Raw genomic sequence first — 62241 nt, 5'->3', positions numbered from 1 at the left:
GTTCAGTTTCATACTCCCCATCAGAGTATAGCTTACTGTTTTTTGCAATTTTGTGGGATATCGCAAAGCTGGTCTTGGCGGCTGCATCCCTGGATGTGTGAAGCTTGGTAAAAAGGCCTTGTTGCTTTTGCAGCTTAGCTAGCAAAGCCTCAGACGTCCGTGTCCGCTCTGCATCAGTAAATTTTTCGTATTTCTCCGCGTGTTTCCTCTCGTAATGACGATTCAAATTGTAATCCTTCAACACTACGACTTGTTCTCCACAAACTAAGCACACAGCTTTACCTTTGACTTCAGTAAAAAACACTTTAAAGTCCATATTTTGTTAAAAATTCTACACTCTCTGTCAGTCTTTCTTTAAAAAATAAAAAAAAGTTTTTTTTTTTTTTTTGGTGATGTCATTAAATTAAACTATTGTTTCTCACATGGACAAGTTATTTATAACTCTAACATGCTACATATGTGCGTGCGTTCTGGTTTGTATGTTCTCTCCCCCTTCAAATTACAATCCAACAGCCCATCATCATACTTAACGATATAAAGTTGACACTGTCAGGTCCATTCTCCATCCATTGTGTGCAGTCCCTTTAAGAATTAGGATTTGGGAGTGACGCGGATATGAAAGCTAGTTTATCCGTCTTTCCTTTACAAGCAGGAAAATTATTTCTCTCTCTTTATTTGAGAAAAGTTCATATTTGTGTTGTCAAATTTCACTATGACCCTGAAATTCTGTCTCTTGTGTTATCATATACTGAATGCAAGCAAAACTACAGAGCAAAATCACACTCTTTCTGATTGAACCAGTCTATGAAGTGTCTTAAACAATGGATATCAGCGCGCAAACATTAGACTCCCCTTGGGGCTAAGCCCCCCCTTTCTTTGAATCCTAGAAACGCCCCTGCGGTCATCCGAGCCCATAAACCATGTAAGGAAATATACCCAGCGCATGCCCTCATTCAGGGGCACTTCATGGACACGTGCTGATCACACATTCACTGCTAACAGTTGCACCGATAAAGCACTTTCCTCTTACCATAGACACAACATGACCAGGGCAAGACTTTGGCACCTGTAACAACTGAACACTGTGTTTAAAAGCGATATTTTCTCTCCACCCAGCGTTGCCAGAATTCCCCAAGAGACGCAGACGCATAGGCCTAAATTCCAAATTCTCAGGGAGAGATCATACGGATGAAGAGGAGCAGGAGCAGGACGACGAGAACAAGGACGATGAAGACGAAGATGAGGAGGATGAGTTTGAGCCGTCGGAGGGCAGCGAAAACGAGATGGAGACAGAAATTCTGGATTACATGTAACAAATCACGGCCAGTTGGATTACATTGATCTTAAATGTGTTAGTATTGAACTTGTTTCTGTAAAAGGTGATGTGTTTGAATTATCTTTTTGACTTAAATGTAAATAAATATTTGAAAGTAGTTTTAGTGGTTTGTGTAAGAACTGTATATTCTTTGTAATTATGTTTTTGGTGGATACACTACATTGGACTATGTCACGGATACCAGTCAACATGCAGTTGTATTTTAAAACCTCCAAATAGCATTTCAAATCATGACACAAGAGATGCACAACATTGTCAAAGTAAATACCTTGTAAATAACATGTGGCGGTCACATCCTGTACATACTGTGGATCCTTTATTTAACGGTCATACGAACTTATTATTCTAAGACAGACTGAGATAAAAGGGAAACACATTGACAAGTGAGAAAACCAATGAGCATTAGAGTAAAAACCCATACAGCATAGTTAATTAAAAGTGCTACAAACTACTACTAATCTATTCCCATGTTTCCATCTCGTGATGAAGGTTTTAGAGTCCAGCTCTGCTGCGTTAGGAAAAGCGTCCAACATGAAACAAAAAAAATTGGATTGGCTGCAACTGTGAGACTTTGAGTCCAGTTGGACAGCTGTGTCAACTCAGCAGAGGATACCTTCCTGATACACAATGGAAAACGTTTGAAAAGGCCATTTTTAGCCAGCAATTTTTTTGAAGTCCCCCACTACCCATCTCGGTAACACTTTATAATAACTACACACTATGAAGCATTAGTTAAGTATGAGTAAACACTTAATTCATCATTTATAAAGCATTGTTCCTACATTAATAATTCATTAGTATGCAGTTCATAACAACAGTTATAAATGTTTTATTCTTGATTAATAAGCTCGTCTATTATGCGTTTCATTATTGTGTTTTCATACTTGATAAATGATGGATTTCCCCATTTGTAAATGAAGTATTATATATATTACAAACCAATTATTAAGGAGTTGTAGATGATTAATAAGAAAATTTATAAAGTGTTAGTAAATGATTAATAACTTATTTAGATGTAATTATTCATGCATTTATATGATTTAGATATGCACTAATGGTTAGGGACTATGTTAATATATGCTTTATGAATTCATATTAATACTGCAATTCATGATTTATTAAGGTAGTTACTAGTCCTTAGTAAAGTATTTTGTGTGACCTCATCTAAAGTGAGGACTATTTATGCTTTACAAAGCATTTATAAATGACATTCAAAGGCCAGCAGTGCCTCAAAACACAGAACAGGCAAATAGACACAACACAAAGTGATCAAGACCATATTATTATTTATTGTAAGATGCAAACAATATACTGTTAAATACAAACCTCTCAGCCATTAATTCATGTAAGAAACAAACAAACAAAGACATTCTCCTTCAGGAGAACATGGCTGGATATAAAACGGCAAATGTACAGCGTGTGCGCGAGGACTGACCAAGTGAGTTCTTTAATGATGTCTCCTCTTTAAATGTTTACTCAAAACTTGTGGCCAAGATTCAAACCGACTTCTTTACCTTTGTCGAGGGGAAACTTTCAACCGAGTCAAAGGGCTTTATCAAATCACAAGAGAAGGATGCCCCCTTTCTTCCTCCCTTTTTATTTGCCATTACTATTGGAGAAGAGAGCATTAAAGGACAGGACAGGGTTGGTCCACTGCCATGGCCAGTCCTTACACAACTTCACAGTCTGGTTGCATGTTGCTAGTTGTGGCGGTCATGTGGGGTGAAGGTGGTGAAAATAGTTCTTCATGTGCGATAAGAAAAGAACGGTTCAATGAAATATGTCACTGTTTATTCACGTTTCCCTCCACTAACCACTGAAAACCACATGTTTACAAGTTGGCCTACATCTTTATTTGATCACTACATATGTTAGTTTGATTCAGCCAGAGAGGTTTTGAAGTGTTACAGGTAATCCATGTAAAGTGTTTCGGGAAAGTGCTGTGGACACAAGGTGGTTAAATAGTACGTGTTATGTAACAGTGGGAAAAACAGGCCCACTGACTGCACACTGGTCAGATGTTGTTCAGGGGAGGGGTCTCTCCTTTTGTATAAGTCTGGCCGACCATCAACCTGCTTGTCTCAGTTTAATGATGATGGTGAAGCTGGGGATTTTGGTAGCTTTTGCCGCGTTTCTGGAGACGATCTCTGCGACCTCCGTAAGTGTGTTTTTCTAGTGTATCTTGTGTAGTGGTTCTCAACTGGTCTGGCTGCGGGACCCACCATCACCCCTTAATGACAAGCCGCGACCCAAATTTTCAACTTCTCAAATGTAGTTAATGAAAAGATGGTGCAGTTTGAACCTGAGCCGAAAGTGTCCTCTGCATTCGTCGTAGTAGGGAGCTCTCTTGTGCAGAGGAATTGTTCCTGTCAGTCCCCGTCCCACACATGTTTCACGCTAACGAGTAAAACTGCTTTGTTTGTTATGTCTGTAGATTCGTCCATTTGTAATGCAAAATTACCACTTGCCTTAATTCGAGCTGTGGTCAGTTGTTTGATGTCATCCGACATGTCTTCAATTCGTCTACTTATAGTGTCATTTGACAGAGGTATAGTTTTCAGTTCATCCGCTGCTGATTGATGTAACACGTCCATGTCCACGGCTGCAGGTAAGTGAGACACTTTTGTGATGTCCTCCGGTCTTGAAGTCGTCTTCGAAAGTACTCAACAGGTTTATCTTTGAGAGAAGGGTGTTTTGTTTCCAAATATTCAGTTTTTACGGCTTTGTGCTTTCTTGTGCCAGAACCTCGCTGCACAAAACACACTGAGGGTTTTGTCCTCAATGTAAGAAAATCCATATCTCATGTAGTCGGTGTCGTACTTGCGCTTCGCTCAATTAGCACATGAAAAAAAACTTTGTGGGTGTTCTTCTATACTGTGAAATGGCGGGTGTCTATTAGCATTACAAGGCATTAGCGCCAAATACTGTTAAGGAGTGTGAATAACGCACTTTTTTTTTTTCTTCAGGCAAAGGCCTGCGACCCACTGAAAATAGGTCCGCAACCGAAAAGTGGGTTGCGACCCACCAGTTGAGAATCACTGATCTAGTGTATCCAAAGAACCGTGTGTTCAAGTGCCCTGTTCAGTATCTGCAAAATAGTGTTTAGTGTGAAAAGAGTTCCTGAAATTGATCTTCTATTCTGAAGAAAGTATAATTATTTGTTCATTTTTCAACCATCAAACACTGATAGATTATATTATATTGGGAAAAGAAAGTCTTCATACGTTTTTGTCACAAGATATTTCTAACCTAGTTATTTGTAATTAGCATTTTTTAAATATATATATATATATATATATATATATATATATATATATATATATATATATATATATATATATATATATATATATATATTTATTTAAACATATTTAATCTTTTTTACAAATCATGCCAAAATTCTGATAACTAAACTGATCATTTTAATCTAAATGGAGCACGCCACACGTGATTTGGTGTAGTTCCGTGTGAAAAACTAAAGTAAATGAAGATGTTTGTGTTTAACTTCTGTAGCTCGGTGTGGTGTACACAGAGGGAGGTATGGTGCAGGGCGAGAACATTCGTCTTGGGTTCCGCCGTCACATGGACGTCTTCAGGGGGATTCCCTTCGCTGACATCCCTGGAAGGTTTGAGAAACCAAAACGTCACCCAGGCTGGGACGGTGGGTTGACTGACAGGACTTCTCACCCACTGGACTTCACACCAATAACTCACCTGATAAATTCACTCCACAAAGATATGTGTGCTCCTTCAGCAATCATAGCCGGAACTCCCGGCAGCCAATTCTGCCACTGTTTCTCTTTTACCTCAAATTTATTGGAAACTGTTTTCTCTTCTAGCTGTCGGGGTAGATGAGCCTAAACTGTTGATGTATGCCTTACCCTGCTCTTACACCGTATGTGTCTCTCGTCAGGTGTTCTGAAGGCCACCGAGTACAGGAAAAGATGCATTCAGGTGAACGTCGTGACGATAATGACCAATACCAGAGGCAGTGAGGACTGTCTTTACCTGAACATCTGGGTTCCTCACGGCCGCTCAGGTAAAGACTGAGAGAAGTCCACAGAGTGTCATCCATATAAGATCCACACTACTACTGGCTCACATTTTCTCTCTCTTCTAGTGTCCACTGGTCTGCCCACTATGGTCTGGATCTACGGGGGAGGCTTCCTTACCGGAGGCTCGATGGGTGCCAACTTCCTGGACAACTATCTGTACAGCGGGCAGGAGATTGCAGACCGAGGAAATGTTATTGTGGTGACGCTGGGATACCGCGTGGGCACCATGGGCTTCCTGAGCACCGGAGAATCTGACCTACCTGGTAGGAGCCGGTTTCTTTTCTTACTAATATGACAGAATTAGAAGATGTTCCCCGCCAATTTTATGTATTGCAGTATTAAAATCAAAGTTCCTTGATTGAGAGAAAAATGTGATACTCGACAGGAAACTATGGTCTGTGGGACCAGCACGCCGCCATCGCCTGGGTGAACAGGAACATCCGCTCGTTCGGAGGAGACCCCGACAACATCACCGTCTTTGGAGAGTCTGCAGGCGGAGTTAGTGTCGGCTTCCAGGTGAGAAGATTTTTTCTTTTTATTATGGGTGTAGATAGATGATGGATTTGAAATTAAAATTAAATTCACAGTTTGTAAATTTGAATCTAGCTTTGTTCAAAAAATAACCAAAAACATTCTGAAATATGTCTTATGACTGCCCACAGACTCTCACTCCCCACAACAAAGGGCTGTTCAAGAGAGCCATCTCCCAGAGCGGCGTAGCCACTTGCTCGTGGGCTATCAACAGGAACCCCCGCAGGTTCGCTGAGGAGGTGCGCAGCGGCTACTCTTGATGTGTTTTAATTTTTGCTGTGCAACACTTTTGTGGAATGGTTAGCGCGGTATGAGTTCAGGGCCGGTAGACAACTCAAGCGAATTTAAACCCTCTCCCCAGGTTGCTCTGAAGGTCGGCTGCCCCACCGATCAGACTATGGCTTCCTGTTTGAAGATGACTGATCCTGTGAAGCTTACGCTGGCTGGCTCTATCAATATTACCAGCTCACCCGATAGTAAGGATTGCACTCCATACAGTCTACTTGACATTTTCATTTTAGACACCTTGTTGCTTTGTACCACAACAATGGAGACATTAAAAAGTCAGCCCCCTTCTTCTGCAATAGTGTAATGGCACTCCACCGGAGAAACTGCGCACTACATATTTATTGTAAATTTAGCTTGATGCATCCAACTCATATTGCAAACATAATAGTAGTAAATGGCAATAATTAACATTTTCTTGAAATCCATTTCAAATGTGCTCTAAATTTGAACGGGAACTTTGCCCCAACACACCGAGCAGACCTCCAACGGCTAGTGGCCTAACGTCTTCTAAAATGTGCACTTATACACACAGCAAAGACTACACCCAATGGCTAACTGACCACCAACATGTGGGTAAATTCTACAGTGCACGCCAGTGTCAAATTTCGAAAGCTGCCCATACTGTGTTGGCTGTTTGACGCCACTAATATCTTTTATTCAAACTAGCAATTTTGAGATGTCGATTGGTGCTTCCATTCCTTTCATATCAAGAGTTTTGGTTTATAAACGTATTTGAAGCATAACAACAGCAGATCTAGCAAATTGGAAATTAGAAATTCCAGTTATGTATGAAACATACAGTTAGAGCTGTATATGGTAGGTCTCTCACTGTATCTGCCTCTGTCAGACCCCATTTTCTTCAACCTGGTCCTGTCTCCTGTGATCGACGGCGACTTCGTGCCAGATGAGCCTTCCAACTTGTTCCACAATGCGGCTGAGATCGACTACATCGCTGGAATCAACGACATGGACGGACACCTCTTCACTGGCTTAGATGTTCCTTCAATCAACCGCCCCCTGGTGGACACCCCTATGTGAGTTTAAGACATGTGATCACTGTGTGAAACATTGACAATTCTACAACGGGTCTACCCGAAGCAGCGTGCTGTACTTTTGTTAGAGTTGTGGTGCTGTGGTGTTTCATCAGACCTCATTTTCAAACCTTCCTGATCTCAGCGAGGACGTGAAGAGGCTCCTGGCTTCATACACTAAGAAGGGCAAGGCTGCTGTGGACCATGCGTACTCCACATACACCTCAACCTGGGGCTCAAACCCCAGCAAGGAGATCATCAAGAAAACCACTGTGGCAATTGGAACAGACTTCATCTTCCTGGTTCCTACTCAGGTCGCCCTCTACCTTCATGCTGCCAACGCCACGTGAGGATAAGATCTTGCTATACAGACGTCGCTGTCAGTTTATTTACAAGCCCTTTTGTTCAACACCTTGCTTTTGAAGTTGGGGATTAAAAAACAGGGTTTAACCTTTTTTTATTTTAAGGGTGGCCATTGAAAATCAATTCAAACAGGCCTTAAAGTGGCCTATGAGTGATTCATCAAAGGGAAAATATTTATCACCTTTGCTAATTTGAGTGAAAAGTTCCTTTAATTTCCTTCAGGTGTTTTCCAAGGCGACTGTGGCTAAGTGGATAGCAGGGCCGTCTTTCAATTAGAGGGTCGGCAGTTCAATCCCCGGCTCCGGCTCTGCTAGTCGCATGTCGATGTGTCCTTGAGCAAGACACTTAACTCCAAAAATTGCTCCCGTAGTTGTGCCTACGGTGTAGGAAATGTGATTAGACTCTGAATTGTAAGTCGCTTTGGATAAAAGCGTCTGCTAAATGACTGTAATGTAATGTTAATCTCAAGTTTCAAAGACAGGTTTCTGTTTTAGGTGTGGATGAAATTCAACCACGCTGTAAAGCAGTAGGCAAAAGTAATGGAGATGTGACAGATTAATTAAAGGTCTAATGCTGGGGTATTCAATTAAATTTCCAAAAGGTCCAGATTGAGAAAATCTCCTCGTGCAAAGGTCCGGAACGTTACAATAATATCTAACTTGCACTATTTAGTGCCATATATATATTCAAGAAACCTAGTAGTAGTAACAACGTCTCTGTGTAGTCAACAACTGTCAAATCAAGTAAAGAAATTACACATCAATTATATTTAAACAATTATTATTCTCAGTTTTCAAATTTAACTGGATGGATTATAAATAATACATAAATAAGTGTTCTTCTCATTTCAAGTAAAATAAGGGCTGGAATAAAGAATAACTGACATAACAGAAAGCTTTTGAAGAATGCGCATCTTCTTCATTCAGGTGTGAAGTGATGTCAATCAAAAAAGCCACAATATTATATTTTTCTCATCTTCTAACGAGAGAAATTTGTGAGCATGGACTTTATCTGTGGTTATTAAACCACTTGTTTCAGCTCTATTCACTCTGATCATATTGGGCTCTTAGCTTTATTTTCTGTGTCTTCATTTCGGATGTGAGAGGGTCGTTCGCTCAATATGAGACATACTGTTTTTAAGCTGCCCGTAGACAGAATGTATCTATATGAGTCTTTCCAGTCTTGGTTAAAGACTCTGGTCTCTCTGAACACTTTTCTCTTTTTGGAGAATGTCAAGTGAATTAATTTCTATTGCACACGCAATTTTTCTCCTGCTCCTCGTACTATTTCCTCATCTCAGCCCCGTGTGTCACATCGCGTGTACATCTCACTCGAGTCGGGAAACTTGTTAGAATACCCATATTTGATTGGCTGAGCTGCATCACGTGATGTGATTTACAACGCATTGGTCGGTGTGTTTCCTGCACCGCTGAACAAGTGCCGTAAATGCTGGAAAAGCTGCGCAGGTTAATTAAAATAGAAGTGCCTCATCAAAATTTTATAATTCTCAATTATCTATCGGTTTTAGGTCCTTGGTTCGGATACAATGGCGTCTGGGTCCGGATCCGGACTGCGGTCCGCCAATTAGTGACCCCTGAGTGTGTAAGATTTAGCAGGATCTATTATCAGAAATGGAATACAGTATTCATAACTATGTTTTTAGTAGTGTATAATCACCTGAAACAGTATCCCAGAACGGACAAACCAAACACTGGCTCGAGAGAGGGCCTTTCACATTTATACGTTACCTGAAGGATGCGTTATAAACAAACAAACAGGACTTTTGTCCAGGACTCCGCTGTTTGTGTCCCGTTGAGTTAACGTTAACCACGCTCTTTTCCTAAACCTTAACGAAATTGTTTTGTTGCCTAAACCTAACTTCCTGTGAAGACAGAAGTTTATTTTGAAAAGACTATGCATGTAGCGAGTGGAAACTGTCGCTCGAGGGGTACCTAGAGCGCCATAGTTTGAAGCGTAGGGCCAATGACAAAGTGTTCGTATTTGATGAGTTGGGAGGGAGAATGTGTTGGAAAAGGAGGGCTGAGTAGAGGAGTATTCAGTTGGTTGCAATCTGCAACCTCAACCTAGACGCCACTGAATCCTACACACTGGACCTTTAGTAGAAAAAGGTTTTTTATTTTATACATTTATTCAGCAGTTTAACTTTTAAACATAATATGGTGACATTTAATCATGGTTTTATTATATTTATTTGATTGCATGATTTAAACACAAATTTAGTTCATTACTTTGAAATGTTTTTTTATGTATCAAGTAATTGATTCACTTTTAATGTACCATGGAAAAGGTTGATGATAATTCTCATAGCACAACTTCCATTAATACAAACCCTGCAGTGTTTTATATTGTAATGTCATGAGAGGTCAATATGGCAGGCTAGGGTGGGGTGGTGTAAGATAATTCATAAAAACAGGCTAAAAAAATCACAAGATCTCCTTCATACCATCTGCTGCTGCTCTTCTTCTTCTTCTTCTTCTTCGAGGTTTATTGGCGGTTGGCAAACAATGAATTAGTGCATTACCAACTGGTATGGAGTGTGGATCAGGATGTCTAATATACAAATTTAAATTCAAAAGGAAAAGAAAAAAGAAACTCTCCTGTCCTTCCTTAATCAGGTGACCCTTTGGACCCGAGAGACCCCCACGGGGGTCTTTTTAGAAAAGTGTATCCTACAGCGTGTCGTAGAAAGCATTTTTCATAAACAAATATAATTAATGCTCCAGACATATTAAATATCGAATTAACGGAAAAAGTCTGATCAACATCATCATACCAGCCATTGTAAACACTGCAAACACAATTATACATGAACTAATATCATATCTAGAAGATTCACCACAATTTTGGCCAAAAATCGACAAACTATGCTCTCTGTATGGATCTCTCATCACGAAGCAGGCAGCGCACATGGCTGATTGATACATCACATAGGGCTGCGTTTCAACGCCGCGACGAACAGCGTCGTCGAAATTACTCTCTTTCAAACCGTTCAAAAGTTCTGGATATATAAGCCAACATCAGCCAGAGGTCAGCAGAAAACAAATTGGGTAAACAAACTTACGTTTTGATGGTTTTGGTGATGAAAAACAGATTTAATCCATCGGAGTTTTGCGCAGCTACTTCCTGCATGTCGTCCTGCATGTCTGTGAGTGAGATCAATGCGCTCCGAGAATGAATGACAAAATGGCAGGCGATTCTGCGAGGTGGACCAATGCATGTACACAGGGGGGTTCGGACAGCATTTCACGATTTTTAGTCAGTAAACAGACCCGGATACTATCAAACACCCCCGCATGGCTCCCGTTGGACTATCCCGCATCCAAAAAGGTGTACCATGAATAAATTGGCCAATCACAGGCCTTACCAGGGTCACATACACACACATTATGAGCCATTTATTGTTATGATTGACAGATATGACACATCATAACTGCTCAAAGTTAATCCAAATGGTGTCAAACTGCTTTATTAGAATTATTGAACACTCTTAGTGATAAGAAAAGTGAATATATAGTTAATATTTAGTTATATAGTATATAAAATTATAATACAGCAATGCAACTGCTGGTTCCGAAAATCAATATTTTGCTTGACTCAGACCATTTATGCTGGCCTGCTTCACTCAATCGAAGTAAAATATGTTGTGGGGACATGTAAAACGTGTTGTGCTATGTCTGTGGCATATTTTTAGGCAAGAATCTGCATTATTAAAAAAACAATTGTTCAATACAAGTGCTTTTCTTCAGGCGAACCTGAAACTTTTTCAATTTGAGCTGTGCCATAAGTGTATCAGTTATTAACCAGTAACATATACACAATATTTACACAATTCAACAGATCTCACAAGTGTTACCTGTATTCTAGCATCAAAATTATTAAAATAGACCTTGTAGTTAGAGCTGTGGACTCTCTTGAGTATGGGTATGCAATTTTCGAGCAGAGGCCTAAAAATAGGGCTGGGGTTCAAAATTAAATACGCACACCTGGGTGAGTGGCGAGGCCTTCTGGGAGCTGTAGTTGTTGCCTCGGCGGCCATCTTGTGGTGTGGCTGCTGATCCTTAAAGGGGAAGTAGCACCCATCTACCACCTGGCTCCTTGTGATGCCACAATATTTAGTGGGTTCACTGCAAAAAGCAGCATCAGGCATCGGTATGGTGAGCTGCAGGGCATGAAATAACTTGCACTACTAGACATCTGTCATTATAAGCAGACTTCTGAGAACCTGCAGAATAATTCTGCTTTGAGAGTGCTAAATTTGATCTTTATTTTTGTAGCCCTCACCTTGGTGTAGTCATTGTCACATCCCTATTCTTTTCTTGTCTCACCGAAGGACCGGTCGCACCTACTCCTACCTATTCTCTGAGCCCAACCGTCTGGGCGGCATTACCTTGCCTTACCCCAGCTGGATGGGAGCCGACCACATCGATGACCTGCAGTACGTGTTTGGAAAGCCTTTCACCACACCTCTGTTGTACTGGCCTCGCTACCGTGACCTCTCTGGCTACATGATCGCCTACTGGACCAACTTCGCCAGAACTGGGTATAATTCTGCAGACACGCGTCATGGGAACTTCATGATATCAAACAAACCTAAGTCAGACACTGAAATAGAAAACTAAAACAGTCTCATTTCAGTTGCCCTTTTTCTCTGATTCTGTCCACAGGGACCCCAACAAAGGAGAGTCGAGCGTGCCCGTTACCTGGCCTAAGTTCACCAGCGATGGACACCAGTTCCTGGAGATCCATTCTAAGATGGACAAGAGCTATGTGGGACAGAAGATGAGAATGCGTTACGTGCATTTCTGGACCAGTGTCCTACCCAACCTTCCCATGACCATCTCAGAATAACAACCTGTGCACCCGCAGTGTGGTCCCATAGATCTGAAGTATCAAATCAGTATTGGTCCATGAAAAAATGAATTGATCACAAACACAATTTACATTTCCTTAGTTTTATTTTGTGTTGCCCTCTTTAAATTCACAACAGGCTATGTACAGTAGTGCTAACCCAATTCACTTTGCATGTATGGAACCTTTTGGCTTCGTTTGTTTGTTGTTGGCTTTTTGGATGATAACAGAAGCTATTAGCCTTCTACTGAATACAATGTTGGTGTTGATCTTAATGTACAAGACGTTAATTGTTGTGCAGAAGTGTGCGTTAACTTCGTAATAAAAAATCAAATCAAAACGGACTAAAAATATGGATCTGTTGATATTCAGGCTGCAGTGCCAATTTGCTTCCAGTTTATCTGCGTTAGCTAGAGCAGGGGCTCTCAACGTTTTTGGGGCCAGGTGCCCCTTGCAGGGGAGAACATTTCCAAGGACCCCTTCTTAATTGTAACACTGATTAGGCATACGCTTACTGCCATTTGTACTCTTGGATTCCATTGGAACTATGTGTACTCTAAAACATTTCCACCTTAATACTTCAGACCTATTTCATGGTGATAAACAGAAACACATTTCAATTTAAATCATGTTACATGAGATGAAATAATCCTTTATTAGTTCCACAGCTGGGAAATTTGCGATGTTATCAAAAGGGTTAAACCTTTAAACAGACGGGTATTTTATCCAAACTGTCATGATCTCAACTGCCACGGACCCAACTCACTACATGGTGAGTGTGGGGGTCAATTTAAGGTGGAAAGTACTTGCTGTTCAATGTATTTTCCCTGACGTAAACCATGAAAGTTCAGTGTACTGCTCCTCAGAGGGGTGTTGCTTTGCAGTAGCTGAATAGAAATATTTAAAAATGGAAAATCTCTGTAGAAATAGATTCCAAAGCTGAAATCTATTGATTTTTGAATTTATAACATTGCTTTAGACCAGGGGTGGGCAATTATTTTTCCCAAGGGGCCACATGAGAAACAGGGACTTTTGTGGAGGGCCACACCAATAGACTGAACTCAATCCTGGTCAATATTATTCCACCTCTTTATAAAAAGCAGTATGTTGTATGGTTTTGATGAGCTGTGAGTGGTAAGAGTAAATGTTATGATCAGTGGTGGAATGTAACTAAGTATATTTGCTTAAGTACTGTATTTATGTACAAATTCAAGGTACTTTACTTGAGTATTTATATTTTATTTAACTTTGTACTTCCACTCCACTACATCTCAGAGGGAAATATTGTACTTTTTACTCCACTACATTTGTCTGACAGCTTTAGTTACTAGTTACTTTGCACATTATAATTTTTCAAACCTTTCCTAACTACCCAAACTGAACAACAGAGTATAAAAGAGTTAAAATGAGCTCCACCTAAAACATCTGCAGCAGGAATAATTCAAACAACATATACATATGTAATATCCATATATAATAGTAAAACACTGACGGGGATCATGTTTTTGCAAAATTAGTACTTGTATTACTATAACTATTACTATACAAATTACCTCTTTCTGTTTTTCAGTTCAGTACGAGAAATCTAGTCTTTGTTGGGCTTGAACAAGTGCACTGAAGTCAGGCTGAATGTGTGAGGTGAGATGTGAAGGACAGCTGAGAGGTGATGTCAGTGAGAGAGGATCTGGATCTGGATTTGTTGAACTTCATCACAGAGAATGCTTGTTCACAGATGTAGGTAGATCCAAAGAGAACCAACATCTTCTGAGCATGCCTCCTCATGTGTTTAAAGTTCTCTTCTTTGAGAGAAGAATAAAAATCCAGCAGTGATACTGACTTAAAGTGCTCTGCAGTACTGCATCAGACTGCAGGTCAATGAGTTGGAGCTGAACATCACTGAGAGCATTATCCACACTGCACGTGAAGGGAGAAGAAATCATGTTTCACTCTCAACTGTTTTGAAGTCTTGAAATGGCCTTGAAAACTCACCATGCAGTGTCCCTAACATGGATGAGTACTTGTGGAGATGTTCAACTGATGGTATGGCTTCTTTCAGGGTGTGCAGGTGGGTGAGAGTGTTACCTGCATCTGGCTTGAAAGAAACTGCAACTTTGTCATGAAAGCCTTCACCAGGCTACATGTCATGTGCAAAGAGGCCCTTGCCTTGCTGTTTGGTATTCAGATCATTCATTAGTGCCGTCACATCAACAGCAAATGCAAAATCTGTCATCCAGTTTACATCAGAGAGCTCTGGGATGTCCTTGCCTTTCTTCTCACACAACTCTTGAATCTCTGCTCTCAGGTCCCGAACTCTTTACTCTTTTAAGCACTTTGCCCAGGCTGAGCCACCTGACAGCTGTGTGGAAGCCTATGTCACTGTGTTCAGTTTCATGCTCCTCCAAGAGTGCAACACACTGTCTGTGATTCAATGCTCTTGCCCTGATGACGTTAACTATTTTAGTTACAACATCAATAACATGGTTAAGTTTGAGCACTGATTTACACAACACATTCTGATGTATAATACAATGCAAAAATACCAAGTTCAGTTCTGGGTTGATTTCAGTCACTTTATCTTGCATCCGCTTTAAAAGTCCGACATTTTTCCCAATCAGATTTTTTGGACAACCATCGGTTGTGACACATGCCAGTTTGTCCCATTTCAGTCCCATGGAAGCTTGTGGAAGCATCTACCTCCGCGAACAAATCACTCCCCGCCGTCGTCCCTTTCATTGACTGCATTGCTGCCAGCTCCTCTGTAATCACGAAGTCTTTCGTTATCCCACGTACAAAGATGAGTAACTGGGCTGTGTCGCGGACATCGCAGCTCTCGTCCAGAGCCAAGGAGAAAAGTTCGAAATTGTCTGCTTTTGTTTTGCAGCTGAAGCTCCAGGTTTCCCTCGATCCTCCTCGTTAAAGTTAGGATTTTATTATCATATACACGAAATTTGACTTCTGCATTCTGCATTTGACCCATCCCTGTATATAGGGAGCAGTGGGCTGCCAATGATAGGCGCCCGGGGAGCCGGGGGTTCAGTGTCTTGCTCAGGGACACTTCGACACGTCCCAGTCGAGGATCGATCCGTTGACCCTGCAGTTACCAGACAACCCTCTTAACCTAGTGAGCCACGGTCGCCTGGAGAGCTGCACATTCTAGAATGTGTCTTTTTTCTGGGGGCATAGTAGTTCAGCAGAGTCCACCAAACACTCTTTGATAAACTCCCCATCAGAGTATAGCTTACTGTTTTTTGCAATTTTGTGGGATATCGCAAAGCTGGTCTTGGCGGCTGCATCCCTGGATGTGTGAAGCTTGGTAAAAAGGCCTTGTTGCTTTTGCAGCTTAGCTAGCAAAGCCTCAGACGTCCGTGTCCGCTCTGCATCAGTCAATTTTTCGTATTTCTCCGCGCGTTTCCTCTCGTAATGACGATTCAAATTGTAATCCTTCAACACTACGACTTGTTCTCCACAAACTAAGCACACAGCTTTACCTTTGACTTCAGTAAAAAACACTTTAAAGTCCATATTTTGTTAAAAATTCTACACTCTGTGTCAGTCCTTCTTTAAAAAAAAAAAAAAAAAAGCTTTTTTTTTTTTTTTGGTGATGTCATTAAATTAAACTATTGTTTCTCACATGGACAAGTTATTTATAACTCTAACATGCTACATATGTGCGTGCGTTCTGGTTTGTATGTTCTCTCCCCCTTCAAATTACAATCCAACAGCCCATCATCATACTTAACGATATAAAGTTGACACTGTCAGGTCCATTCTCCATCCATTGTGTGCGGTCCCTTTAAGAATTAGGATTTGGGAGTGACGCGGATATGAAAGCTAGTTTATCCGTCTTTCCTTTACAAGCAGGACAATTATTTCTCTCTCTTTATTTGAGAAAAGTTCATATTTGTGTTGTCAAATTTCACTATGACCCTGAAATTCTGTCTCTTGTGTTATCATATACTGAATGCAAGCAAAACTACAGAGCAAAATCACACTCTTTCTGATTGAACCAGTCTATGAAGTGTCTTAAACAATAGATATCAGCGCGCAAACATTAGACTCCCCTTGGGGCTAAGCCCCCCCTTTCTTTGAATCCTAGAAACGCCCCTGCGGTCATCCGAGCCCATAAACCATGTAAGGAAATATACCCAGCGCATGCCCTCATTCAGGGGCACTTCATGGACACGTGCTGATCACACATTCACTGCTAACAGTTGCACCGATAAAGCACTTTCCTCTTACCATAGACACAACATGGCCAGGGCAAGACTTTGGCACCTGTAACAACTGAACACTGTGTTTAAAAGCGATATTTTCTCTCCACCCAGCATTGCCAGAATTCCCCAAGAGACGCAGACGCATAGGCCTAAATTCCAAATTCTCAGGGAGAGATCATACGGATGAAGAGGAGCAGGAGCAGGACGACGAGAACAAGGACGATGAAGACGAAGATGAGGAGGATGAGTTTGAGCCGTCGGAGGGCAGCGAAAACGAGATGGAGACAGAAATTCTGGATTACATGTAACAAATCACGGCCAGTTGGATTACATTGATCTTAAATGTGTTAGTATTGAACTTGTTTCTGTAAAAGGTGATGTGTTTGAATTATCTTTTTGACTTAAATGTAAATAAATATTTGAAAGTAGTTTTAGTGGTTTGTGTAAGAACTGTATATTCTTTGTAATTATTTTTTTGGTGGATACACTACACTGGACTATGTCACGGATACCAGTCAACATGCAGTTGTATTTTAAAACCTCCAAATAGCATTTCAAATCATGACACAAGAGATGCACAACATTGTCAAAGTAAATACCTTGTAAATAACATGTGGCGGTCACATCCTGTACATACTGTGGATCCTTTATTTAACGGTCATACGAACTTATTATTCTAAGACAGACTGAGATAAAAGGGAAACACATTGACAAGTGAGAAAACCAATGAGCATTAGAGTAAAAACCCATACAGCATAGTTAATTAAAACTGCTACAAACTACTACTAATCTATTCCCATGTTTCCATCTCGTGATGAAGGTTTTAGAGTCCAGCTCTGCTGCGTTAGGAAAAGCGTCCTACATGAAACAAGAAAAATTGGATTGGCTGCAACTGTGAGACTTTGAGTCCAGTTGGACAGCTGTGTCAACTCAGCAGAGGATACCTTCCTGATACACAATGGAAAGCGTTTGAAAAGGCCATTTTTAGCCAGCAATTTTTTTGAAGTCCCCCACTACCCATCTCGGTAACACTTTATAATAACTACACACTATGAAGCATTAGTTAAGTATGAGTAAACATTTAATTCATCATTTATAAAGCATTGTTCCTACATTAATAATTGATTAGTATGCAGTTCATAACAACAGTTATAAATGTTTTATTCTTGATTAATAAGCTCGTCTATTATGTGTTTCATTATTGTGTTTTCATACTTGATAAATGATGGATTCCCCATTTGTAAATGAAGTATTATATATATTACAAACCAATTATTAAGGAGTTGTAGATGATTAATAAGATAATTTATAAAGTGTTAGTAAATGATTAATAACTTATTTAGATGTAATTATTCATGCATTTATATGATTTAGATATGCACTAATGGTTAGGGACTATGTTAATATATGCTTTATGAATTCATATTAATACTGCAATTCATGATTTATTAAGGTAGTTACTAGTCCTTAGTAAAGTATTTTGTGTGACCTCATCTAAAGTGAGGACTATTTATGCTTTACAAAGCATTTATAAATGACATTCAAAGGCCAGCAGTGCCTCAAAACACAGAACAGGCAAATAGACACAACACAAAGTGATCAAGACCATATTATTATTTATTGTAAGATGCAAACAATATACTGTTAAATACAAACCTCTCAGCCATTAATTCATGTAAGAAACAAACAAACAAAGACATTCTCCTTCAGGAGAACATGGCTGGATATACAACATCTGTAAATATACGACTGCAGCTAACCAGGAGCTTTGCATATTAGTTTACATTTACTTATTTAATTATTCATTTTAACCAAGCATATCGATCTCATTCACATGGCTGGATATAAAACGGCAAATGTACAGCGTGTGCGCGAGGACTGACCAAGCGAGTTCTTTAATGATGTCTCCTCTTTAAATGTTGACTCAAAACTTGTGGCCAAGATTCAAACCGACTTCTTTACCTTTGTCGAGGGGAAACTTTCAACCGAGTCAAAGGGCTTTATCAAATCACAAGAGAAGGATGCCCCCTTTCTTCCTCCCTTTTTATTTGCCATTACTATTGGAGAAGAGAGCATTAAAGGACAGGACAGGGTTGGTCCACTGCCATGGCCAGTCCTTACACAACTTCACAGTCTGGTTGCATGTTGCTAGTTGTGGCGGTCATGTGGGGTGAAGGTGGTGAAAATAGTTCTTCATGTGCGATAAGAAAAGAACGGTTCAATGAAATATGTCACTGTTTATTCACGTTTTCCTCCACTAACCACTGAAAACCACATGTTTACAAGTTGGCCTACATCTTTATTTGATCACTACATATGTTAGTTTGATTCAGCCAGAGAGGTTTTGAAGTGTTACAGGTAATCCATGTAAAGTGTTTCGGGAAAGTGCTGTGGACACAAGGTGGTTAAATATTACGTGTTATGTAACAGTGGGAAAAACAGGCCCACTGACTGCACACTGGTCAGCTGTTGTTCAGGGGAGGGGTCTCTCCTTTTGTATAAGTCTGGCCGACCATCAACCTGCTTGTCTCAGTTTAATGATGATGGTAAAGCTGGGGATTTTGGTAGCTTTTGCCGCGTTTCTGGAGACGGTCTCTGCGACCTCCGTAAGTGTGTTTTTCTAGTGTATCTTGTGTAGTGGTTCTCAACTGGTCTGGCTGCGGGACCCACCATCACCCCTTAATGACAAGCCGCGATCCAAATTTTCAACTTCTCAAATGTAGTTAATGAAAAGATGGTGCAGTTTGAACCTGAGCCGAAAGTGTCCTCTGAAGTCGTCGTAGTAGGGAGCTCTCTTGTGCAGAGGAATTGTTCCTGTCAGTCCCCGTCCCACACATGTTTCACGCTAACGAGTAAAACTGCTTTGTTTGTTATGTCTGTAGATTCGTCCATTTGTAATGCAAAATGACCACTTGCCTTAATTCGAGCTGTGGTCAGTTGTTTGATGTCATCCGACATGTCTTCAATTCGTCTACTTATAGTGTCATTTGACAGAAGTATAGTTTTCAGTTCATCCGCTGCTGATTGATGTAACACGTCCATGTCCACGGCTGCAGGTAAGTGAGACACTTTTGTGATGTCGTCCGGTCTTGAAGTCGTCTTCGAAAGTACTCAACAGGTTTATCTTTGAGAGAAGGGTGTTTTGTTTCCAAATATTCAGTTTTGACGGCTTCGTGCTTTCTTGTGCCAGAACCTCGCTGCACAAAACACACTGAGGGTTTTGCCCTCTTTTGTCCTCAATGTAAGAAAATCCATATCTCATGTAGTCGGTGTCGTACTTGCGTTTCGCTCAATTAGCACATGAAAAAAAACTTTGTGGGTGTTCTTCTATACTGTGAAATGGGAAAAACTGAAGTAAATGAAGATGTTTGTGTTTAACTTCTGTAGCTCGGTGTGGTGTACACAGAGGGAGGTATGGTGCAGGGCGAGAACATTCGTCTTGGGTTCCGCCGTCACATGGACGTCTTCAAGGGGATTCCCTTCGCTGACATCCCTGGAAGGTTTGAGAAACCAAAACGTCACCCAGGCTGGGACGGTGGGTTGACTGACAGGACTTCTCACCCACTGGACTTCACACCAATAACTCACCTGATAAATTCACTCCACAAAGATATGTGTGCTCCTTCAGCAATCATAGCCGGAACTCCCAGCAGCCAATTCTGCCACTGTTTCTCTTTTACCTCAAATTTATTGGAAACTGTTTTCTCTTAGCTGTTGGGGTAGATGAGCCTAAACTGTTGATGTATGCCTTACCCTGCTCTTACACCGTATGTGTCTCTCGTCAGGTGTTCTGAAGGCCACCGAGTACAGGAAAAGATGCATTCAGGTGAACCTCATCATGACCGATACCAGAGGCAGTGAGGACTGTCTTTACCTGAACATCTGGGTTCCTCATGGCCGCTCAGGTAAAGACTGAGAGAAGTCCACAGAGTGTCATCCATATAAGATCCACACTACTACTGGCTCACATTTTCTCTCTCTTCTAGTGTCCACTGGTCTGCCCACTATGCTCTGGATCTACGGGGGAGGCTTCCTTACCGGAGGCTCGATGGGTCCCAACTTCCTGGACAACTATCTGTACAGCGGGCAGGAGATTGCAGACCGAGGAAATGTTATTGTGGTGACGCTGGGATACCGCGTGGGCACCATGGGCTTCCTGAGCACCGGAGAATCTGACTTACCTGGTAGGAGCTGGTTTCTTTTCTCACTACTGTGACAGAATTATAGAAGATGTTGGCTTCCCCGCCAATTTTATGTATTGCACCATTAAAGTCAAAGTTCCTTGATTGAGAGAAAAATGTGATACTCGACAGGAAACTATGGTCTGTGGGACCAGCACGCCGCCATCGCCTGGGTGAACAGGAACATCCGCTCGTTCGGAGGAGACCCCGACAACATCACCGTCTTTGGAGAGTCTGCAGGCGGAGCTAGTGTCAGCTTCCAGGTGAGAAGATTTTTTCTTTTTATTATGGGTGTAGATAGATGATGGATTTGAAATAAAAATTTAATTCACAGTTTGTAAATTTGAATCTAACTTTGTTCAAAAAATAACCAAAAACATTCTGAAATATGTCTTATGACTGCCCACAGACTCTCACTCCCCACAACAAAGGGCTGTTCAAGAGAGCCATCTCCCAGAGCGGCGTAGCCACTTGCTTGTGGGCTATCAACAGGAACCCCCGCAGGTTCGCTGAGGAGGTGCGCAACGGCTACTCTTGATGTGTTTTAATTTTTGCTGTGCAACACTTTTGTGGAATGGTTAGCGCGGTATGAGTTCAGGGCCGGTAGACAACTCAAGTGAATTTAAACCCTCTCCCCAGGTTGCTCTGAAGGTCGGCTGCCCCACCGATCAGACTATGGCTTCCTGTTTGAAGATGACTGATCCTGCGCTGCTTACGATGGCTGGCTCTCTCAGTTTTTCCAGCTCACCCGATAGTAAGGATTGCACTCCATACAGTCTACTTGACATTTTCACTTTAGACACTTTTTTTCACTTTTTTTTTTTAATTAGAAATTCCAGTTATGTATGAAACATACAGTTAGAGCTGTATATGGTAGATCTCTCACTGTATCTGCCTCTGTCAGACCCCCTTCTCTTCAACCTGGTCCTGTCGCCTGTGATCGACGGCGACTTCGTGCCAGATGAGCCTTCCAACTTGTTCCACAATGCGGCTGAGATCGACTACATCGCTGGAATCAATGACATGGATGGACACCTCTTCACTGGCTTAGATGTTCCTTCAATCAACCGCCCCCTGGTGGACACCCCTATGTGAGTTTAAGACATGTGATCACTGTGTGAAACATTGACAATTCTACAACGGGTCTACCCGAAGCAGCGTGCTGTACTTTTGTTAGAGTTGTGGTGCTGTGGTGTTTCATCAGACCTAATTTTCAAACCTTCCTGATCTCAGCGAGGACATGAAGAGTCTCCTGGCTTCGTACACTAAGAAGGGCAAGGCTGCTGCCGACCTTGCGTACTCCACATACACCTCAACCTGGGGCTCAAACCCCAGCAAGGAGACCATCAAGAAAACCACTGTGGAAATTGGAACAGACGTCATCTTCCTGGTTCCTACTCAGGCCGCCCTCTACCTTCATGCTGCCAACGCCACGTGAGGATAAGATCTTGCTATAAAGACGTCGCTGTCAGTTTATTTATAAGCCCTTTTGTTCAACACCTTGCTTTTGAAGCTGGGGAATAAAAAACAGGGCTTAACCTTTTTTTTTAACTTAAGGGTGGCCATTGAAAATCAATTTAAAGAGGCCTTAAACTGGCCTATGAGTGATTCATCAAAGGGAAAATATTCATCACCTTTGCTAATTTGAGTGAAAAGTTCCTTTAATTTCCTTCAGGTGTTTTTAATCTCAAGTGTCAAAGACAGGTTTCTGTTTTAGGTGTGGATGAAATTCAACCACGCTGTAAAGCAGTAGGCAAAAGTAATGGAGATGTGACAGATTGATACATTAATTAAAGGTCTAATGCTGGGGTATTCAATTAAATTTACAAAAGGTCCAGATTGAGAAAATCTCCTCGTGCAAAGGTCCGGAACATTACAATAATATCTAACTTGCACTATTTAGTGCCATATATATATATTCAAGAAACCTAGTAGTAGTAACAACGTCTCTGTGTAGTCAACAACTGTCAAATCAAGTAAAGAAATTACACATCAATTATATTTTAACAATTATTATTCTCAGTTTTCAAATTTAACTGGATGGATTATAAATAATACATAAATAAATGTTCTTCTCATTTCAAGTAAAATAAGGGCTGGAATAAAGAATAACTGATATAACAGAAAGCTTTTGAAGAATGTGCATCTCAAAATAAAGTAATTCATTTAAAAAAAATAAATTTCACTGAAATGTCCTTCAGCTTTAAATTCAGTTAATTCAGGTGTGAAGTGATGTCAATCAAAAATTTTTCTCATCTTCTAACGAGAGAAATTTGTGAGCATGGACTTTATCTGTGGTAATTAAACCGAATGTATCTATATGAGTCTTTCCAGTCTTGGTTAAAGACTCTGGTCTCTCTGAACACTTTTCTCTTTTTGGAGAATGTCAAGTGAATTAATTTCTATTGCACACGCAATTTTTCTCCTGCTCCTCGTACTATTTCCTCGTCTCAGCCCCGTGTGTCACATCGCGTGTACATCTCACTCGAGTCGGGAAACTTGTCAGAATACCCATATTTGATTGGCTGAGCTGCATCACGTGATGTGATTTACAACGCATTGGTCGGTGTGTTTCCTGCACCGCTGAACAAGTGCCGTAAATGCTGGAAAAGCTGCGCAGGTTAAAATAGAAGCGCCTCATCAAAATTTTATAATTCTCAATTATCTATCGGTTTTAGGTCCTGGGTCCGGATACAATGGCGTCTGGGTCCGGATCCGGACCGAGGTCCGCCAATTAGTGACCCCTGAGTGTGTAAGATTTAGCAGGATCTATTATCAGAAATGGAATACAGTATTCATAACTATGTTTTTAGTAGTGTATAATCACCTGAAACAGTATCCCAGAACGGACAAACCAAACACTGGCTCTAGAGAGGGCCTTTCACATTTATACGTTACCTGAAGGATGCGTTATAAACAAACAGGACTTTTGTCCAGGACTCCGCTGTTTGTGTCCCGTTGAGTTAACGTTAACCACGCTCTTTTCCTAAACCTTAACTAAATTGTTTTGTTGCCTGTACCTAACTTCCTGTGAAGACAGAAGTTTATTTTGAAAATACTCTATGCATGTAGCGAGTGGAAACTGTCGCTCGAGGGGTCCAGAGCATCATAGTTTGAAGCGTAGGGCCAATGACAAAGTGTCCGTATTTGATGAGTTGGGAGGGAGAATGTGTTGGAAAAGGAGGGCTGAGTAGAGGAGTATTCAGTTGGTTGCAATCTACAATCTGCAACCTCAACGCCACTGAATCCTACACACTGGACTCTGGAATAGAAAAAGGTTTTTTATTTTATACATTTATTCAGCAGTTTAACTTTTCAGCATAATATGGTGACATTTAATCATGGTTTTATTATATTTATTTGATTGCATGATTTAAATACAAATTTAGTTCATTACTTTGAAATGTTTTTGTATCTATCAAGTAATTGATTCACTTTTAATGTACCATGGAAAAGGTTAATGATTATTCTCATAGCACAACTGCCATAAATACAAACCCTGCAGTGTTTTATATTGTAATGTCATGAGAGGTCAATATGGCAGGCTAGGGTGGGGTGGTGTAAGATAATTCATAAAAACAGGCTAAAAAAATCAAAGGTTCTCAGAATAAGATCACATTTTATTCTTATTCTGCTAGTTAACTCAAGGAAGTCTCTTTTATCAAAAATCCAAAACAAACCAACAAAAAGCGTCCAAGCGGAGATAACAGTTCACTAAGCCGAACAGTATTAGACAAAAACTCAATTTAGAGTGTCCTCGGCTTTTCACCGCCAACCAGGTATTCTTCCTTTCAAACCCTCCTCACTCTGGTTCGGAACTTTTCTTCATGTAGATCTTGGATTCCTTCACACCATGTGCTCTCTCTCATCTCCTCTCCTCTGGTAGCTCTCCTGTCCTTCTTCTTCTTCTTGTTTGAGGTTTATTGGCGGTTCGCAAACAATGAATTAGTGCATTACCGCCACCAACTGGTATGGAGTGTGGATCAGGATGTCTAATATACAAATTTAAATTCAAAAGGAAAAGAAAAAAGAATCTCTCCTGTCCTTCCTTATGCTACATCCACATTACTCTGTTTCTATTTGGAAGCAGATTTTTCAAATAGAAACGATCTCCGTCCACACGGGCCTTTCAGCATCATTTTCGAATTGATCTGCATCCACACGGCAACCTTCGAAGGCGGACAGGACGTGACCATTAACGTACACTGGGCATGCGCATGACGGTGTAAACAGGAAGTGGATTGGTTGCTTAGTTAAAAGAAATATGACAGAGTAATGAAGTAGTCTTTAATAATGAAAGGTTGTATTTGATACTTAAGATCTTCCTCTAAAATAGTCCTCTATAAACTCAAACAGACAGTTCGTGGAAAGTTTTAGAAGTTTTATTTTTCAGACTTAGTTACAGCGCTGCGGGTCTTTCTCTATCTCTCTCTCTCACATCAAATGTACTTTAAACTCAACACTTACACGTAAACGTTTACTAGATTATGGTCCATAAATGTGGTCAACACACGTCTCTCACTCATTTCCTCCGTGTTGTTGATGTCTGTTCTCACTCGTAGCTCTGAACATCATGTAACATGTCCGACTAGCTAGCTTCTAAGCTAATTTTAACATTACCGCCAATGGAGAAATGCTAACCGCGATCAGCATTTAATACAACACAAATGCTATACTAAAAGAGAGAATAGAATATATCTTCGTAGATCTTTTCATGCTTCATGAAGACATACTTACAGACTAAGGTCTCTCAAGGCTACCAAACGGAAGAAGTAAAACGAAGCAGCGTGTCTTCTCATTAGAATCTAAAAACAACAAGGCACTAACTGTTGTTGTTCTCACTCGTAGCTCTGAATAGCATTTACTGCTAACTGTGGCTTGGCCGCTCCATAGGGCTGATGACGCCGCTGGTCACGCCGCTCGCTAATCGCTCCAATAACAGCTGCTTCCTCCACAGAAATGCAGACTTTTACTGCACAGCAGCTGCTAGTACAGACAACAAAGCAAGCAACGCTTGAAATTCGTTATCCATGTTGAAATGAATCACTGGTAGCCCAGTTTGTTTTCTTCCGGGTACGGGTCACGTGATAGTGAGTGTGACGAATCAGGGAAGGAGACGTCATGGATGACAAGAACCAATCCAGTAGCGAACACGGGTGTGGGCGTCATTTTTTCTAAACACATCAGTTTCCGACCGTCCACACGCAAACGCAACCCCGGAGTTTGAAAACATCTCCAACCTCGGGGGTGTTTTCAAACTCCTTCACTTAGGGTGCTCCAAAACTCCGGCGTAGTGTGGCTGCTCAGTGTAAACGTAGCAAAACATATGCGTTTCCAAATGTAAATAGGTAGTGTGGACATGGCCTTAATCAGGTGACTTAAATACCCACACCTGGGTGAGTGGCGAGGCCTTCTGGGAGCTGTAGTTGTTGCCTCGGCGGCCATCTTGTGGTGTGGCTGCTGATCCTTAAAGGGGAAGTAATACCCATCTACCACCTGGCCCCTTGTGATGCCACAATATTTAGTGGGTTCACTGCAAAAAGTAGCATCAGGCATCGGTATGGTGAGCTGCAAAGCATGAAATAACTTGCACTACTAGACATCTGTCATTATAAGCAGACTTCTGAGAACCTGCAGAATAATTCTGCTTTGAGAGTGCTAAATTTGATCTTTATTTTTGTAGCCCTCACCTTGGTGTAGTCATTGTCACATCCCTATTCTTTTCTTGTCTCACCGAAGAACCGGTCGCACCTACTCCTACCTATTCTCTGAGCCCAACCGTCTGGGCGGCATTACCTTGCCTTACCCCAGCTGGATGGGAGCCGACCACGCCGATGACCTGCAGTACGTGTTTGGAAAGCCTTTCACCACACCTCTGGCGTACTGGCCTCGCTACCGTGACCTCTCTCGCTACATGATCGCCTACTGGACCAACTTCGCCAGAACTGGGTATAATTCTGCAGACACGCGTCATGGGAACTTCATGATATCAAACAAACCTAAGTCAGACACTGAAATAGAAAACTAAAACAGTCTCACTTCAGTTGCCCTTTTTCTCTGATTCTGTCCACAGGGACCCCAACAAAGGAGAGTCGAGCGTGCCCGCTACCTGGCCTACGTTCACCAGCGATGGACACCAGTTCCTGGAGATCCATTCTAAGATGGACAAGAGCTATGTGGGACAGAAGATGAGAATGCGTTACGTGCATTTCTGGACCAGTGTCCTACCCAACCTTCCCATGACCATCTCAGAATAACAACCTGTGCACCCACAGTGTGGTCCCATAGATCTGAAGTATCAAATCAGTATTGGTCCATGAAAAAATGAATTGATCACAAACACAATTTACATTTCCTTAGTTTTATTTTGTGTTGCCCTCTTTAAATTCACAACAGGCTATGTACAGTAGTGCTAACCCAATTCACTTTGCATGTATGGAACCTTTTGGCTTTGTTTGTTTTTTGTTGGGGTTTGGATGATAACAGAAGCTATTAGCCTTCTACTGAATACAATGTTGGTGTTGATCTTAATGTACAAGACGTTAATTGTTGTGCAGAAGTGTGCGTTAACTTCGTAATAAAAAATCAAATCAAAACGGACTAAAAATATGGATCTGTTGATATTCAGGCTGCAGTGCCAATTTGCTTCCAGTTTATCTGTGTTAGCTAGAGCAGGGGCTCTCAAAGTTTTTGGGGCCAGGGGCCCCTTGCAGGGGAGAACATTTCCAAGGACCCCTTCTTAATTGTAACACTGATTAGGCATACGCTTACTGCCATTTGTACTCTTGGATTCCATTGGAACTATGTATACTCTAAAACATTTCCAGCTTAATACTTCAGACCTATTTCATGGTGATAAACAGAAACACATTTCAATTTGAATCATGTTACATGAGATGAAATAATCCTTTATTAGTTCCACAACCTTTAAACAGAGCGGGATTTTATCCAAACTGTCATGATCTAAATATATATATATATATACACACACACATCAACATAAACCTAAAAACAATGGCAATGGAAATTGAGGTGATAGTGCAAGTGGTGGTAATAGTGCAAACAGAGGTAGTAGTACAGTATGACTTATTTATTGTTCATCAGAGTGACTGCCAGTGGAAATAAGCTGTTCCTGTGTCTGGTGGTTTTGGCGTACAGGGCCCTGTAGCGCCTACCAGAGGCGAGGAGTTGGAACAGCTTGTGTCCACGGTGTGATGGGTCTGCAGTGATCTTTCCTGCCCGTTTCCTGACTCTGGAGGTGAACAAGTCCAGGATGGACGGCAGGCTGGAACCAGTGATCCTCTCTGCAGACCTAACAATCCGTTGTAGTCTGTTTCTGTCCTGTTTGGTGGCCGATCCAAACCACACAGTGATAGAGGAGCAGAGAACAGACTGGATGATGGCTGAGTAAAACAGAATCAGCAGCTCCTGAGGCAGGTTGAACTTCCTGAACCTCTGCTGGGCCTTTTTCCTGATGGTGTTGATGTTGGGGGCCCACTTCAGGTCCTGGGAGATTGTGGATCCCAGAAACTTGAAGGTCTCCACAGCGGACACAGTGTTGTTGAGTATGGTGAGTGGGGGCAGTGTTGGGGGGCTCCTCCTGATGTCCACTGTCATCTCCACAGTTTTGAGCTTGTTTAGATTTGTGAATTCATAACATTGCTTTAGACAACGGTTGTGTTTTTTTTTTTTAAACTGTACCAGATTAGGCCCAACACTTTCGCTCTGCAGGGTAACCAATGTCTGCAATAATTGAATATCATAAGTGAGGGATATTTCTGTAGGCACACCATAAGTGTTGTGAGCTAAAAAGAGTAACCTAAAAAAATCGCTTGCTTAGTCGTAGCATCAGCTGCAGCATTTGCTGTTGAAATGGGATCAGAAGCGTTAGTGTGAGCATCACATTTCATAACACAGACGGTTTTCGGGAATACATTCTTTACTTTTCATCTGAATATAAGAAGTCTTCCAAGCAACTATGACAAATTAATTCATTATTTGTCTTTACTCAAGCACGAATTTTCAGTTATTGCCCTATCAGAAACATGGCTTACTGAGGACTCAAGCGAAATCTTTAAAATACCAAAATACAACTCAGTTCACTATGCAAGAGAGAATGGATCTGGAGGTGGAGTATCTCTGCTTATTTATGGGGACTATGGATTCAAAATGTTGTCTAGTTACTTTTTCCCTCTTATTTATAAAGCAACATGAGTTACAGAAAATTCAGTGACTTTGATTGATAACATCTTAACCAATTCTTTGAGTGAAGGAACCAAATCTCGAGTCTTGTATTCGTTCAATCATTTCCACATTTTTCAGTACTCTGTAATCAAGATTGATACAGCTAAACATACTAAGAAAATTATAAATAGTATATCGTTCCACACTAATGTTAGGCAAATGTATTATCTAATCTAATCTAATATAATGCGTGAAACAGCATAAGGAACCATGAGCTCACCATAACCAACAATGTCACGTGCCACGGCACGCAGACAGAGGACTGACAGCTGCTGCAGGGTCTAGTCTAGTAGAGAAATATGCAACATGGATTTGTCTTCTCCCTGTTCATGAGTCAAAACTGATGTCATGTAACCGTCTCTTTAGTCAACGTATTGTGTGAACGGTGTGTCCAGTTTAGGTAGTACAAGTGTCGGAGCTGACAGTAATGCGTTCTTTAAGTCATTAAAGGCAGCAGTCGAGGAGTCAGTCCAGGTCAGTTTTGTTATGCGCAGAAAGATGTTTACCATGAATCATGGAAGAGAGGAGTACCTCTCTTTCTGAATAGTTTAGGATCCACTGATCTAATATATGACGTCATTCTTATAAAGCTCATCATTTGTTTCTTAGTTTGTGGTTTAGGAACATTTTGCCTGTATTCTTTTGGGAGAGAGGGTTTTGCCCTCTGCTGTGATCACATGTCCCAGATATGAAACTTTATCGAGAGCAAATTGCAATTTGGACGGATAGCCTTGAGACCATTTGCAGCCAAAATTTAAGTAGGATAACTGTAATTCTAAATTACTCTAATCTGCATGCTTCTTCTGTAGGGCTGCACATCTTGATGTCATCAACATATTGTAACAAGGCAGAACCATTTTATAAGTGTGAATTAGCCAGATTGTCTCTCAAGGCTCTGGCCACAGGGCTTTTTAATATCCCTGGGGACACCGGGTCCAGATATAGCCTCTTCCTTTAGATAAGAAGGCAAACCAAAATTCATTGTCTTTGTGCACAGGTACAGAAATAAAAATATAAAAAATTCATAGCATGCATTGAATACTGTGAAGACGATTTGATGAATACAGTTAGGTGAGAAAGGGTTTTCAGATACGATCATGTAAATGACTGAGGTAAGTGTTAAGAGTGGAATTTCATGGAATCTATATGTTTGTTTTGTTTGAAGTGGCATTAGTGTGTTCAGTTTGCAACTGTTTTGGCTGTTAATTATTAAATTATTATTCTAAGGCAGACTGAGATAAAAGGGAAACACATTGACAAGTGAGATGAGCATTAGAGTAAAAACCCAGACAGCATAGTTAATTAAAAGTGCTACAAACTACTACTAATCTCTGCCCATGTTTCCATCTCATGATGAAGGTTTTAGAGTCCATTACTTCATTACTCTTTGGATTGGCTACAGCTGTGACTTTGAGTCCAGTTGGACCGCTGTGTCAGCTCAGCAGAGGTTACCTTCCTGATATGAACGTTTGAAAAGTTAATTTTTAACCCAGCAATTTTCTTGAAGTCCCCCACTAAATATCTCAAAACCTTTCTAATGCCCAACACAACACCTTGGGTTTAAGGGGATGCCATAATGTCCCTTCCATTAGAATTGTACAAGCATCCTCAAAGTGAAATCCATCCAGATTTCACTTTTCAATTGTAAAGGGGAGATATCATGCTCATTTATAGGTTTGTAGTTGCCTTTGAGGTTTCTACTACAACATCTGTCTGGTTTACGAGAAAAATATGGTGACACTTTACACAAGGAGGGTTAAAAAAGGAGATAACACGCATCATATCATTGGGGTAAAAATCTATTAGCAATCATAAGTAAAATATTCTAATTAGCCTATGTACAGGGGAACCAAATCTAAATGGCTTGTTGAATCGCATGTTTCCACAAAAAAACTGACTGGGTTTTCTGATTTCACAGTTTGTTGGTTAGTATTCCACATACCCAAATGTACAGCGTGTGCGCAAGGACTGACCAAATTAGTTATTTAATGATGTCTCCCCTTTAAATGTTGACTCAAAACTTGTGGCCAAGATTCAAACCGACTTCTTTACCTTTGTCGAGGGGAAACTTTGCCCCCTTTCCTCCTCCCTTTTTATTTGCCTTTACTATTGGACTATTGGATTAAAGGACAGGACAGGGTTGGTCCACTGCCATGGCCAGTCCTTACACAACTTCACTGTGTTAGTCAGGTTGCATGTTGCTAGTTGTGGCGGTCATGTGGGGTGAAGGTGGTGAAAATAGTTCTTCATGTGCGATATGAAAAGAACGGTTTAATGAAATATGTCACTGTTTATTCACGTTTCCCTCCACTAACCACTGAAAACCACATGTTTACAAGTTGGCCTACATCTTTATTTGATCACTACATATGTTAGTTTGATTCAGCCATAGAGGTTTTGAAATGTGGTAATCAATGTAAAGTGTTTCGGGGGAGTGATGTGGACACATGGTGGTTAAATATTACCGCGTTTTCGGTGTTATGTAACAGTGTGAAAAACAGGCCCACTGACTGCACACTGGTCAGATGTTGTTCAGGGGAGGGGTCTCTCCTTTTGTATAAGTCTGGCCGACCATCAACCTGCTTCTCACAGATTAGTCATGATGGTGAAGCTGGGGATTTTGGTAGCCATTGCGGTGTTTCTGGACACGGTCTCTGCGACCTCCGTAAGTGTGTTTTTCTAGTGTATCTAGTGTATTTAAGTGTGTTTAAGTGCTCTGTTTAGTTTCTGCAAAAGGCTGTTTAGTGTGAAAAGAGTGCTATACTTCCTGAAATTTAGCTTCTATTCTGAAGAAAGTATAATTATTTGTTCATTTTTCAACCATCTTGTGTCACAAGATATTTCTAACCTAGTTATTTGTAATTCTTATTCTTTAAATTGTTGTGTTACACGATTGATTATTTTTTTTTACAAATCATGCCAAAAGAAATGGAGCATGCCACACGTGATTTGGTGTAGTTCCGAGTGAAATACTTTGGCAAATGAAGATGTTTGTGTTTAACTTCTGTAGCTCGGTGTGGTGTACACAGAGGGAGGTATGGTGCAGGGCGAGAACATTCGTCTTGGGTTCCGCCGTCACATGGACGTCTTCAGGGGGATTCCCTTCGCTGACATCCCTGGAAGGTTTGAGAAACCAAAACGTCACCCAGGCTGGGACGGTGGGTTGACTGACCGGACTTCTCACCCACTGGATTTCACACCAATAACTCACATGATAAATTCACACCACAAAGATATGGGTGCTCCTTTAGCAATCATAGCCGGAACTCCCGGCAGCCAATTCTGCCACTGTTTCTCTTTTAGCTTGAATCAAATTTATTGGAAAATGTTTTCTCTTCTAGCTGTCGGGGTAGATGAGCCTAAACTGTTGATGTATGCCTTACCCTGCTCTTACACCGTATGTGTCTCTCGTCAGGTGTTCTGGAGGCCACCGAGTACAGGAAAAGATGCATTCAGCTGAACGTCATGACGATAATGACCAATACCAGAGGCAGTGAGGACTGTCTTTACCTGAACATCTGGGTTCCTCAGGGATGCTCAGGTAAAGACTGAAAGAAGTCCACAGAGTGTCATCCATATAAGATCCACACTACTACTGGCTCACATTTTCTCTCTCTTCTAGTGTCCACTGGTCTGCCCACTATGGTCTGGATCTTCGGGGGAGGCTTCCTTATCGGAGGCTCGATGGGTCCCAACTTCCTGGACAACTATCTGTACAGCGGGCAGGAGATTGCAGACCGAGGAAATGTTATTGTGGTGACGCTGGGATACCGCGTGGGCACTATGGGCTTCCTGAGCACCGGAGAATCTGACTTACCTGGTAGGAGCCGGTTTCTTTTCTCACTAATGTGACAGAATTAGAAAACGTTGGCTTCCCCGCCAATTTTATGTATTGCACCATTAAAATCAAAGTTCCTTGATTGAGGGAAAGTTTTGATACTCGACAGGAAACTACGGTCTGTGGGACCAGCACGCCGCCATCGCCTGGGTGAACAGGAACATCCGCAAGTTCGGAGGAGACCCCGACAACATCACCATATTTGGAGAGTCTGCAGGCGGAGCTAGTGTCAGCTTCCAGGTGAGAAGATTTTTTCTTTTTATTATGGGTGTAGATAGATGATGGATTTCAAATTCAAATTAAATTTACAGTTTGTAAATTTTAATCTAAGTTCTATCTTTGTTCAAAAAATGACCAAAAACATTCTGAAATATGTCTTATGACTGCCCACAGACTCTCACTCCCCACAACAAAGGGCTGTTCAAGAGAGCCATCTCCCAGAGCGGCGACGCCACTTGCTCGTGGGCTATCAACAGGGACCCCCGCAGGTTCGCTAAGGAGGTGCGCAACGGCTACTCTTGACTTGTTTAAATTTTTGCTGTGCAACACTTTTGTGGAATGGTTAGCGCGGTATGAGTTCAGGGCCGGTAGACAACTCAAGCGAATTTAAACCCTCTCCCCAGGTTGCTCTGAAGGTCGGCTGCCCCACCGATCAGACTATGGCTTCCTGTTTGAAGATGACTGATCCTGTGAAGCTTACGCTGGCTGGCTCTATCAATATTACCAGCTCACCCGATAGTAAGGATTGCACTCCATACAGTCTACTTGACATTTTCATTTCAGTCATTGTGGTACTTTGTACCACAACAATGGAGACATTAAAAAGTCAGCCCCCTTCTTCTGCAATGGTATAATGGCACTCCACCAGAGAAACTGCACACTACATATTTATTGTATTAAATTTATCTTGATGCATCCAACTCATAATGCTCATATAACAGTAATAAATGGCAATAATTAGCATTTTCTTTTTGCTGATTTTCTGGAAATTAATTTCAAATGTGCTCTAAATTTGAACGGGAACTTTGCCCCAATACACCGAGCAGACCTCCAACGGCTAGTGGCCTCACGTCTTCTAAAATGTGCACTTATACACACAGCAAAGACTACACCCAATGGCTAACTGACCACCAACATGCGGGTAAATTCTACCGTGCACACCAGTGTCAAATTTCGAAAGCTGCCCATACTGTGCTGGCTGTATGACGCCACTAATATCTTTTATTCAAACTAGCAATTTTGAGATGTCGATTGGTGCTTCCATTCCTTTCATATCAAGAGTTTTGGTTTATAAACGTATTTGAAGCATAACAACAGCAGATCTAGCAAATTGGAAATTAGAAATTCCAGTTATGTATGAAACATACAGTTAGAGCTGTATATGGTAGGTCTCTCACTGTATCTGCCTCTGTCAGACCCCAATGTCTTCAACCTGGTCCTGTCTCCTGTGATTGACGGCGACTTTGTGCCGGATGAGCCTTCCAACTTGTTCCATAATGCGGCTGAGATCGACTACATCGCTGGAATCAACGACATGGACGGACACCTCTTCACTAGCTTCGATGTTCCTTCAATCAACTGCCCCGTGGTGGACACCCCTATGTGAGTTTAAGACATGTGATCACCGTGTGAAACATTAACAATTCTACAACAGGTCTACCCGCAGCGTGCTGTACTTTTGTTAGAGTTGTGGTGCTGTGGTGTTTCATCAGACCTAATTTTCAAACCTTCCTGATCTCAGCGAGGACATGAAGAGGCTCCTGGCTTCGTACACTAAGAAGGGCGAGAATGCTACCGACCTTGCGTACTCCACATACACCTCAACCTGGGGCCCAAACCCCAGCAAGGAGACCATCAAGAAAACTATTGTGGAAATTGGAACAGACTTCATCTTCCTGGTTCCTACTCAGGCCGCCCTCTACCTTCATGCTGCCAACGCCACGTGAGGATAAGATCTTGCTATACAGACGTCGCTGTCAGTTTATTGATAAGCCCTTTTGTTCAACACCTTGCTTTTGAAGCTGGGGAATAAAAAACAGGGCTTAACCTTTTTTTTTTTTCATTTTAAGGGTGGCCATTGAAAATCAATTCAAACAGGCCTTAAACTGGCCTATGAGTGATTCATCAAAGGGAAAATATTTATCACCTTTGCTAATTTGAGTGAAAAGTTTCTTTAATTTCCTTCAGGTGTTTTTAATCTCAAGTTTCAAAGACAGGTTTCTGTTTTAGGTGTGGATGAAATTCAACCACGCTGTAAAGCAGTAGGCAAAAGTAATGGAGATGTGACAGATTAATTAAAGGTCCAGTGTGTAGGATTTAGCAGGATCTATTATCTGAAATGGAATACAGTATTCATAACTATGTTTTTAGTAGTGTATAATCACCTGAAACAGTAGCCCAGAATGGACAAACCAAACACTGGCTCTACATTACAGTCATTTAGTAATGTAGAGCCAGTCACTTTTATCCAAAGCGACTTACAATTCAGATTCTATCACACTGTAGGCACAGCTACGGGAGCAATTTTTGGGGTTAAGTGTCTTGCTCAAGGACACATCGACATGCGACTAGTGGAGCTAGAGCCGGGGATCGAACCGCCGATCCTCTGATTGAAAGACGGCCGTGTTCTCCACTTAGCTACCGTCGCCCACCGTCACTGGCTCGAGAGAGGGCCTTTCACATTTATACGTTACCTGAAGGATTCGTTATAAACAAACAGGACTTTTGTCCAGGACTCCGCTGTTTGTGTCCCGTTGAGTTAACGTTAACCACGCTCTTTTCCTAAACCTTAACTAAATTGTTTTGTTGCCTGTACCTAACTTCCTGTGAAGACAGAAGTTTATTTTGAAAAGACTCTATGCATGTAGCGAGTGGAAACTGTCGCTCGAGGGGTCCAGAGCGTCATAGTTAGAAGCGTAGGGCCAATGACAAAGTGTCCGTATTTGATGAGTTGGGAGGGAGAATGTGTTGGAAAAGGAGGGCTGAGTAGAGGAGTAAGTTGCAGTTGGTTGCAATCTGCAATCTGCAACCTCAACGCCACTGAATCCTACACACTGGACTCTGGAATAGAAAAAGGTTTCTTATTTTATACATTTATTCAGCAGTTTAACTTTTCAGCATAATATGGTGACATTTAATCATGGTTTTATTATATTTATTTGATTGCATGATTTAAATACAAATTTAGTTCATTACTTAAATGTTTTTTTATGTGTCAAGTAATTGATTCACTTTTAATGTACCATGGAAAAGGTTAATGATTATTCTCATAGCACAACTTCCATAAATACAAACCCTGCAGTGTTTTATATTTAGTGGGTTCACTGCAAAAAGTAGCATCAGGCATCGGTATGGTGAGGTGCAGGGCATGAAATAACTTGCACTACTAGACATCTGTCATTATAAGCAGACTTCTGAGAACCTGCAGAAGAATTCAGCTTTTAGAGTGCTAAATTTGATCTTTATTTTTGTAGCCCTCACCTTGGTGTAGTCATTGTCACATCCCTATTCTTTTCTTTTCTCACCGAAGAACCGGTCGCACCTACTCCTACCTATTCTCTGAGCCCAGCCGTCTGAGCGGATTTCCTTACCCCAGCTGGGTGGGAGCCGACCACGCCAATGACCTGCAGTACGTGTTTGGAAAGCCTTTCACCACACCTCTGTTGTACTGGCCTCGCTACCGTGACCTCTCTGGCTACATGATCGCCTACTGGACCAACTTCGCCAGAACTGGGTATAATTCTGCAGACACGCGTCATGGGAACTTCATGATATCAAACAAACCTAAGTCAGACACTGAAATAGAAAACTAAAACAGTCTCACTTCAGTTGCCCTTTTCTCTGATTCTGTCCACAGGGACCCCAACAAAGGAGAGTCGAGCGTGCCCGCTACCTGGCCTACGTTCACCAGCGATGGACAGCAGTTCCTGGAGATCCATTCTAAGATGGACAACAACAGTGTGGGACAGAAGATGAGAATGCCTTACGTGGATTTCTGGACCAAGGTCCTACCCAACCTTCCCATGACCATCTCAGAATAACAACCATGTGCACCCGCAGTGTGGTCCCATAGATCTGAAGTATCAAATCTGTATTGGTCCATGAAAAAATTAATTGGTTCATGAAAAAATGAATTGTTGGGGTTTGGATGATAACAGATGCTATTGGCCTTCTACTGAATAAAATGTTGGCGTTGATCTTAATGTACAAGACGTTAATTGTTGCGCAGAAGTGTGCGTTAACTTCGTAATCAAAAATCAAATCAAAACGGACTAAAAATATGGATCTGTTGATATTCAGGCTGCAGTGCCAATTTGCTACCAGTTTATCTGCGTTAGCTAGAGCAGGGGCTCTCAAAGTTTTTGGGGCCAGGGGCCCCTTGCAGGGGAGAACATTTCCAAGGACCCCTTCTTAATTGTAACACTGATTAGGTATACGCTTACTACCATTTGTACTCTTGGATTCCATTGGAACTATTTGTACTCCTTAATCCACCTTAATACTTCAGACCTATTTCATGGTGATAAACAGAAACACATTTCAATTTGAATCATGTTACATGAGATGAAATAATCCTTTATTAGTTCCACAACCTTTAAACAGAGCGGGATTTTATCCAAACTGTCATGATCTCAATAGTCTAAAGTTGACTTTCAGTCAGTGCTTCAGCTTACAAATAAATTATTGATATGTTTCACAATCATATCAGAGTTTCTGTTGGTCTAAAGCTAACATAGGCGGGAGTAATGGACACAATATTGTTTTATTGGCGCAAATGTTCCCCATCTGTAGATATGCAGATTTTTAATGATACAGCACAGTTTTATTATTATAGCAAATTATTTTGCGGACCCGGTGTCAGACTGCCACGGACCCAACTTTGAGAATCACTGAGCTAGCATACAGTGAGCCTAATTTAGGCAAGTTTACATATGATGACAGTTGTTGTTTAAGGCAATGTGCTTAGTAAATGTCTTAACAGGACGAGGCAGAGGAGAGAATTTCTCCGATGCAAATTGGGAGCTGTTTGTTGTTTTTCTGTATTAGTACACAGAGGAGCTGGAGCAGTTTCAGACAAGGCTCTTCAGCAGTCCCAGCTCTAGACTGCTTTCAATGGGGGTGCAATAAGATATGGGCTGCAGTTGGAAAGTCCAAATAATGTTCAGCTATGCAGTCAGCATGACATTATATTTCCCAGCACCGTATTCTTCAAGGAACAGACAGGTTATTGTGTTTGGCAGGATTTAATGAAGGAAAATATGAAATTTATTGTAAAACTGAAAAAGAGCACAAAACACAAAGAGTAATATCTCTAGTACATCAGTGGATGAAAGATTACTCACCGTTTTGCACTTTTACAAATGTGCAAAATATAGTTATTAAGTACTTATGCCTCTCATAATCTCTACTATGAGTAGAAAATACTGAATTCAAATAGATTTTTCAACAACGGCACTTTACATGTGGGGCTATTTCTGTGGTTATATCTTATCTCAAACTGTGTTTATTTGCCAGTTGTCGGAGAAAAATGAATTCTATGAAATCTGTCAGCCGTGTTTGCATTACTGGAAAGCATGTTCTTTCAAAAATCCACAGTCCATATCCAGCTGGCTGACTAAACATTGACGCACACGCTGTCTCCTGTAGACGGGGCAAAGTGTGTCTCTCTGTATTCAAGTTCCTCTCAGGACCGAGAGAGTTGTCAGACTTCCTTGACTCTCACCGAGTGAAGGAACGCTGTCCCTCTTCAGCTGAAAAGTATTCTATGACTTTGTCTGTACTTAGTTGAATCTGTTGTACTCATTGAATCATGTTTGATGAGTTGTACACCCTTGATCATTTTTCTATATCTTATTCTGTAATAAATTCTTAAACTTTTCTCACAAGGAAGAATCTGACTTACCAGGTAGGAGCCGGTTTCTTTTCTTACTAATATGACAGAATTAGAAGATGTTGGCTTCCCCGCCAATTTTATGTATTGCACTATTAAAATCAAAGTTCCTTGATTGAGAGAAAAACTTGATACTCGACAGGAAACTACGGTCTGTGGGACCAGCACGCCGCCATCGCCTGGGTGCACAGGAACATCCGCTCGTTCGGAGGAGACCCCGACCACATCACCATCTTTGGAGAGTCTGTGGGCGGAGCTAGCGTCAGCTTCCAGGTGAGAAAGTATTCTTCCAATAAGGTGTTGGGGTGGCAACAAATGGCTGTATTAATGTTTTTTTTAAATAATACATTTTAATTAATGCATTAATAAGAAGCATTTATGTGTTGCCCGGCTTCAGAAAATCCATTTGGTTGGTGTATAGGACCCTCCTACATAACATTGGTTAAAGCATTAATACATATTTTACTAAACATCTTACAAAGTATTCCAAATATATTTTCGGAGCATTCATGCATAATAGCATATACAGTATGCATTTCAATATACTACTACGCCATAAGTGCCAAGTTAAGCCTGAAAAGTGCTATTTAATGCATTTTTTCCTTACTGAAGCCAGTCAAATAGAAAAACACAACCAAAAGTAATAACTGTATTATGTATGCATTCCCATGCAGACTCTCTCCCCCCACAACAAAGGGCTGTTCAAGACAGCCATCTCGTGTCCATGTTCACTTCATTTGCTGTCTTTGTATGTTTTCCTGCCTTTGTGATCCCGCCCCAGCTTGAATCCTCCTGCCCAATCACCTGCACCTCCCCAGTGTATTTAAATCCCGTGTGTCCCCTGTCACAGTGTTGGTTTGTCTGTTATGCTACTGCTCTGTTCTGCTCTGCTTCCTGGTATGTTCTCTGCTGTTGTCCCTGCTATCATGTCCCTTTATGCTTTTTGTCTCAATTAACTTATCCTGGTTTTTTTCTGTTTTATCTGTTCTGGTTTTCCTTGTATTGTTTTGGTTACACATTTTTTGACTCCCCATCCCTGCAGGTTTTGTTTTGAACATTTTCTTTGTAATTAAAATCACCATGGTCAGATATCATGGAGCTGGACCCATGCTGTATAGAAAAAAAGTCCAAATTCTAATTTCAATTTCTTTTCTTGAATCTTAATTTTGAAACAATCGCTCAACTTTCTCTTGAAAGCATGAAAATATGAATCATTCATTTGACCACCAATCAAATATATTTTTACATCCAAACATCTGCTGATATATTAGTTACATACATTCTTTGTTTAACATTGCTGCATGAACATTAGCATGCAGTGTCTATATATCATTATCTTTGTAGCTAAATAGGTAGACTTATTTTCTAGCGATGCCATTGTGACCTTTGTGCTACAGACCGACCAATTAAAAACAGAGCACTCATTTCATTAAAATATGAGGGCCAATAAAAAGTATTCTTGTTTTTCTATTGATCAGGGTGAAAAAAAGCCGCATTAAATCTACATTCGATGTTGTAAAACATCAAAACTTCCAAGGGGGTTGAATCCTTTTCAACCAGGCACCACCTCAGTATTTCTGTCCCCCATTTCTCTCAGATCCCGGTGTGACAAACCTGCTTCTGTCTCCTGTTGTTGACGGCGACTTCCTCCCCGATCAGCCCGCCAACTTGTTCCACAACGCTGCTGAGGTCGACTACCTCGCAGGGGTCAATGACATGGACGGACACCTCTTCACCTCACAGGACATTCCTTCCCTTGGTGACAAGAATCAAGAGACTCCCGTGTAAGGCCGCTTTGTCTTCAGAGGGAAGGCATTTTGTTTTGTGGACCCTTAAAGTTAAACCATGGCAAGAAATGTTCAAAGACCAACAGGTCTGCGCGTATACCTACTCCTACCTGTTCTCTGAGCCCAGTTTAATGGCCGGACCAGGCAAACCTTACCATGACTGGGTGGGAGCCGACCACGCTGATGACCTGCAGTACGTGTTTGGCAAACCCTTCACCACACCAAAGGCTTATGGGGACAGACACAGAGACCTGTCGGGCTACATCATTGCCTACTGGACTAACTTCGCGAGAACTGGGTAAATGCATGTGCAACACTGAATTCTTAAAAAACAGACAAAACAAAAACGGTACAGTAACTCAAATTTTTATATTTTTTATATCACAGGTAAAGGGGTAAAAAAATGAACATGACACTTTACAAACTCTATTACAAGTTTTATGAAACTGTATGTTTAAATATTCAAATGAGGCCATTATCTTATTAAATGTGCTTATTTGCACATTTCCAGAACCGAAATCTGAACATTGGATAAAGCCAGGTTTAAAATTGTTGACATATCAGAGCCAAAGGTTTTTACAGAGAGAATTTTAGATATCTCTTTTTATCACTCCATAAATGAGAATACTTTTTTACTAAAATGTTCTATAAGTCAGGCTATGCATGATATATGAACACACCTCTCTTTAAAAACCTTTAGAACATAAATATGAAACTGTAAAGTTTGGTGTATGTAAGTGCTATTGAAGTGGAGGTTTCTGGCTCAGAGAAGGAGAATAAAACTCCTTGAGAGAAAACAGCCTTTAAACATATGGATTGTAAAATTATATTCATTTTGAAGACACTACGGGTGATAAGGGTAAAAATATTTAATTAACAGATATCACCATGAAACTTCCCCAGTTGATAACTAACATTAAGATGATTATTTTTTGTATTACAAGTTTTCTAAAAGTTTGTTTGAATACGCAAATGAAGCATTATCTAATGGTAACTTTTGGTGAATTTAGAAGAAATATACAGACGCAAAAAGACAAAGTAAAATAAACACCTGAATGTGTATTTTGAATATTCTGAAAGAACTTTTATGGAACCAAAACAGTGCAAAGAATCTCAAAATTGACCAGTGCAAACATGGCCTGTGGTGTCTCCAACGAATGGATACTTTCTCATGTGTCTCTCCTCTTCTTTTCACAGAAACCCCAACAAAGGAAACCCGAAGGTGCCTGTGACCTGGCCTGCATTCACCAGCACTGAACCACAGTTCCTGGACATCAATGCTAAGATGAACGAGAGCTCCACTGGATGGGACATGAGACTTCGTTTTGGACCAGCACCCTTCCCAGCCTCCAGTCACATGATGTCCCAGATGCTCAGTGATGCATTTTTTATGTTTAAAAAAAGACACCGTTTATACAAATAAAAGAGTGTGCATAAAGATAATACACATACTGTATCTTTATGTATCTAAAAGCTGCATTAATAAATTGTAATTTTCTTACTAATGCATGAGAACAAGAGGCTCCTTGTTATCAGGAGGACACTATTTTTAGAAGATGGCATTAAAAATTCAGTGTATTGTATTCATTATGTAGTTGTCAAATAGTGCCCTGATTGTGTCAGTTAAGTTGATTAAAAAGTGATTAGTTTCCTTATCTTTTACAGATAGTAAGATACATTTTCATGGTCATTTAAGTATGCTATATTTTTTACCAGTGATTTTTAATGAAATGTTTAAAGAAACATTACTGGAGTAACTTGAGGTTGCAGCAAAATAATGATTTTATGAATAAAAACCACCATTGCAAATAGAAAAAAAATATTATTATAAAGATAATGATTTGATTCCCGCCACTGGACACAACTAGAGAACAATATTAGTATAATTTAATTCATAATTTCACCATTGCATAGAGTCAAAAATATCACGAAAGGAACAAGTTGATGAGTTGCCACCACTGCACATAACTGAAATAGAATGCTATACACTTTTAAATTTGACAGATTACATGAGACACATTCTGAACTTGCCATTAAATGAAAGTAATCATTGTGTTCCTGGGGTTTGACAGGAGGAATAAATCAGGCCGTTGTGTTGATATGATTAAAACAGTGTCAGTCTGCTAAATAATCCTGTCTGAAAGAATCCTTGATTTTGTGGAATAAGTGAGACGCACACTTAGAGAATCAAAGATAATCTTGGTGCTTTTACTTTGAAAACATTTGCACCTGAACTGATCTGATCTCGTGTAATCTCATTAGGTAGGCTAAATACAGGTAACCAGGCCGATAGAAGCAGAGACAAAAGAGGAGGGGGCTCCAAATTAAAAGTTCTGTCCGTTGCCAGTCTGTCCTAGGTGTGGCTCCACCAAAGTGACACCTCTCGTCTCCAAACCGCCCGGGCGACATATTGATGTCACACCAGATGCTCATGATAAACTAGCCTTAAGAGGAACGGACACCGCAGAGACTCACTAGACAGTAAGACCATGTCCACTGGGAAAGTGGCTGTCATTATTGGACTGGGAGTAGCTGTGATGCTTGTCGTTCAAAGTGGAGACCCGCTGGACTCGGTCGGCCACGGGTCACCGGTGTGGAGCGAGACGGGGCTGCTCGCGCGGGCTGCGGTCTGCGTCATCGCCGGAGGTTCCCTGCTCGCCGCGGGCTGGCTGCACAGGCTGCTCTTCGGTCCCCTGGTGGTGCTCAGGGGGCCCGATGACGTGGGGTACATCGCCGAGGACGGTCGCACCAGAGCCCAAGCCGCAAACGAGGTCCGCCGCCGGAGGAAAACCGGAGAGCTGCCCCCGGTCTATCCAAACGGCTGGTACCGAGTGCTGGACTCGCACAGGCTGCAGATGGGCGACGTGAAAAGTGTCTCTGTTCTAGGTATGGTAATATGCATTAACGGTACTACTTAAAGCAATAACTAAAGTAACCAGCTGCCACACTATTATAGCGTAAAGTGTAGTATGCTGGATAAACATGACCCCTGGTAGACACCAAAGTAGCAATAATACATTGTATTTTATTTTGAAAAAAGGGAAACATTTTACTGTAACAAAACAAATAATAGGTCTATTTGTCAGGCTCTCCAGAAGCCATTATAAATTGAAGATGCTGACACTGCACCCCTGTTTACATGAGCTGAAGTGTGATGTGAGCTATGAGCGATGCAGACAGGTGAGTTTAGTGAACCACCAGCTGAGGGAGAGGGAGAACCCATTGCCCCTGACTATGGGAGTCTTTTTTTACTGTGGTTCAGTCAGCATAAGGATTGTGGGATATAACAACTTATTGTTGCTTTTATATTCCTTTACTACCACCACATGACCTCAATAGGCAGAGTTGTGTTAAAGGACAGTCAGAGATCTCATTCATAGACATCCTATCATTTTTGCTATGTTTTTAAGATGTTAGTATCGGCATCCTTTGTGATTGATTTGAATTGGCTGTTGAAGTTCACGATCACACTGAGATCTCATGCACAGGTTACAGGCATTAGTCAATAGTTATGAGTGTCCCTGAACTCTTTCAAAGTCACCCAGTATGAACTGTTCTGGATAATAATAGAGAGTATGAGCTGAATTTCCAAAAAGTAAAATATCATGCAAATGTGAACTCAAATGTCACACAAATCAGCTACCATATAGCTGAAGCTCATTCAACACAAACAAAATAGTGTAACTCTCAGGTGCACTGAAGACATCCAACTCAGTTAATGTGATATTTCTTAAATTATCTTAAATATGAATGTACATTGTAGGATGAGCAAGTGTTAATACAGATGATTCCCCTCTGATCATTTTTAAAAGATTTATTGTAATTAAGCACTTTTTAGTTCTGTAGTTTATTTATTTGCCACTGCTGACCTTTCTACAACCCGGATGTTTGTCTTTTCACCGCATCTCTTGATGATCAGTGTTGTGGGGCTGAGTTGCCAGGAGAGACAAGCATTTAAAGTATACTTTAGAAACACAATGACCTAATGTCTTATGTTGGAGTAGATTAGCAACCAGGGTGCTTAGTAACGCTTTGCTCTTTTTAAACAAAGGACTCATTGTTTCAGAATCAGAATCAGCTTTATTGGCCATGTATGCATACGCATACATGGAATTTGTCTCCGGTTTCCACTCCGCTCTCAATGTACAAACACAAATTTACAATAAACAAGAAAATAATATGTATAAAGAATAAAAAAGGGCAGCAAAAAAGTAGAACAGATGTAGGTATAAACATATAACAGCTATATACATTATAAGTATAAATATATATCCAAAAGAAAAAGTGTGTATATATATATATATACACACACATATGAAACCTATAAACAATGGCTTTCAGGTCAATCAAGCCTTAACCTCTTGTTTGATTTGACGGTGTCATGGAGACGAAAGTGCTTATTGAATTAGGACATAAGAGCAGTAAACTTGCAGCTAACGATTATATGCATTATCATTGAATCAGCTGATTCCTGATTAATCTTATTAGCTGATTAACGTTTTTGTCTCGGCTATAAAATGTAAATTAGATTAAGTAAAATAGTGAAATTAGAAATTCCCAGAGCTAAGGCGCTGCCTTCAAATGTCTCGTTCATAGCCTTTTACTATTACAAGTAAAGGACAAAATGATTATATACAGATAAATCTAAGTATACTGAAGTCTCCTATGATTGATTTAAGAGCATTAGCTGCCCTCTTTGTCTTTGTGTTTATAGTGATCACGCATCAGGCCTCTATGATAATATGACGACTCCTCATTCACAGCTTTAAAACTTTTAATATTTCATATTTACGTCTCTGTGACTCATATGTAGCAGCTCTGTTACACAGTTTAAATTGATATCACATATATCGATTTATTTCCGCAAACTTTCATCGAGGTGCGCGATTTAAAACAGACACGTGCCTCCCATTTTAGATCTTTCATTCTCGTGTTGACATGCGGAGCGACTGTTTCATCTCTTAAGAGGAGTTCTTTGAGTTGGAGTTCAAAAGGGTTTCAAAGAGCGTGTGGGCGCTTTCATGTTTCTGTCACATCATCACCCGCCATAAATGAATAAACGGTGTATGAAAGGTTTTCTACCTGAAAAGGACATCCACCAAACGGGACACCTGCTCTTGCAGAGAGAATCAGCATACACTACAGCGAAAACCAATGATATTTCTTTCACCATTTAATCTAAAAATAATTTTAACATTTCCAAAAAATGTCCATCACATGTTCCCAACTTCTTTTGACCATATTGAGTCACTAAAAAAAGTAATACAAAAATAAAGAGACAAGCAACAAATCCTCACATTTGAGAAGCCATTACCAAACTACTATGTCCACAGTCAAGAATGAACTGTCACGCCTACTATTGCATTACATTTTAAGAGCCATGCTCTCATGTTGCCTCATTGGCTGCTCTAGATATCAGAGTTTACAGGAAGCACCAGTGTAGCAGACAGGCGGCCACTGCCAGGTCTGAGAAGTGTAGCCAGAGCGGAAGTGTCTGAAACGTGTGCTGAATGATTTCTATTGCTAGTTTCAAGCCTGCCTCAATACAGCATGATGTTAATTATAGTTCCATTTAGAGTAAAATAGAGCATAAAGCCGCGTATGCTTTATGGCCAACCTTGGCTACCTTGTGATTGACAGGTCGCTAACTTGGCTTTGTCCGGTCTGGGACGTGTCTGTGTTTTCCTCTTACAACTTAACCCTTTCACAGTGTGTTGTCAGTTCACGAAAGTTTATCGTAACATTTTGGTTGCCTAAAAATATCTTATTCAGCGTTCGGTTGTGCGTTCAGCTCGACCCTCTCCTGTTCCTTCGCCGTCTCACATTCTGTTAACGTCATCACAGCAACTCATTCCAGGAACTGCATTCTACTGTGGATGTCTGCAGTCTCTCGTTCCTAACTTTACTCTGCAGTCATCTATTTACATCATATATTAAATTCCGCCTAGTTTTTTTTTTTTTCCCCCCCGGCGCTGCTCTCACACATTGCACCGTGGTCCAGTTCTGCCCCACAACAGTCTGGGAGCAGCAGTGCGGTGCTGTGTCACCCCTCATTAGATGGGCCTTATTTTGGATGTCTAGGCACTGCTCGAGCTGGCTCAGTGGTTACTGCAGTCGCCCAAGCTGTGCTAATCTGGGAGTAATCCGAACACTGCAGGCCAGCCAAAGGTCAAGCCAAATACAGAGAAGTACTATACAAAGTGGGTCCCCAAACATACTTCACTGCAGCTGTAATCTACACCTGTAACCCAATCTGACCAAGTGTGATCACCTAAAGCAGTGACTTCTTGACTTTTTGCTGCTTATCCTTTGCAGAAGACAGTTAGAAAGTGGATCGAAGGTGGCAAAAGTGGTAGACAGCAGTGCACATGGACTGCTTTACTCTAATTGTCTTGTTTTCTACAGAGAAAAACGTATGAATCATTTCAAAGATGCTAAAATCACATCAAAATTCTACTCACAGGGGTTTTAATTATTGATGAAACATTAAAGTTTTTTATACTACCAACAAGAAACACATTAGGAAAAGTGAACAGCGTATTAACATCTGTGGCAGCATTTAATTCAGAGTCTGGATGTTCTCTATTTAAGTCAAAATAAACAGTTTTGGGCGCCAGTTTGTTTGTGACAGCCTTCTTCATCATTTAGCCACAGCAGTTACAGCTTGTTTTGAAAGTTTACCTCAGCACAGCGACAAAGGGTACATTATCTCTGTCTGTCAGTGACTTCAGGAATAGTTGCTCTGGGTGCAGGCTCATCCATAAATATAATTGGAGGAACCATGTTCTAAGGAATATCTATTCTACATGGATGGTTGCTGAATGCTTATCTTTACATTTAAAAAACAAATGTATTTTTTGTGTAGGGATTGTCAGTGAAATGCATCAAGAAGTTTTCACGTGATAATTTATACTAATACGTTATCCTCAAATACGGCGTTTAACATAACCACTGTAATTCGAAGTGGCAGCTCATTCATGAAAATGTTTTTTTTGTCCCTGCTGTAATTAATCGCCCTATAGGTGAACAGTTGGCAGTGTTTCGGGGCCAGGATGGGAAGGCCTACGTGGTGGATGCCTACTGCCCTCACCTGGGGGCCAACCTGGCCGTGGGAGGACGGGTGGTGGGAAGCTGCATAGAGTGCCCATTTCATGGATGGCAGTTTCGGGGGAACGATGGCAAGTGCGTGAGGATCCCCTATGCAGAAAAAGGTAGGAACTGAAGGTGGTGTCCAAGGATCTTTATTCTTAAAAAAAGCATGCATGATAGTTAGAAATGACTTGCAGTATCACCATGTCTCAGTGCGTTGGTACTTTGATTGGGTGAGGGATTCTAAGACTAATAAAGATATTTACACACAAACATCTTAAACATTCATTATCTCAAATAATGCACATAATTCCGGCCCCTGGAGGACAGAATCCTCTCTACAGTTGAACCCAATCGTTCACCTGCTTAATGCCAATTGCAGACAGGTGTGCTTCAAGCCACTATATAAGGCCCTCACTCAGAACTGCACTTCTTTTTGTGATCCATCCTCCATGCATTGCTTCCTGAGCATGTTATGCTTATCTGTTTATTTGTATTTCTTTTTTCAGTTTATTGTAATATTTTAAGATAAGTTTTAATTGTGTTTCAATCCAGCTGGTGATTGTTCTGCACTGCAGAAACCATGATTCTGGATAGACAATAAAACCCGTTCTGGTCAATGTCTCTTTAATTTGAGAACCTCAGGCGGCCAGCTAAGTTTGCAGAACTTAGAAGAAGAGTTTACCAGTTAGTGTTTCTAAAAAAGACTAAAAGTTCAAAGCCTTGCTAGTAGCTAGTGGAACAAACAATATCTTGATATTTATGATGTTGTCAGAGTCCGAGTCAGTCAAACACAAACTCTGTCCTGAGGGTGGTGCTACAGGTTCTCCTGTGACAGATGTCTAATGTAACTAACTCCTAACATTCTGTTCTGTGTGGTGGCGCAAGAGATGCTAATATTTTTTGTGTAGCATTGGAAATATGGTGTACATACATTTGTGTACAAAGTTGACAATTCGGTCATAACGTGGCACCAGCAGAAAGCTATAGGAGTGCCCTTAATGAAAATGTTTCATCCTCTGAGGAGCATGAATGTGATCACTTAATAAACTGACTTTGGATTAATTTTTTAAATGGTATTCAAACACTAAGCTAAAGTTGTCTTACCAAAAGTAAATGTTCATATGTGAATAGACTGTGGTGAAACCTGATATCTACTGCAGCATGATGTGGATTGTCAAAATCCACATCACGACCAATTTCCCTGTTTACATGTGGCCTAAAGAGACTGCGTGGTTCAGAATTTGTTTTCATTTGTCCTTCAGTGCCGGAGTTTGCCAAGGTGCGCTGCTGGCCCAGCTGTGAGGTCAACGGCCAGATCCTGATTTGGTTTCACTGTGACGGAGAAGATCCTCAGTGGACCGTCCCAGAGCAGCAGGAAATAACAAAGGGCCAGTGGGTCTATCGGGGGAGAACAGAGCATTTCATCAACGCTCACATAGAGGTAGGTGCAGATGTGAGTGGATGCGTTTTTACATGAAGATGTTTTTAATTTGTTCGAAGATGAAAGGCAATTTCTTCGATGTTTTACTTTATCAGGTGAGACGACTGTTTCATAAGCGATCTATGCAGAACATATGAACTGCATTTTTCTCTTACCTGTAGTGCTGTTTATCAGTCTAGACTCTAGATTGTTAATTTGGTGCGAGTTGCCTTAATATACACTTGAAAAACTCAGCAGCATGATATCTTTCCAAAAATCATGACATCATCTGGGGATTAGCTTGAGTAAGGGGTCTTAATTTCTGGAAAGAGACATCGCTTATGAGTTTTTCAAATGTGCCATTTAGTCCCATTATGTTCAACATAAGGCAGACATCTCAATGGCCGATATCTCTAAAACTAGGCGACTCACACCAAAACAATCTAGATTGATAAATAGCCCCACAGGTAAGAGTAAAAATGTGTATTTTATTCATTTTGGGGTGAACTGTCCCTTTAAGTACAGAGATACATTGTCCCTCACTGTTGCTGACCATTAGCTGCCTCCAAGTCTTTCCTTTCAGCCGTACATAGATTCAGTATCTAACTCCCCAGCCAGAGAAGGGGCTTTTCTTACCAAACTTTTAACACAATTCACGAAAATGGGTCATGATGACCTCTCTCCTCTGTAGGAGATTCCTGAAAATGCAGCGGACATCGCTCACCTCGCTCACCTCCACACGCCGGCTATTGCCAGCGGAGTAGATCTGCGTTACACCAACAGCAAAACCTGGGAATTTTTGCGGCATGACTGGAAGGTAAGGAACTTTCTTAAAAATGCTCCACATGGTGGCGGTGGTGCTTCTACCATCCACACAGTTTCAGGGATGCCAAACTTTCTTTATGCTATATAATGGGATTAAGATTTTAAATTGCCACAGAATATATTTATTTTGAACAGTGCATCTCTGGGTCTGAATGCCACTGTATGCACTTTGACTGTGCGTGTACATTTGTGTGTCTTATTCAAGGTTCAGTGGGAACCAGAGTCGGAGCCCAACAAGCATTGTTCTCAGATGTTGGTGAAACACACGCTGACTGTGTTTGGATGCCACTGGCCACTGCTGGATGTTGGCGTTGTGGCCAGACAGGTACGGTAAAGACAACGCTGACATGGCTCCTGGCTGTTTTGGAAGGATTTTTCTCCGTGCAACTTTTAAGCGTTCATGAAAACAGTACAGAGCCCAAAGGACGTGAACTGTGTGTTGTAACAAAAGCGGTTATGTAGCACCTCGATGGGCCGGACTCATGCAGGTACAGCTGAGATAAATGCTGAACCGATGCAAAAAAAACCACCACATGCTTTAGTTGTGGCTGGGACATTAGCAACCGACTGTGCCTTTTCATCTTGCCGAGTGAATTATACATGATAAATAAGTGTTCCCTGAAACCACTAATCTCCCCAGTTAAACCTGTTGCAGAGGGCTGCAGGGGGAGAAGGATCCCTACACAGATGTTGCTAAGACATACTTACTCTAATGCGGGCGGGAGTGGGTGGTTAGCAGCATTGTCATGCAATGTAATTAGATACATGACTGACTACGAGGTGGTTATTATTGGGCTTCACAATGCATGTAAAAGCATTGTGAAGCCCAATAAATCATGGACGTTCAGGTCCGATCAACACAATGTTGTTTTTTAAGCATTACATATTCTGTAAGATGGGTTTGATGTTAAGGAACTTATATATAACAGTCTCAATTTAATACTATATGACCTTCATAGGTAAACCAAACCATCGGCAAGAGGATTGGCTATTTCTATATAGGTACTCTCAATGCTTGTCATCGGTGCCACCAGGTCGGATTTTGCGCAAAATCAGGTGAAATCATGCAGGTTCACCAGAAACTAGATCGTATTGCTGGGCCCGCTGACGAGAAGAGAGGCACTGCAGAACCACCAATGAGTGTCACAAAGTGTCAGAGCCTGCTGCAGTAAAATGAGAGGTTTTCTAAAGGGACTCTGGTGCTCGCAAGTTATTTGTAGTAGCTTCAAATAACTGAAAATATATTTGACTACCAGCCTAAATTGATGCAAATGATAAACACATTTTGTTTCAGGTGGGTCCAGGAGTGGTGTTTCTGCTGTTTGACCACAGCTTCTTGGGTCGAGGCGTTATCTTGCAGTGTGTGACTCCGGTGGAGCCTCTGCTGCAGTGCGTCTCTCACACCATCTTCTACCAGTCTAATATCCCGCCTCTGGTGCCCAAATTCATCCTCAAAGCAGAGTGCATTCAGGTGCAGTACGCTCTCACCACCTACTATCACTGTCACTACAACAGTCCTTCATAGATCACTGTTATTTCTCAACAGTACGTTTAAAATTCAGCATTACTCTGATGTGAAGAGATCATTGTGTGCATTTGCCTCCCACTCTGCCTTTGGGTTAACTCTGCCTCCTCATTGCCACCAGAAGTAACACCACACAGTAACAGAGAAGGTGTAAATAGCCCTCATTAAACTTGATAATTAGCTGTGTGGCGAAGCGAAACAACAGTCACTGATTTAACAGAAAGGAAAACTAATGAGTTGACTTGAAAGATGGAAGTATCTTTCTGGATTATAACAGATTAACAAAACACAATTCGATTCAACACATAAAACATGACAAATGCCTATATGAAGAGCTTATTTACTATTTTTGAGAAATATTATGCATGTGGTATTAACTCAAAGCGCTACAATGTTGGAGGACATGTATAGAGGTGGAGTGCGTACGGAAATGCCAAATCTCAGCAGCGGATGGAGTAACAGTGTGGAGTGACATTTAATCAACACTTATCGCAGAAATAAATTACAATACATTAATGCAACAAGAGAGTAGAAAATACAGATTGCTTTTTTAGTCACTATTTAAATCTTTGTCCTGTTTAAGTTTATAATGGACTTAAAGTAGTAAAACAAGTCGATCATGAATCACGTTTGTTAATTAATATTCATGTTTAGCCAGTGTGTGTGTGTGTGTGTGTGTGTGCCCTTTGTCACAGCTTTTTCTGAAATCCTAATTTACAACTACGTCCAGTGACCTTCTCCTGTTTTCTTCTTTGTGTCTAGTTTGAGCGCGACGTGATGATCTGGAACAATAAGAAGTACATCTCCAAGCCTCTCCTCGTGAAGGAAGACTCAGCCATCCAGAAGCACAGGCGCTGGTTCAGTCAGTTCTACAGCGAGAACAGCCCGCGGCTGCAGTACCGGCATGACACTTTGGACTTCTGACCTCCTCGAACTGCAGAGAAGATGTCAGGTCAGGGTTGACATTAATCAGAGGTCCTCGAGGAGAGAGTCCAGGAGTGATTTTTTCTTTTTTTGAATCTGTCACATATAATAAATGACAGGAGGGAAGGAGACCTGACTTGTTTGTGAGACGGGGCTCTCTTGAAAGCCAGAACCTTACGCTAGCCCTCACAACCTCCTTTTCTAAGTCTTACTGAAGTGGATGATGTGACTTCCCAGCTTTATACACGCAAGTGCCAACAGCCGTCATGTCGCATGGTTGGACTGGTCGAACTGACTGAGTGGGTTCAGCCCATACATGTGAGATTTTGGTGAACCAGTGCTAATATACAAAGCAAGCAACACTGAGGAAAACCACTGTCGCATCGCTGACAAGACTTATTCTCAGAATTCTGCAAAAAATGATAATTCCATATACTGTGATGCACATACAACCACTAACTTTCTTGTGTGATCTGCTCCAGCAGATTTTGTTTTCTGTCTGTATGTTTGATACGGGTCAATTTAAGCCACCTGACTCTAGTTTGAGTTCGGTGAGAAGTCTCACAATACCATGATTTGAGATCAGTTTCTGTCTCACTTTGGCTTTTATCTGCGTTAGAGAATATGAATAGGCCTTTCCAAACTGTAAGTTTAAGTCTTTAGTGTTTAGAGTGTGATCACACTGGCCGATGCCTCAGCCACGGGTTTAATGGCAGGTGTGTTTGTTTTCTGATTGATATCTCAGGGTACTCAACAGCCGGCCGATAGCGATTTTGATGAGAGTGAACCAAAACAGTAAAGCTTGCAGGCTAGCTTTATCCTTTTGAGCTACCACCTTCACATTTAAGCACTATTGTCATCCATTGACATGATGCTACTATTGATTACTGCTGCTTGAACATGGAGGATGTCGGTCACTTATTCGCTCACAAAGGGGCAAATAAGCATATTTATACATTGTTGAACTGTTCCTTTAACACACATGATTGCGTCATATGTCAGGCTGATAATGATGGTCTTGGAAACTATTGACCCAAATTGAATAGCTTTAAAAAAATTAAAATATAAAATGTTCCCCTTCATTTTAATCACATGAGACACTGAGATAAATGAATAGAACTGGGCCTTTGCAATATTGTAAAAGTATATTATTATTATTATTATTAATAAACGTGTGCTCCTGTTACTGCTATAACAGATCTGCGTGTATCAATATGCAGCGTGAACGCTTCTTTTTGTTTACTCCCCGTTCACGTTGTCTACTCGTTACTGATGTTCTGATTGTGTTGGATGACGTGGCATTACATTTTTAATTTCCGTACGATTGTCAGATGGTCACAGAAGAGACACGACACCTTTCAAAGCAAACAACCAGCCGTGTTTAAAAAAAGCACCGTGACTACCGGATGAACTCCCCTCCTCTGCTCCCTCTCAATGTTACAATGTGTTTTCTTTTTGTCTCGGGCTAATCTACAGATGTACTGTTTATTTAAATATGCAGAATAAATCTGTCTGCCTCGCACTAATGTGTTCGCTCATGCATATCTCAACTGGCGAAAGCGTTCCGTGGCACTGAATGCGTTGAATGCGTGTTGAGTGGAACCATGAAACATTGACTGTACTCGGCCAGTGGCACCTCTTTGAGGCTCATATTGTTGCTTAGCACTCCTTATCTGTGAATATGCTTATCTTATCTGGGGTTTATGGTGGGAGTGGACTGTGCTGAAGCATTACATCAACATTGCGCTCACTCCAGCTTTTGTCAAGGCAGAAAGGTTTGCTGTAATAAGGAAACATGTTTAGCTTGTGTTAGAGCGGTGTTAGACGTATGGAACAGACAGAAAACAGAACATATTTGTGTTGTGAAGGATGGCTGAGGCCGGAGTCGTTGCAGCCGAGCAGGAAGCCGTCGTTACACTGGAAGGAAAGCACCTGGAAGCTCCAGAGGACACTCGTATCAGAGTTTTCTACACCGCGAGGGGCCAGCGAGAAGACGAGAGCGACTCAGTCACACAGCCTCTGCTTCGGGATGTTGTTTGTGATGAGAGTGACAAAGCGGGCATGCGAGCGGCGACAGATGGGGCCGACCGACTGACATCTGTTCCACAAGAGCTGGAATTGGCTGGCAGGGATGAGCCGGGCCCCAGTGGAAGTGTCAGGAGTTTGTGCAGCGACAGCAGCCGGCACGAGTGCCCCATCTGCAGCGAGCTGTTCGACCCGCGCGGAGGTCGCCGCGTGACTTTGCTCCACTGCAACCACACACTGTGCCACCACTGCGTGGCCGGCATCATGAGGCGGGCCAAGGACCAGAGCCGGCTGCGGTGCCCCTTCTGCCGACAGACCACCCCGTTCCCGCAGTGGGAGATCAGACGACTGCAGGAGGAGTCGTACTACGGCGGCGACGTTTACGACCCCGGACCGGCCCCCGTCGCCAGTCCCGGCCCTGAACTTCCGGCCGTCCCGGGACCCCCTCTGTGCTGCTTTGCTGTGGACGCGCACAGGAACACATGTTGCGAGTACCCGTCCTGCCTGGTTGAAGGACTGATGCTGATGCAACCGCGCTCCCTCTGCTTCTCCATCACCGCCCTGCTGCTGCTCTTCCTGCTGCTGCTGGGCGTCTTCCTGTACATGGTTGTTCCTGTCATAATGCTGTCCATACTTTTCACAAACGGCTAAGCTCAGAGGTCATCGTCAGTGTTTTATGAATGAACTGCCCGTCGACTGTTATGATACGGTCACAAATAAGTGACATTTGGGGAAATACAAGCATCTGCATGGTTGTCACTTCGAATGGGGAACATACAGTGTGGCTTTGAGGAACATGCTTTTCCTCAAACAGTTACTCTGCTATCATATGTCATTTGCACTTCCATTGTTTTATTAACCTTATTTATTATCTTTCTTTTCACATGCCCTGATTATTCCAGACTCACCTTTGGACTGTATAACAGTCTTTTACTGTAGATATTATAACTGGAAAAAGTCCAATTTGGAGTTGGCAAAAAGCTAACTTGACTCCTAAATAGGTTAACTTGAACGTTCACATGAAGAATTAGGTTTTAATTTTGTAAACGTTTTGAAAAATAAACAGAAGTGAAGTTAGAACATTTTTTTAAATATCTCTCAAAGTGAAGGGTTCCAGTCTCTTATCAGTTTGTTCAACCTCTGACTTTCATGTTCTTTGAAGAGTGCCTCTGCTTTGTTCTGCAGGGTTTGGTGCCACGAATAAATGGAGGTTTGACTTTGGATCAAAACTCTTCATATCCTCCTGTGTCTCGTGTTGACCTACTTCTCATCAGAACAGCTCGGATGCTCTCTGCCGTGACTGCTCCATATTCTTAGCAACAAAAAAACCTAGCTTGATCTCCTTTCATAGTGCGCATGAGGGAGGATTGGCCCGGCAATTTAATCCTTTATATCCATTTTATTTAAAGAGAGAAAGGAAAAGGGCAACGATGAAAGCTGGAATCTTCCTATTTTTTTTTTTTTGGTGCTGGTGCATTTTCATGTTTGTCGCTACGTATCTGTGCTACTAAATGGATATATTACCATAGATACTCATATATGCTGGAGTCACTCATAGTGACAAACCCAAATAACATGTTAACACTGCTCTAATCAGAGATCAGTTTAAAACCTCTGGTGAACCCAGTGCCACAGCCAGATCTTTTTCTGGATGTAGAGTTTATGAGCTGGACAGCCACACGACGAATGCTGACAAATGAATGATACTTTTGCTCCGATCGCTAAATGTGAGAACTACTAACCTGTTAGCCATTGCAACTTTAAAAGTGACAATATGTCAAAGTTGTTCTCAGTCTGCCCCGCTGCCCCCAAGTGGACAAAAAAAATTATTAAAAGCATTAATTTGTGCAGCTTTAACAAATAAGTGCAGAGGAAAGCGGTAACAGTTTAAAAAATATCTATAATAATTGTTATAATTAACTATGTTGAAGTTCATGTAATGTAACAGAGGGAAATGTAACTTTTGTTTACATTTTGTGGACATTCTTGTGTTGGGCATTATTATTAGGTCTGCTTGATTTAATATATCACAAAAGAGGCAGTGTTTTTGATGCAGTTTCCAAGACTTGAGGTTACCATTAGCATTGGTTGACTGGCTGTAAAGTCTAATGCCAATTATGAAACAAAGGTAACAGCCAAGACACGATTGTCCAAAATGCATCAACCGTATTACTTATAAAGTACTGCTCTATAAAGAAGATCATGTTTTATATATCGCCTTGGGCACGCTGATGTACAGAGTCAATAACACCTTGTGTTTCAAAATGGTGACGAGAAGGACGTCATGTAGTAAAAAAAGTGCTCGATGGACCACAGACTACACACACACACACTCCAGGTGTGTTCCATATGCTTTATAGCTGTATCAAACATTAACAGGGCCATCGTTGTCTCTTTAGAATAACATGTCCGCCTGTGTTCCTGAGGTCTAATCCTCAGCTGACTCGATCAATTGTCTCAATTACTCAAGCAAGAGATTTGGAGCGGAACAGGCCTCTTTAATGCGAGACTGACAATTGATCCACATCGACCAGGCCTGCACCCCCCCCCCCACCCCCACCCCCACAAGGCTTTGCAGCACGTTAGCTCTCGAATCTAAAATCCGGAATAATCGTTGTGTTCTCTGCGGCATGAATACTTCAGCTCGGGACGAGCAAGCAAGCGAGCACTGAGGGGGCTTGCACATCTATAATTTATACGAGGGCTCCTCGCTACATGAGAAACACATCAGATAGGCAGGCATCCATCTGCACATGACTCACTGAGGCAAAGCATTTCCAAGACTGTTTGTGTCGACGCACTGGCAGAGCGTGACCTGTTTAGCTACGGGCTTAGATCAGATAACGTGGGCGTCCAACCACCGTGTGCATCAGCTCCAAAGTGACAAGCATATATTCAGTAGGCTATGGAGGCCAGCATATATTCATGTGGGAGCAAATGTGTTCCCGAAAAACGCTCTCATCGGACGCAAAGAGCAACACGAGGAGATGAAGACACGCAGTTTGCAGACAAACACGCTGCTGTCATGCTAAACGCTAAAGCATGTCAGAGTTCAAGTGTGACGTGCTCTGCCTGCTCCCCACCGCTCCCATTGTGTGTTCCATAGGTGGGTGAGTCTTCAGTTAAAGGCTATTTTAACCACCTGAAATAAAACTTTAAAAAAATGAATTGAAATGACTTACGTCTGTTTTTATCTTTCTTAAAAATGTCATACCAAGTCCTATAAAGATGCAGGTTGGATAACTGTGATTTCAAAAATGTGGATGGTTTATTGAGGCATTCTCTAGTTGGGGGTACATGTTATGTTCCCTGGTGATATTGATATTTTAACTATTCATAACTATTTTCTTCAAACATATATTTTACCAATTTAGGGAAAACATATTCTGAAGTCAAACATTTGGTGCACACGGTTTCACTTAGAAACAGACCTCCTGCATCTAATGTAACCAGCAACACAGGATGTCCACGGAGAGTCAAAAGAGGAGATGTCACACATACATTCAGTGGGGTACAGCACATGTGCAGTAAAATCTGGTCTGCAAGGCGCCAACCTCCGGTTCTGAGAAGTGAAGCCAATGCGGAAGGGCCTTTAACCTGCATTCTTTCTCGTGGTCATCAGGGGGAGACTCCTCTGGTTGCAAAAAGAAGTCTATGAGAAAATGACTCCACTTCTCTCTTGATTTATTACCTCAGTAAACATTTTAAACATGAGGTTATGGTCTCAATCTCTAGTTTCAAGTCTTCTTCAATACAGCATGATGTTCATTTAGCAAATGATGGTCCATTTAGAGTCAAACAGACCATAAAGCAGAGTATGCTTTAGGGCAGGGCTACCTTGTGATTGACAGGTCACTACCAGAGTCGTATACGACACTCTGCATCACTCCTCCAGTCCAAATATGGTCACTTCTGTTCACTGGTTGCAAAAAAACAAGATGTCGAACTCGAGGCTTCAAAACCTTAGTCCACAAACCAATGGGTGACATCATGACGACTAAGTCCACTTCTTATATACAGCCATATGGAGTGGACCCAAAAAAGCTCTGCCAGGCTGAGCACAACCTGAGCGGACACCACAACTTTATTTTCAGCGCCAGTCTGCAACAACTCTCCAACATCCCAGCTCCAGTTACACTGGGCATGTGCTGTACCCTATAGATCAAGACCTTGTCCCAGCCTTCATTCCGTAGCCTTGAGTATGTCAAGTCTCTCAGTGGCGGCCATTTTGACTACATTCTGGGGATTTCTGAAAAATAGTTGATCAGAAATATCGCATTGTCAAGAAGTGTACTAATTTACCGTCGACTATGCTGGGTATATTAGTAGGTTTACATTTATTTTATGATTCGAATTCAAATATATGTTTCAATTCAAGGTCAACCTGATAAAGACTCTCATGAGTAACATCGTTGACCACAACCTGTTTGTTAGAAAGCACATTACTATTGTACTTTTTGTTTATGTAAAATGTACAGTGATGCTATAGTGTGCAGCATATTATAAACATTCACTGGCTGGTGTAGTTGTTGCAACAAAGTTATTTTTATTGAGAAGGCTGGTGCGCAGTGTGCTTATTAACTTCTTTTCGATTGGCCCTTTTCACCATGACAGGAAAGGAAGGTGAGGAGAGAAATAGGACACACCTGGTGTGCAGGTGGAGGGTAAATCAACTAACCACAGCAGCATGGTGCAGGAGTGAGTGGTTAAAGGAGGAGGTGTTTTGACGTTTGACATTTTTGCTCTAAAAACAAACAAACCCAATGTGACACACATGAAGTAAACTGAGAAGCAAGTGACCCAAGCTCCGGCTGGATTTCCTAAACTCCCTCGTAACAACAAGGCTCTGCTGGAGATACTGATCCCAGGAGCAGGTGGGATGAATGGAATCTTGTTCAGCTATACATCTTGGACCTGTTCGGTTTTAATTGTGTTGAGCCATTAAGATAAGTCTCCTTTATTGCCTCCTTTATAACTCTCCAGGCTTCTCCTTCCGAATTTCATTCCCCTTGATTTAATGGGCAGCACTTCTGAAACACACAAACGTCCCTCTTCTAGCCTCGCAGAGGACTGAGTGGGTGGTGTACGAGTCCGTATTACAATGTGTGGGCAGCAGCCCAGGAGTGTGTCCGTGTGTGTGTGTGGATTACTGGAGTGTAAATTCTGTGATCGTCTTTGTGTGCGGAAGACTGAGTCTTTATAGGACTCTCGTGTTGTGCTGCTCCTCCAGCAAACTTCTTACATAATGACTGCAGAGCAGATTGGTGGCTTTATTGATGTGTGAGTGGTGGAGGAGTGGGCAGGAGGAGAGGCTGAGGAGGGCTTTATAACCTCACTTAATGAGAGGTTCAGCACGCCGTCAGGGCCATCCAATAAGTGGTGAGATAACAAACTGGCAGTGGCAGGCATGCAGAGGGTGGGAAGGGAATCATTAGGTGCTCTGTTCAACACCATTCATTTAACATTTATTGTCAGCGGTTTTGGATGGCGGCAGGGCCTTGTCTCCTCCCATCTGGTATTTTTGAGGCAGTGTGTTTAGTGGTTCCAGGATGTGAGGATGAGGGGGGGGGAAAAGCCTCTGAAAGTGGATGTATCTCCAGAGGGACACTGTGTATCCAGTCAGACCAGCCAGCCTCACTTTCTCCAAAATGTTCACACGTTTCTCATGTTGCTTTAGCACTCTTATATAATGTATACTGATGTTTTTGTTTTTTCCTTTGAAACTTTAATATCGTTGTGTTCCCTTTTACGGGATTTCTTCCACGGCTTCCAGTTTATTTTTAATTGGTTGATTTTGTGACTACAATTTTCTGCCATAACAGTTATTTCAATGTTATAACATTTTTAGTTCAACTGATGGATTTATTATACCTTTATGGTCTGAGAAAAGTCTCCTATATATTTGCTTAAACAATCCTAATCATTTTTTACAAACTTTTATTTTTGGACGATGGATCTGAAAATCAAGTGAACAGAAGGGAATTGAAAATGGAATTAATGTGTTCAGATATTCTGAGATGTGTTCACAGTTCTGCTTTGTGTTGATAACAATGATACCAAACACATGCGACATGCCAGAGGCCCCTTCACTTATTTAGTTACATGGTTTGTTGTTTTTGTTGCACAATTAAGTGTCCATACTGTCAAAATACAGCTTGTTCTATACACAATTCAGACTGAGGTGGGTTTCTTGCAGGAAGATGTTAAAATAATGTTAGAAGAAAAACTTATTTATTTTAACAGCGCACACCTTATATAGTCCTTGTCTTAAGAACAGAAAAGAACCCTCAACAAATCATGTTTGAGACAAGCTCATTAAAGCACACAGCCAGCAGCTGATGACTGTTGACTTCCTCAGCCTTGTGATTAATTTATCAGCTCACTGCATCACGGAGAGACACCAGTGTTGTGCGATTTATAATTCAGAACACTGTTCGATGGTTTTACACTGGCCTCATTTCCCAAACACCCTTTTCAATCGCAGTTGTTGATATCCGCAAACACACAACACAAACCCCCTCGGGGCAAAACTATTCAAATATTTGACTATTAATAATCAAGATGAAATGATAAACGGCCGTTTGAGTGGTTCACACAACGACGTCCCTCCTGAATATCTTTTTACCGTTTCATGTGTCTGTGCATGCTCGTTTTGTTGGAGTCATTTGTTTCGACGTTTCCTGCTGTGATGAATACACTCACTGTCTGCCTGTCAGGCAATATGTCCTCCCTGTAAAGATCCCTCTCGTGCATGTGTGCTGTAAAAAATTAATTAATAAATAAATCTAGTTTCCTAGGTAACCAGGAGGTTGACTCTGCTCATGTACCTCGCTGCTCCAAACAGTTACCGAAACGCTCCAAAGCGCGGGGTCAGAGATTACACAACGTCCACAACAATGCGTCTGCAAACACACACATACACGTACACATACACATAAACACACACACACACATACACATAAACACACACACACATACACGTACACGTACAGATAAACACACACACATGAACGACAGACAGACGGACAGATGTGTCCGGCCGTGTTGAAGTGTGACGGCTGGATAGACGGACGCCACTGACATGCTGCTTGATTAATGAGCTATCCACGGAAGTCGGACGCAGAGAGCTATAGGCTACGCGACAAATCAGTCTCTCTCTCTCTCTCTCTCTCTCTCTCTCTCTATGAGATGAGTCTGAGATGAGTCACACCAAAGCCCGTGTCCATGGCTCAACTCTGACCTGAAACCCGCTAGATTGGAATAAACCCCCACCCCTCTCCTCCCCCATCTGCTCTTGTGCAATCAGGCTATTTTAGGAGAACATCTCCCAGCCGTCTGGTTGTCATTACAAATCACCCGCATTAACAAAGCCCACACACATTCATCTGATTTAATTTAGCCGACTACCCACGCCCTGCAGGTATGCAACCTACACGTGCGCCGCCCGGATGATGCCTGCCATGTCCTGTTATGGGTAGCATGGTGGTCGAGTAGATCCTAAACAAGTAGGTACATTTATTTTTCATACGATCGGCTTCCACTCGGCAGCAGCAGCAGCACGCCAACGCGCAAAACCCGGAGTGGGGGAGCTGATACGGCGGGAGCGCGCACCACCACCACCGCGGCGCGCATGCACAGCTGTCAGGACCAAGGACAGCAGCCGCTCAACCCGGATTGACCAGGCAGCGACGCATCGGGGGGGGGGGGGGGGGTGATCAGTCCGCACAAAGCGCGCGGAACAGCGGCTGGAGGGAGTGATACACAAACCTCTGCGGAGGAAGCCGCCTGGAAGCCGAGACAATG

The 62241-nt window shown here is 41.6% G+C and overlaps 4 protein-coding genes and 1 pseudogene across 4 annotated transcripts; 4 read left to right on the top strand and 1 right to left on the bottom strand.

The window, feature by feature from the left end:
• The first annotated feature begins 3428 nt into the window (after positions 1-3428).
• On the top strand, positions 3429-12641 carry LOC142935409 (bile salt-activated lipase-like). The gene is made up of 11 exons (XM_076079777.1): positions 3429-3494; positions 4850-4997; positions 5250-5375; positions 5457-5654; positions 5777-5907; positions 6054-6161; positions 6284-6398; positions 7058-7244; positions 7387-7587; positions 11956-12165; positions 12290-12641. The coding sequence occupies exons 1-11, from the start codon at positions 3429-3431 to the stop codon at positions 12471-12473; spliced, it is 1674 nt and encodes a 557-aa protein (XP_075935892.1). The 3' UTR covers positions 12474-12641.
• Positions 12642-14607: 1966 nt separating this feature from the next.
• Positions 14608-15145, bottom strand: LOC142935243 (general transcription factor II-I repeat domain-containing protein 2A-like; annotated as a pseudogene).
• Positions 15146-19227: 4082 nt separating this feature from the next.
• LOC142935397 (bile salt-activated lipase-like) lies at positions 19228-27125 on the top strand. Its single transcript, XM_076079761.1, has 11 exons — positions 19228-19293; positions 20075-20222; positions 20473-20592; positions 20674-20871; positions 21001-21131; positions 21278-21385; positions 21508-21622; positions 21773-21959; positions 22102-22302; positions 26608-26817; positions 26942-27125. Exons 1-11 carry the CDS (start codon positions 19228-19230, stop codon positions 27123-27125), a joined length of 1668 nt encoding a protein of 555 aa, XP_075935876.1.
• A 4586-nt stretch (positions 27126-31711) lies between these two features.
• LOC142935398 (bile salt-activated lipase-like) lies at positions 31712-36990 on the top strand. Its single transcript, XM_076079762.1, has 11 exons — positions 31712-31777; positions 32123-32270; positions 32528-32653; positions 32735-32932; positions 33060-33190; positions 33344-33451; positions 33574-33688; positions 34366-34552; positions 34692-34892; positions 36480-36683; positions 36807-36990. Exons 1-11 carry the CDS (start codon positions 31712-31714, stop codon positions 36988-36990), a joined length of 1668 nt encoding a protein of 555 aa, XP_075935877.1.
• Positions 36991-43116: 6126 nt separating this feature from the next.
• LOC142935223 (cholesterol 7-desaturase nvd) lies at positions 43117-52413 on the top strand. Its single transcript, XM_076079431.1, has 7 exons — positions 43117-43513; positions 47650-47838; positions 48982-49160; positions 49831-49956; positions 50170-50289; positions 51259-51435; positions 52252-52413. Exons 1-7 carry the CDS (start codon positions 43117-43119, stop codon positions 52411-52413), a joined length of 1350 nt encoding a protein of 449 aa, XP_075935546.1.
• The last annotated feature ends 9828 nt before the right edge of the window (positions 52414-62241 follow it).

This window comes from Anarhichas minor, unplaced genomic scaffold, assembly GCF_050575085.1.
Source record: "Anarhichas minor isolate MPS153535 unplaced genomic scaffold, ASM5057508v1 ptg000073l, whole genome shotgun sequence".
In the NCBI taxonomy this organism is placed as follows: domain Eukaryota; kingdom Metazoa; phylum Chordata; class Actinopteri; order Perciformes; family Anarhichadidae; genus Anarhichas; species Anarhichas minor.
Note: the sequence above shows the minus strand (reverse complement) of the source record. Positions and strands in the feature narration are given on the sequence as shown.

Bases quoted from the DNA above. Each gene is read 5' to 3' on its own strand.
- LOC142935409 (XM_076079777.1), top strand. From the start codon at position 3,429: ATGATGGTGAAGCTGGGGATTTTGGTAGCTTTTGCCGCGTTTCTGGAG. The intron at 6,162-6,283 runs GTGCGCAGCGGC...CCCTCTCCCCAG, and splicing joins CCCGCAGGTTCGCTGAGGAG to GTTGCTCTGAAGGTCGGCTG. The intron at 6,399-7,057 runs GTAAGGATTGCA...TGCCTCTGTCAG, and splicing joins TATTACCAGCTCACCCGATA to ACCCCATTTTCTTCAACCTG.
- LOC142935397 (XM_076079761.1), top strand. From the start codon at position 19,228: ATGATGGTAAAGCTGGGGATTTTGGTAGCTTTTGCCGCGTTTCTGGAG. The intron at 19,294-20,074 runs GTAAGTGTGTTT...TAACTTCTGTAG, and splicing joins AGACGGTCTCTGCGACCTCC to CTCGGTGTGGTGTACACAGA. The intron at 22,303-26,607 runs GTGAGGATAAGA...GTCTCACCGAAG, and splicing joins CTTCATGCTGCCAACGCCAC to AACCGGTCGCACCTACTCCT.
- LOC142935398 (XM_076079762.1), top strand. From the start codon at position 31,712: ATGATGGTGAAGCTGGGGATTTTGGTAGCCATTGCGGTGTTTCTGGAC. The intron at 31,778-32,122 runs GTAAGTGTGTTT...TAACTTCTGTAG, and splicing joins ACACGGTCTCTGCGACCTCC to CTCGGTGTGGTGTACACAGA. The intron at 36,684-36,806 runs GTATAATTCTGC...TTCTGTCCACAG, and splicing joins ACCAACTTCGCCAGAACTGG to GGACCCCAACAAAGGAGAGT.
- LOC142935223 (XM_076079431.1), top strand. From the start codon at position 43,117: ATGTCCACTGGGAAAGTGGCTGTCATTATTGGACTGGGAGTAGCTGTG. The intron at 47,839-48,981 runs GTAGGAACTGAA...TTTGTCCTTCAG, and splicing joins GATCCCCTATGCAGAAAAAG to TGCCGGAGTTTGCCAAGGTG. The intron at 49,161-49,830 runs GTAGGTGCAGAT...TCTCCTCTGTAG, and splicing joins TCATCAACGCTCACATAGAG to GAGATTCCTGAAAATGCAGC.